Source organism: Bidens hawaiensis, unplaced genomic scaffold, assembly GCF_021521415.1.
Source record: "Bidens hawaiensis isolate Kalapana, Puna unplaced genomic scaffold, B.hawaiensis_p1.1 tig00025765_1, whole genome shotgun sequence".
In the NCBI taxonomy this organism is placed as follows: domain Eukaryota; kingdom Viridiplantae; phylum Streptophyta; class Magnoliopsida; order Asterales; family Asteraceae; genus Bidens; species Bidens hawaiensis.
In genome coordinates, this window is record NW_027494123.1 from 21,663 (window position 1) to 93,751 (window position 72,089).

General features: G+C 36.9%; 4 protein-coding genes across 6 annotated transcripts; 3 read left to right on the plus strand and 1 right to left on the minus strand.

The window, feature by feature from the left end:
• The first annotated feature begins 7,249 nt into the window (after positions 1-7,249).
• Positions 7,250-8,807, plus strand: LOC143572198 (uncharacterized). Its single transcript, XM_077057419.1, has one exon. It carries the CDS (start codon positions 7,253-7,255, stop codon positions 8,750-8,752), a length of 1,500 nt encoding a protein of 499 aa, XP_076913534.1. The 5' UTR covers positions 7,250-7,252; the 3' UTR covers positions 8,753-8,807.
• Positions 8,808-10,577: 1,770 nt separating this feature from the next.
• On the minus strand, positions 10,578-19,625 carry LOC143572185 (uncharacterized). Of its 3 annotated transcripts, none has more exons than XM_077057406.1 (11): positions 19,537-19,625; positions 18,490-18,631; positions 17,082-17,263; positions 15,518-15,958; positions 14,609-14,707; positions 14,142-14,526; positions 13,216-13,415; positions 13,034-13,110; positions 12,497-12,598; positions 11,637-11,823; positions 10,578-10,781 (listed from the first exon to the last, which is right to left on the minus strand). In XM_077057406.1, exons 2-11 carry the CDS (start codon positions 18,620-18,622, stop codon positions 10,689-10,691), a joined length of 1,899 nt encoding a protein of 632 aa, XP_076913521.1. In that variant the 5' UTR covers positions 18,623-18,631; positions 19,537-19,625; the 3' UTR covers positions 10,578-10,688. The 3 variants fall into 3 exon arrangements, with proteins under 3 accessions (XP_076913521.1, XP_076913520.1, XP_076913522.1); XM_077057405.1 differs by having other exon boundaries at positions 18,490-18,635; positions 19,537-19,612; XM_077057407.1 differs by lacking the exon at positions 10,578-10,781 and having other exon boundaries at positions 11,707-11,812; positions 18,490-18,635; positions 19,537-19,612.
• Positions 19,626-28,958: 9,333 nt separating this feature from the next.
• On the plus strand, positions 28,959-40,755 carry LOC143572186 (protein SIEL-like). The gene is made up of 8 exons (XM_077057408.1): positions 28,959-29,564; positions 29,935-30,015; positions 35,848-36,072; positions 36,689-36,880; positions 37,615-37,755; positions 37,846-37,935; positions 38,994-39,421; positions 39,835-40,755. Exons 1-8 carry the CDS (start codon positions 28,959-28,961, stop codon positions 40,712-40,714), a joined length of 2,643 nt encoding a protein of 880 aa, XP_076913523.1. The 3' UTR covers positions 40,715-40,755.
• A 2,287-nt stretch (positions 40,756-43,042) lies between these two features.
• Positions 43,043-44,802, plus strand: LOC143572199 (putative mannan endo-1,4-beta-mannosidase 9). Its single transcript, XM_077057420.1, has 5 exons — positions 43,043-43,321; positions 43,492-43,689; positions 43,822-43,944; positions 44,058-44,260; positions 44,433-44,802. The coding sequence occupies exons 1-5, from the start codon at positions 43,043-43,045 to the stop codon at positions 44,800-44,802; spliced, it is 1,173 nt and encodes a 390-aa protein (XP_076913535.1).
• The last annotated feature ends 27,287 nt before the right edge of the window (positions 44,803-72,089 follow it).

Below are 72,089 nucleotides of genomic sequence, written 5' to 3' on the forward strand. Positions count from 1 at the left end.
TGTGAAACCAATTTGAAGATGGAACAAAGAACAAAAGATGAGCGTGTAATAATAAATAATGAGAAAAATCATAGATATGAGAAAGTATTTTGGTGATAAACAGGATATATATATATATATATATATATGTATATATATATATATATATATATATATATATATATATATATATATATATATATATATAAAAGAAGAAATTAATACATCATCATAGCTTTAGCATCCAACCTCTATGTATGAACAATCCACGGGGTATTACAATAAGGTTTCATCAACATTATGTACACACACCCTCCATTTAGGAGGCTACCATCTATATATACACAAGACCCAAAACCCTAAAGTACAAATACAAATAACTAAAGTAAATAATTGAAACAAAACAACATATGGAAATAATTAGTAGTAGTTTGATCCATCAGTTGTAGTGCGTCTTCAATCTTCTTGATATCAGTGGCATATTATAATAAACAACTTATATCCCCCCCCCCCCCCCCCACACACCTTTTTTTTCTTCATATTTCTATGACAATTACAAACAATTTTTATCTTAGCAAAACTTTTCGGTTTTAATAAAACTTAAAGCACAACATTTCTAGTTCTATAAAAGTGGAAAATGATTTTATATCTTCAATAGACAAAAGTATGAGCCACACTTATTATTTCTACTAGAAGAGTGCCCGCGCGATGCAGCGGGAAACACATACTTTGATAATCATGTAATAAATTTATAGGTGTTCATTCTTCCGTAAATTATGAAACCGTTCATCAATTTGGTTTCACAATTGAAACCGAAGCTGATCGTACATATTGAAATGTTAATTATTTACATATTTAATATTAGATATGTTTTATAATATATATTAGATATCGTTAAAATATAGTTAAACAAAGTTTTATTTGATATGAGTAAACTGTTTTTGTTATGAATTCGTCTTCTATTTGTTGCAATAAGATTTATCATTTATATGACCAAAGTTATCTTTGCATATATAATGATTCTCTTAAATAACATATTAATTGGTGTTTAGTTTGAAGTGAATGTATAGGCAGATTAATAATTCTTATTTTAAACTCAATTTATTATCGAAGCACAAACTCTATCGGAACCTAGTCGTTGGTAATGTTCGGCTTAGTTGGGTTATAATTTTAAACAGTTCAGTTTTGGTTTTCGAAGACAAAAAAAAAAAAAACCTGTAAAGTTGGCTCATGGTTTAATATAAAGCCATCAAAACCGAACCACAACACATCTGCATAAAATGTTTTTCTTTACTTCGAAAACTATAGCAATATCATACTCAAATTAAAGATAATAAATGCTCGTTTTTATGTTGCCATTTATTTTAAAAAATATTAACGTTTATGATCGTTTAAAAATCGTGGGAGTAATTGGGTTAAAAGTGAAAATAAAAGAATATATAAGTAAAAGATTAGGACTAATGATATAAATTTAAGGGATTAAAATTGTAAATGTTTTGAATAAATTTCAATTGGACGTGGGATTCTATATAACAATGACATTTTTGCCCCTATTATATGTTGTATCTAATAGATTAAATTTTATAAACTACTTAAACCCATTAGTAGTATATTATATATAGTATAGATAATTGATTATCGTTATATTAATTGATAATAGTACGTGTCCATAAAACCTTGGAATCTAGTCGTTAGTATCGTTATGTCACATTCACATACTACACTGAAATCATGTAATTGGTCCCTAGTTGAGCTTATCTTTTAGCTGATTCTCTATATTTTAATTACGTATTCTCCTTGTTATTTTGCACTATTCATTTTCTTTAACGAGTTGTTTTTTTATGGTTAAATTTGACTTTTCAAACGAAAATCTAAACTGGTTTAGCTTCAATTTTATTTAGTTTAACTTTGGAGTGATTAAAAGTCTTTATCAAATACCAACGGGCAACGAATAGGCTCATGGTTAGCTATACCTTTTGGGGAAGCGGATTCTAAAATTGAGACTTTTTTGTAAAATAGTATTTTATTTCTTTTGTTATTAAGATCCTAATGTGTGTGAATATGATGACACACATTTTTATATGATTCCTAAAGTGCATCAAAACACAAAATTCAAGAGATTGAGAGCATGGAGATTGTGATCGGAGAGGAAGACTAGAGTCCGAATTAAACATAGTCTGAATTTGTTCTAAAAGTTGGCAAACCGCATTAACACTTTTATTATGTACTTGGATTGGACAATGCTCATATCTTCTTGCAAAATCTTAAAAGCATTTCATTTTATGGATATTAAAACAAACTAAATATCATAAAGAATTGTGTTTATAAATAAACTTGTCAATCCTCTTTTTAAGGCGTAGGAAGAGGATGCTACGTAAATGTTAATTTGTCTTGAGATTGAAAACATATGCAATTATTATGATTTTGTATCCCAACGATGGCACTCACATGGACACGTACTAGTAATAAATCTACTTCACAAGATCCAAATATATATCCTGTATAAAATTATAATATTTTAATATAATGAAGTAAATCACAAATTTCTTCAAGTGATACATGGAAAGGCTGATAATTCATTTTTTTTTTTATTTTAAACTTGTGTCAAAGTGTTGAAGATGGTTGATGTTTTGATCAACTTAAAAAACACTATTTGATCGATAATTAAGCATCTAAGTTCTTAATAAGCATATATATTTTAAATACATATAAACAAAATATTTGAAAGTTCTCTGGTCGCTCCACACTAACTCTCAAACCACCATATTGTTAATTTGTAAACGGAGGCCTATCATACGTTTGACCCGAATTCACAAGTATGAGTCTCACCAAACTCAGATAGCCTTAAACGGGTTAAAACATCTCATTAAATTAAAAATTACAACACCAAAGATTTGATATGCAAATCCTATAAAATAGGGTTTGAATATGTGTGTGTATACTAAAACTTAATATCCAATTAAAAAAAATGATATTATTTATAATTACGAAACAATTTTATAGTAAAAAAATAACCAGGTCATGGGTCTCACCAAACCAAATAACTTTTAAACGGGTTATAGCATCTCATTTATTTATGAAACCCTTTCATGATCATCAAATTCTAATTTAATTTCTCAGCATGAATTTAGTTATATTAGTGATTTTTTTTAAAACGTTTCACAAATAATATCCAAATTATAACAAATGAACATAAACAAACATATATAAAAATTAGGTAGATAATTCATTTAATATTTCATTAAAAATGAACATAACTTAACATAAATCGATCAAAATAGGTTCAAATATATTATTAACTTCCTTATAATAAATAAAATTAAAATCCAAAAAAATATATTCACAATATTATAGACGAAAAATGTAAAACAATCTCCGTACTATGTGAGATAAAAACTAGTATTTGTATTATTCACAATATTACATATTATTTTTTTTAAGTATAGAGTCTAAGCTAGTTATAGCGACATGTCTTAATTAATTATAAGAGTTCATCTAAAACTGCATGTACCTAAATGAACGAACATAGTACCGCCTTAAAACACATTGCATATACAAACGTCAATTCCAGAATGTTTTGTACAATTCGCATGTTAAATGTCTGTTTTATAGCAACCAATCCCTAAAGCTTGTTAGTGGGTGGGTTCAAATGATAAATGGTGCACTACAATTATAGTAACGTCACAATACTGGTATACAATGATGAACTACTATTAGATTATGTATGTGTAGTGGGGTAAAATGTAAAATGAAAACAATGTTACCATGTAAGTGACGTGTTTAGAGGTGATTTCACCTTTCACCTAGATATGTTATGGTAATGTAAATGTGGTAGGATGAGTAAAAAAAAGTAAAACAATAAAATTAATGAGATAGAGCTAATAAACTGGTTTGTATAACAATTATAAATTTAAAAAAATGAAACATCTCCTCTCAACACAAATAGCCACAATGCCACACCACTAAACACCCCCCCCCCCCCCCGGGTATTCCCTAGCCCCTTCACGTGGCGTAGCTGCCAAACATGGTAGAGCTTAGCACCCTGTCTCATGAGCCACAACTCATAGCCTTTCAAAGACCAAGAAACAATAGAGTTTTGATATGTAGACATGGATGTGGCTTAGGTATTCCTCTATTATCTTTTTTAAATATAAAAGAGGCATTCCAAAGCCTATGTATTGGTTTGATTTGGAGTTTCATCCCACAGTATTTTCATTTGAGAAAGAGGTTTTGGTGTATAAATATAAGGACACATGCTCGAACATCGATGATCGTGTACTCATAAATTCAAGGTAATTTTTGTCAGAAACTTCTCTTTGACAGTACCGCTTTCCCTTATCATCAAAGTTGTTTAACAAGTGTTAACCTCTCCCTTAACTTATTGACATTGTTGAAGTACATCAACTCAGAGCCTTGATACAATATAAAGTATCCACCCTCGTTCAATTCGACATCAAAACTTAAGAAGTCGGAACTATCCAAACACCACCAAGTTTGATATTTCCAATTCCGCCAAGAAACATACAAAGTCCCCTTTGGACACCTGAGTATGGACCAAAATAAGAAATGGTCATGCTTGGCATATAGAAAAGGGTCGGCTAAATTGGACAAAGTACAAGAAAAACCCAGACAATATCGGTCCCATCTAAACTCATCTCAACACCCGACAAGACTTCTAAAATCAAATTCAATGCCAGTCAACTAAGTACTAAATGTCCTATCAACAACCGAATATTTCCACGTTAAACGGATCACGAATGCCACAACCGCTACATGATGACCTACGAATAATTTTGTCCACAAATAAAACAACAAACCTACAAGCAATGTTGTAAAAGTCGTTATGCGGTCGACTGGGGAGTTGCGAGTACCCGGGAGTAGTCGGGGATTACTCGGAAAATACCTAAGGAGTACTCGGCCGAGGCGGGGAGTACTCGATCTAGGCGGGGAGTAATCGGGGAGTACTCGGCCGCCTACTCGGGAGTTTTACAACATTGCCTACAAGTAATATTCTATATTCTGATCAAACTAGTCGGTGGCAAGACGGCAGCCAATTAGGATACAAGAGCATTGGTAGCGGGTAGCCAAAACCACTAAACTATATAAACTCCTCAATTGCAAAGGCATTGAATACCCACTCGACCACCCGACTTTCTGTTTATGTACTTTTACTCTTGCATTTTCTCACTAAAGAGATTCTCTCACGCAAGAGTTCAATCACATAAAACATAAAGAATCTCCTATTTCTTCTTGTGATGATACTAGTCATACTACAACTATTAATACCCAATGTTAACTACACGATAAATATATATTCAATTACAATGAAAGCATCTTCAAGAAGTGGACAAAAATAAAGTTGTTGGTTTATTTTTCAGCCATATTGTATAGATTTCACAAAGCAAGAAGGTCAACTGTTTGGAACTTGGAACAGGTCTTGTAAACTTAACGAAATGCTTAACTTTCTATGTATTTGTCAGTTAGGGTATGTGTGGTTGAAGGTAATAGAATGAAGGAGGAATAGAATAAGAGAAGGAATGGAATGAAAAAAGAAATAAAATGGATCATTATCATTTCCTTGTCTTGTTTGGTTAACTTATGGGAATGAAATGAATTATTACTTTATTTTGTTTGTTATCCAAAAAAATTGTATGAATGAAATAAAAATAATAAAAACCCTCGTATCTCAAAATAATTTTTTCACAAAAAAAAAATGCAATGACGACGGCGGTGGTGTTAGCTCTGGCGACGAAAATGGTGGTGGCAATGGCGACGGTGGTGGTGGGGGTGGCGGTGTCAAGCGGTGGTAGCATTGGTAGTGATGGAGATGGTAGGGTGGCGGTGATGGTCAGGTGGCGTTGTGACAATGTTTGCGGTGGTTACAGCGACGATGGTGGTGACGGGGGTGGCGGTGGTTACGTTGGTGGTGGTGGCGGAGGCGGTGGTGGTGGCGACGGTGGTGGTCAGGTGTTGATGATGGCGACGATAGTGGTGGTTGTTGTTGTTGTTGTTAGGTGGTGGTGATGTTGAGAAAGTATGGTAAATAAGGAATGAATGAAAAAAAAAGGGGGGGATGAGAAGGAATGGTTTTGATGGAACGGGATTCCATGTGTAATGAATAATTCCATTTTATTGAGCAACCAAACACCACTTTTTTCATTCTCACGTAATGAATCATTCCATTCCCACTATCATTACTCCATACCATACGCTACCTTAATTTTTGAAATATGCATTTTGTTTGTATTTATTACTTTTAAATATTTAAACACATATTATTTTCTAAAAAAATATTCATTTCAAATAATTGAGAACAATCACTCGGTGCATAGCTCATAATCCATTGATTCCAACCCTTAACTAATTTTGATGAGGCACCCAATAACTTGAATTTAAAAACGATAAGTTTTTGAGCTTAAGTTTTTTACAAAACAAAAAAATAAAGGTTTCAGGTTAGGCGAATGGGTTATTCTATCTCTAGTGGGTTTTCTTCTAAGAGCATTCTCATCCCATCTCTTATTCCTAAACAAAAAATTACACTATAACTCACTATATTTTCCTTCTCTATTTCAATTAAATAACACTTTTTATACTTTTTATCATTACCTTATTTTTTCTTCACTCATAACCACTTTCAAAATATATTAAAAAAATTTAGGGGGTGAACAGTAACTTTTCAAATGTACAGAAAAATCACTACTTTTTTAAAATATATAAACTCTTCACTCACAACACCCTAATCACTTTCTAAATTATAAAAACACCTCTCACATAAAATGAGGGATTGGATGAAAATGCTCTAAGACTCTCCGATACTCTGGAAACGAAGATGAGCGGGTCATTAAAATAATAATAAAATAACTCCGTGCATAATGAAATAATAATAATAATAATAATAATAGAAATCTGCGTTGACACCGTTTGTTATGGTCCCACTCATCATTTCCATTTCCATCTCTCCAAAACCCTCTTTCTTCTTCATCATCTCCATCCGTCCGTTAAACCCATCATCAAATTCATTCTCATTCCTCTGTAATGAAGAACACCCGCCCATGAATCAAATGATCCAATTCCATCCTTATCTCATCTCTAATCACATAAATCTATCCATCCTCACCGGAGCTAACCACACCTCCGCCAGATTCTGCTCCCGATAATCATAATCATAATCATATTCAATTTCACCCCATTTTATTCAATTTTATATTTTTTTCGATTTAACCGGGTTTTTCATAATACCCATCTGCTCAAACCCTAATATCATATTTTTTTAATGGAACTGGTCACCGGAAAACCGGGTTTCTTCCGAAACGTCGTCGTTCGCTTCTTACTATTCTCCCTTCTCATCATCGCCGTCCGATTCGCTTACGTCATCACCATCCGCGGCGAATCTTGCCGCTCCGGCGACGACTTCTGTTTCTTCTCCGGCGAATCCTCAAACAATCAAAACCTCGTCATCGCCGCCGCCGGCCACGTGGGCTCCGTTTCCATTTCCTCCGCCGTTAAACTCAACCCCACCGCCGCCGTAGCCTCGCCGGAGTTTCAAAAACGCGTGATGTTTTACATCACCGTGTTTCAAGATCTCATCGTTGATGGGTTTCTGTCAACCAATTCGAAATCACTCGCCGTAGGAACGCCGGCCGGTGAAGACATCTACGCTTTAAAAGAAATCGGAGTTCAAGATTCCGCCAGAATATTCCAAAAACCGGCGAAACCCAGTTTTCCGTTCAAAAACAACACCTTTGATTTCATATTTTCCGGCGCGTTGGACAAATCGACCAAACCGGCGTCGTTTGTGTCCGAAATTTGTCGGACGATAAAACCCGAAGGGTTCGTAGTCATTCACACTTCTTCGGTAGATACGTATAGCTTCAATTCTTTTATTCGTTTATTCAATTGTTGCGATTTTGTAAAATCCCGTAAATTCGACGGTTTTGCCCCAGATATGTCACCCGTTCACGAAATCGTGTTAAAGAAACGATTCGATATGAAAATAAAGGAAAAAAGTTCGGTGAGTTTGATGGACCAGTGTTCGGTCCCGGGGTATAAACAAGCTTTGTTAAAGAAAGCCGAGCCGTTGATTGAGACCGAGCCGTTAAAACCGTGGATCACATTGAAACGAAATATTGAGAACGTTAAGTATTTACCTTCGATGGCGGATATTAGTTTTAAGCGTCGGTATGTTTATATCGATGTTGGGGCCCGCAGCTACGGGTCGAGCATTGTGAGCTGGTTTAAGAAACAATACCCAAAGCAAAATAAGACGTTTGATATATACGCGATAGAAGCCGACACGCACTTTCACGAGCAGTACAAGTCGAAAAAAGGGGTCACATTGTTGCCATACGCGGCGTGGGTGAAAAACGAGAGTTTAGTGTTTGAGATTAACAAAACCCCCGGCGATGAAAACGTGGAAACGGGTCACGGTATGGGCCGGATCCAGCCCGTGAGGCCCGGTGGCGGGATTGTGGGGTCCACTGATGTGATACAAGGGTTTGACTTTGCTGACTGGTTGAAGAACACGGTAAGCGAGGAAGATTTTGTTGTGATGAAGATGGATGTTGAAGGGACTGAGTTTGATTTGATTCCTCGGTTAATTGAGACGGGTGCGATTTGTTTGATCGATGAAGTGTTTCTTGAATGCCATTATAATCGGTGGCAAAAGTGTTGTCCTGGTGTGAGGAGTCCGAAATATGAGAAGAGTTACGGGGAGTGTTTAGATTTGTTTACATCGTTGAGACGGCGCGGTGTTCTTGTTCATCAATGGTGGTGATGCGGTAACTGGTACACAAACACAAAAATGTTGTAGTTTTAATCTTGTTTTTATATGATTTTTCAACAAGTTAAAGTTTTATTATGGGAATGGAAGGTAAATTTGTTTCCACATTGGTTAGAAAATTATATACATGGATAAATTGGTTCATTAGTTACATATTGATTACTTATGTTTTATAAACTTAGATAGGTATGATAGTCATTTTATGATGAGGGTACAATAGTCATTTAACGCTTTCTTTAACCATGAGAGTTTATTATCGAAAAATTTACAGAACTCGTCAATACCGAATCGGTTAAATCTCAGAATGTGCTTTCTATAGCACCACCCCTTAAATATTTTAAATTGTGATAATCCTTTCATGAGAACCAAATGACATAGGAGTATCATAGTCATGCACTAAAAACCTAATAATTGATAACTAGGGTGTTATCAGTTTGCAAATTTGGGTTGCCAATATTGCTTCTCTTTTTTTAGTCTTAATCTAGAATGTGATTTTTGTTTTTTTCCCTAGCTTTGATACTTGGAGTGGGGTCCCACATTGGCAGTATGGGGAATTTTATATGTCTTATCATTTGATAATTTGAAAAATAGGTCCCACATTTCATGTGGTATGTATGCAAGGGGTTGGGTGTATATTGGCACAGGGATGGTTGTAAAGTATGGCCATGTGATGCGTTATGTGTGTTTATTGACTTTGTGACAACTCATTATTTATTGCAACATGCATTTTGTAGTTGGGACATGATTCAGTAGAGGCGGAAAAAAATGAATCTGGAACTGGACCTGAATAAAAATCCAGAATCGGGATTTTTTATACCCGGGTTTCTAGTACTCGAATCCGTATTTAACCATACCCGTAGGAATTAGGATACGGATAGGATATCCATTTCAATACCAAAATCTGTACTCGAACCATACCCTATTTATACCCGATAATACCCGAAAACCAGAACCAGTATTTAACCATACCCGTAGGAATTAGGATACGGATAGGATATCCATTTCAATACCAAAATCTGTACTCGAACCATACCCTATTTATACCCGATAATACCCGAAAACCAGAACCAGTTTCATACCCGGAACCGGGTTTTTCAAATACCAAATCTAATCCGGAAAATACCTAATAAATACCCGTAAAATTTCTTAAAAAGTGCAGCCTCTTAAAAAATCCAATCTATATCCGAAAAATTGATGGAAAAAAAAGTCCGCAATCCCCAAAAATAGTGGTTTTTTTTCAATACCCAAAAATAGATTATTCAAATACCCAGTTTTAGAATATACTCGGTTCTATACCCAACCCGAACCCAATGCATGGGGTATGATTTTTAGAGACACCACCCGGACCCGAACCCAATCCGGATATTGCCAATACCCGATTTTCTAATACCCGGTCATACCCGAACCCGGTTCCATAACTGGGTATTTAGAAAACCTGATTTATGGAACGGGCATAGAAAACCCGATTTGTGCACCTCTGCATGGTTGTGTTATTAGTTATGGGAATTGTGTTTTGTGGACACATTTGAAGGAAGTTGATACTAGTGTTAACCATGACTTTTAATTCAAATCATTCCAACAGGAAAGATAGAATTTTTACATATTTTTCATTCCTAACCCTTTGAAATTACATATTTCTCTAAAATACAAGTTTTTAATGCAAAATGTACAATGCTCTTTAAGCATGGTTTGAGGAAATATGTAATTTCAAAGTGTAGAAAGGGGAAATATGTAAATGCCCCGAATGATAATATAGTTGCATCAAATCAAAAAAAATTTTTGGTTGCAAAATTACCAATAGCAAACATGAGCACAAATCCAAACTCATACACACCAAAATTTAATGTGGAGATCCACAAGTACAAGACATTATATCAATATATTTTCTTGTCTTAATATTCCAAGCTAAAACCACCCGCCATATGCAACTTCAAAAACCAGCAACCGCCGAGAAAAAGGATCTTCGGCCACAAGCATTTGTGTCAAGACTTTCCCAGCCTTCTCCTTCCTTGTAGCACTCAACCTGTGGCATTGCTATGAGTTACACCCGCATAATCTATACTAGCAGTTTGACCAATGGATTTATTTATGACAATCGCTATGAGTTACACCGGTCTAACTTTCACTTTCAATGTCAAAAAAGAATCCTATAAATTTCCACTCGATTTTGTTTCACACAGATGCTGCGTTTCCCCATTTCGCTCATCAGTCATAATCATCCATGATTATGCGAGTGAGATTGCCTTTCACAACAAAAGAGGGTCTTTTTTAAACCATCAAAACTGAAAAGTGCCCAAACCAGAGAAAGTCAAGCCAGTTTGAAATATGTATCGTCAGGTTCACGGTTTGGTGGTTTATGGTTTGAGACTTGAAACCAGCCATTTAAAATTTACTGTTTAACTCTTTTTTTTTCATTTTAGTAAATATAATTAATTGTACTACCTTTTTATTCATGAACAATCCTTATTTTTAAATTTTAAAACAAAATTTATGCTTTTGAAAAAAATAATTTGTTTTGTCTAAAACCGCTAAACTACCAAAACCAAACCGTCAAACCATGAATTTGTCTTTTTTCAAAACCGTACTTCGCGGTTTGGTCCGTAACTTTCGTCAAAACCAACCGAACCGACAGTGAACATCCTTAAACAAAAGTGAAACTGTGAAAGTTAAAAATGCCATAAGTTAATTGTCAATATAGATTATTAACAGCTAACGTGTCAAAGTTTGGATTTAAGATTATTAAATCCAATTTGCCTAAGATTATTATGTTTACCAATTTAAAAAAAATTAATATAGATTAACTATTTACCAAAAGAACTTTTAAACAAAAAATAGAAAACATAATGTTTGCAGCTCAACCCAACACGTTAGAACTTACAGTGTGATTAATTTCACCACCGGATTTTAGCCCGCCAATTACGTAAATGGATTCTTTAACAACTGCTGCAGCTGCAAATCCCCGGGAACACTTCATGGGCTCTCCAATCATCCACGACCCACGTCTAGGATCGTATATTTCTACGCTTGGAACCATTTCATTTCCATTAAAACCACCTATAACATACCTGTAAATAAAAAATATATCAACAAGTTGTACACAAATCCGTATAGCAAATTGAGGTGGTAATTTTGGCCCTTTTACTTCAGAACGGGTTAGTTTTGGATTATATTTTTATCAGCAACCAGCAAAAAAATAGCTAACAAGGAAACCCGTCACGAGTTTTAACAATTTTTCGTTAAAAATGGGAAAATAAAGCATCAGATGTTTATCCAAATATTCAGAATATTATGAAATTTCATTTTTCGTTAAAAATGGGAAAATAAAACATCAGATGTTTATCCAAATATTCAGAATATTATGGTTAAAATAACGGGTTAGTTTGGATTATATTTTTATCCAAATATTATAAAAAATTAGTTTCGTGTTGGCCCTCTGGCCGTATAAAATAATGACCCGTTTTAAACCAGAACATGCGCAAACTCACTGTTTAAACAATGAAGGACCTACTCAACCAAAATATTACCCATACAAAAAATGACCTATTTTAAGCAGAAAGTGGGCAACCCCCTCTTTAAGTCAACCCAAAATGTCCCGTTTCAGTAAAAAAAAATGACTTGTACGAAAATAGCCCATTTTACCAGAGTGTGAGCAACTCCTTGTTATTTTAACCAAAATTCACCCATGTTAACCCCCTCAAAACAAAACTAAACAAAACAAAATAGATATGAGTCTCTTACAATTTTTCATTAAGAATGACCAAACAAGGGCAGCCCCTCACTGTATTCATGCTCTCAATTCTTGTCCACGAATGTTCTCGTGGATCATATCTTTCAGCAGACCTAACAAATAATAACGATAATAATAATAAAATAAGAATGATAATAATAACAACACTATTGATGATAACAATAATAATAAATAGTAATAACAACAACAATAATAATAATAATAACTCTGTAAATCCGTAAGATTTAGGCAAAAGAAGAAATCATCTTGAGAGTATTTGATGAACGATAAAGGTGGCAACTTTGACCCGTTTACTATCAAATGATCAATTTGGGTCAAATAGGTAAAAATAAAAATAAATAGCCAAAATGTAAATAGGTCAAACGAGTTGAAATTCACCCAATGTGCCATTTCTAATCCATTAACAATATACACTTTTTGTAGTAATAATAAATACAGGAAAGAGAAGTTACCCTTTCTTACAAAAGTATTTGTAAAAAGTTGGACAAAAAAACTTTTAAAAAAATTAAAAGAGCGGATAAACATACTTCAAATAGTTTTTTCCATCATAACCACCAACAGCATAAATCGCCCCGTTAAGTTCCGCTGCAGCCAGAGAAAAACGCTGGAAGAAAGTCCACCATTTTGGTCAACATATTGCAGTAAATTAAAAATAACAATACATTTCTTAAAATTCATGTACATAAATATTACATATATGTATATTTACTTTTTCAAGCATCGATCGTGATGGAACCCAAGCTCCAATATCAAGATCTAACATCTCAACCGCCGAATAAAATTCGGTATCTTTGCCACCGCCAATCGCATAAATCTTGTCATCCAACGTAGCACCAGCTAGACTTCCCTTTTTTGCATTTAGAGCAGGCCTACTAGTCCACTCGTTCACAACCGGATTGTATGATTCAACTTTAAACGAATAACAAATTAAAACAAAAACAAATGTTAGTATTATACATGCACACACATACTACTAAAAGAATTAATTACTTGGGTGGTCCCTAGGATATACCCATATTGCAAGTTTAGTCTTTAAGTTAGAAAAATTCACGTATAGTCCCAACTATTTTGAAAATGTAACACGGATGGTTGTTCGTTTTCCGGTTAAGTGTATGTGAAATGACTAAAATACCCTTATTGCTAAAATAAAAAACAAAACATAAAAAAACATGCATATATATCTAGAACTATTCAAAAAGTGTAACACAATGGTCCCTGGAATGGATAGACGTCAGTTTTCCGGTTATGTGCATGTGTTGACTAAAATACCCAAACGCTAAAAATAAAAACAAAACAGAAACACACAAACACACACACACAGACACACACATATATATAACACCGAAATCGGAATTAATTTTCCAGTTAAGTGCATGTGAAATGACTAAAATACCCTTAAAACAAAGCAAAAAATATGCAACTTTTTTGAAAGTGTAACACAGATGGTCATTGGAACAGAAAAGCGTCAGTTTTTCCAGTTAAATGCATGTGAAATTACCAAAATACCCTTAATACTAAAATAAAAACAAAACAAGCAAACACAAACAGATATATATGTGCGTGCGTGCGTGCGTGCGTGTGTGTGTGTGAAATGACCAAAATAACCTTACTGCAAAAATAAAAACACATAATTACCTGTGTCAAACCATTCACCACCAGTGCTACCACCAAACACATAAAGTTCACCGTTTAATACTGAAACAGGAGTGTAACATTGAGCAACATTCATCGGTTTAAGTGATTTAATATTATTGTTTGAAGGTGAATACGCATCGAGGGACGAGAACCATGATGTGCCGTCGTATCCACCAACTAGATATATCAAGTCATCACAACTGTCCAAATTTATAAAATGGGAATCATCTGAAGGGCACTCGTTTGATAATTTATCCAAACCAACATCAGGTGAATCATCTGAATTGATATTATGTGGACCATGATTTGCCTCAGAGGGGCCCGCTTTACTTTCTAACATCATACAGCGGTCTTTTAGATGCCAATTCTCGTTTTGTGCATCAGTCTGATATTTTGAACATGAAAAAATATTAAGAAAATAATTTAGTTGATAAAAAGGAAATCATTATGTGATCTATTAAGAATACCAGATGCTGGTTCAAGAAAATGATATTCTGTTCCAAACATTCAATTCTGTTAGCTTGCTCGGCTGTAAACGCCATCAGATATTCCACCTTCTGGGCCAACTAATAATATCCACAGAGTGATGTTTAGAAAAATTACATGTTACTTATAGATAATGAGAAGAATAAATAACAGAAAGGGTTAATGTGGCGATTTTCTTTTATTTCTCTCTAACGGGTCAGAAGCTGCCCAAAATGTACTTGTAATTTATAAAAGCTCCTAAATCGTCGTATTAAGAACAATTAGATTGTTATTAATCACTAAAATAGTATTCTTTTTGTGATCATATTCACACACTAATTATTGTAGAAAAATCTTGAATTCGGAAGCGTTGTCCAAAAAGCTTACAGCTCGCTCAAAATAGGTCGGTTTGTAAAAGAGCCAAGCTGAGCCCGAGCCAAGGTAATGCCTCGTCTAATTTAAATCTCATATTTTAATATATAAAAAATATCACCCAATTTTAATATATATATAAATTATAGTTTTTGTAATTTATTAATTATGCATTACGTGCATGCAAAAAATATTATTTTTCTTTTTACATAATCAATAGGTGTAAAAACATAAAATTAACTTTTTTTTAAATAAGTGAGCTGGCTCGTTTGCCCGCTTAAATTAAATCCCATAATGTACTACACACACACACACCCACACACCTACACACACTGACACACATATATAAATTAGATAAACAAGTTGGGTCGAGCTGTTTACGAGCCAATCACAGGCTCAACATTACAGCTCGTTAAGCCGAGCCCAACTCGGCTCGACTCGATGACGAGTGTTAAGTCAACCCAAGCAGTAGCCATTTTGGCCCGTCGCATAACCCACCCAACCCACCACCTCTAAATAAACCACTTGCAGATAAAGACCTGAGCTATAACAGAATCTTCCATTGAAGAAGTATTGGCTCTGACAGTCGTATCATCTTCACTGGCTGCAGCAAACGGGCCTCCAGTAAACGGGTCAAAGAATTTGCGGTTTAGCGCGGGTCCTTTAAGCTTCATGTTCACATTTCCCATTTCATCTTCTTTCCGTATTGTATCCGAATGCAGTACATTCTTGCCACTGAAACCCGCACTCGCTTTTTTCTCTTTAGGCCCACTTTCCACTCTTTTAGGTACAAATTGGAAATTAGTTGTGAAAAGTGAAGCAACAACAGGTTGAGATGAAAACAAAGATAATAATCTGTTTGTTTGAGCGTGATCTAACTCAAACCAGAAATGGGTTCGATTATAATAATTGTCCATAATTGCAGGTTTAAACTGATCCTCGGTTAGTGGTTGGCGTGGTGACCGTACGCGTACTTGAACCTATATAATAATAAGTTTTAGTGTTTGAATAATTTTGAGTATGATTATCTTGGTCGAATGCCAGCTATCAGTTTCTTAATAATAGTATTTCAAGAAATGATTATTTAAAAAAAATACATAATTACCTATTTTATTTACCAACAATTTTTTATTCTTAATAATTATCTTCCGAGAAAAGAAAAGGCAATACTTTATCAAGTTGCATACAAATATTATGTTGAGATCAGCGAGAACCGAAAAAGTGTAAAATCATCATCATCATCATCATCATCATCACCGTACTCAGTAAATCCCACCAATAGCAAAGCTATGGTAGGGTCTGAGGAGGGTAAGATGTAGACAGCCTTGCCTCTACCCTGTAGGAATAGAGAGGCTGCTTCCAGTGAGACCCCCGGCTCGATAGTAGTTTTGCATCAAGCCTTGAACTAAGGCACATAACACTCAACCATCGGGACGCTGGCCGATTGGTGCATGTACCCTTGTCTTTCGACTATCAACGCCACCACATGATGCCTGATTAACCTTCCGCCACTTTTAACCTTATTTTCACGAGATTAGTAAAATAACGCCAAAATTAGTGCAATTTCACTTTTGCCCGTCCAAGGGTTCACACATATATACCTTATATGCGCAGACCACAAGCAGGGCGCATAAAAGTGTAAAACTAAAATATAAATGTTTATGTATCTCTCTACATTCTTTCTTTGATTTATCTCCTCTCTCCTGAATTTAAAAAGAAAAAAGAATGTGCACATACGCAGATAAGTGTGCATACACGCATTTAAATAAAATACTATCAAATTTATATTTTTTTAAAATAAATACTCTCCTAAACACATATATAACCAGCTTTATGTTGAGAACTGCATAAAGCACTTGTACGTGGTGCATAATGATTTAAAGAGACAGTGTCTTTTGTATAACACTTAAGCAAAAGGAACAAATGCATTATGCGGTTCTCGCAGTTCTCTAACAAATTTCTTGGCTCGGATTTGAGCACTCCCCTCTGTGGTGTGTGTGCGTGTGTGTTGAGAACTGCGAGAACCATGCACTGATTATTGCAACTTTAAAAGACATTCAAAAATCAAAACTTGAATGAAAAGCGAAACAAGCATCAAGATACCTGAGCAGCAAAAGGTGTTTTTTGTTTGCCTTCACTAGTCCATGCGTATGGGTCTATATCTTTTTTGCCACCGCTTGCGGCTTCAAAAACACCGTGCAGTTTTTTATCCGTGTAGTTGAATAGAAACAATGGCAGACCGGGACCAACTTTTTCAACATATTCAAGGTGCTCCTTTGGTAAACCTAATACAATTTCAAGCAATACTTAAAAGTTCAAAATTACCATTTCCTTGAGAGAGAAGGGGGTGGGGTTAATGGGCCACAATGGTTCAAATGGGTCATTTTGAATACAAGTCAAATTGACCTAAAACAAAATATCAAGAGTTTTTATTCGTTATAATTAGGGCTGCTAAACAGGTTGTGTTCGTGGTTGAATTGACGTAAAACAACTTTATCTAAAAGTTTTAATTCGTTATAAATAGGGCTGCTAAACGGGTTGTGTTCGTGGTTGACAAGTCGACCACATACCTAATCGTGTCACCCATATGAACCCCAACACGACATGTGTATTCGCGGATTGACACGAACGCGGCCCATTAAAATTCTAAATTTACATTCTTGTTTTAAGGCAATTATGTTCAAAATATGCCATATTATTTTTTAAAAGAAATAAATTTTGGCATAAGAAATACACTAACAGCTTAAGTTATTATGTGAAAACATTTTAAGAAATTAATGAAATAACAAACGCGTTGACTAGCGAGCCCGTCAGATTGACATGAACACAACCCTTTTAGCAATACGTGTTTGCGGGCTCGACCCAAAACTGATACTTTGGCATAAGAAATACACTAATAGCTTACATTATTATACAGGAAACATTTTAAATAACTAAAGAAATAAACTAAAGGGTTAAACGGGCCAACCCACGAACCTGCCGGGTTGACGCGAACACGACCCTTTTAACTAAAGAGTTAAACGAGCTTTTTAGTCTAGAATATTATTATTTGTTCTAGAAATTTCAGAGCATAAAGTCTGACTTAATCTAAAATGTGTAGAGCTCACTTCAATTAGTTTGGGACTACAGAAGTTATGTTGGCTGTTGATGCTATTAAACTTTAGCTTTCGGTATTGGATAATTTTGGGGTTTTGAACTTTTGATATTGGATAAATTTTGGCATTGGAACCATGTGATTCAAGTTTTGGAATACATAAATATATCTTTTATTTATTTTTCATTGTGCGCTTTTTTTTCTCGGGCCCTCGCTTTTTTTGCGCCTTGCACCTACGCCCCAGGCAAGGCCTATGCGCCTTGAGTGCGCCTAGCGCATTTGATAACTATGCCCGAAACTAATTATTACTAAATTAAATTGTTTCATTAACAAAAAAAATTAAATAAAATACTCTAGGAGGCATACAAAATAAATTATTACTAAAATAATAATTACAGGTCAAATTACAGGACTAACCAAAGAGTTGCTTAGAAAGGCATTCGTTGATTGTGAGATTTGTCACACCAAAAATTACACTACCAAGTTGAGTTTTCCCTAAATTTCGATTTGTTGACCAAGCGTAAATTGACTCTTTCTTTTTTGCCCCCATCTTCGATCTCTGGCTTCAAAAATATCAAGCAAAAAGATTTAGAATAAAAGCATTATAATATAATATTAAGTTGTTAAGAGAGTTTAAACTGTAAACATGAGTATAAAATGCTGATTTGACTTTTGAGAGTCAAACAAGCTTTTGTGCACATATAAAATTGGCATAGTTTATTAAGTCTTTTTAGCATGTTGTAACCACTTTAATCCGTGTAAGAAGCACTGCAATCTCTATTACAAAATAGACAGATACTCAAAACATAAAACAAAAAATGCATTATTTTCAAATCTGAGAAGAGCAAGTTAGACACTAAAAACAAAAAAGTGTATATTCCTTCGCTTATTATTCAGCAATATCCACACCAATAGTGAACACATAACAAGCACATGATATAACGAGAACATACACTAAATATAAACGCGATTAGACGCCAATAAATTAGGGTTTAGGGTCAAAATGGTACCGGTCAAAATCAGTCAAAACTGGTCAAAATCTTTGAAGTACATGAAAAATTATAGTTAATTGAAAAAACTATATATATAAAAAATTTAGTGTGTGTGTGTGTATGTATAAATTATAATAATACCTATTAATACATGGTCTTAATACAAGATCAATCAATATATCAATATAATATAATGCAACAAATCAAAACCCAGATCAACCTGAACCAATTTATTAATTTGAGCATCAATTGAAGGTTAAAATGAAACCCAAATGCTGGTTTCTTGAAAAATCAAAATCTTGCTGATCACAACATAAACTCATAGCAATAATAACAAACTCAACAGTAAATAAAAACCCTTCAAATTAAAACCCTAAAACCCCCAAAAATCAATATTTTAAAGTGATTAAAACCATGTAAACCCCAAAAATCAAAACCCATTTGTTATAATCATGTGGGAAAGAGAAAGAACCTATGCAATTGAATCGCCGTGAAAGGTGAACGTGTGATTAAGTAAGATTATATGATCGGCATTGTGATGTTAAGTACGCAAGCGTATCATGCAAGCCATCAGGAAATGAGGACTATTATTATTTATTATTAACTATATTTTATCCCCCGTGTTACGGGGTGTTTTACATGATTCGTTTTTAATATTTATATATGTATATTTGGATTTTAATTTTTATTTATTATAAGAAAGTTAATAATTAATATACTTGAGGTTTGATGATAAAATGGTTTCATAAATAAATGATATGTTATAATCCGGTTTAATAGCTATTTGGGTTTAGTTATATTCATTACCCGTTTATTTTCTTTATTCTAAAATTGTTTCTTAATTATAGATAATATCTTTTTTTTTTAAATAAAATAGGATATTAATTTTTAGTATATCCATATTTTATATGATTTTCATATCAAATATTCTGTGAGATTAATTTTTAATATAATGAGATGTTATAACCCTTAAAGAGCTATCTGGGTTTGGTGAGACCTTTACCCGTGAATTCAGATCAAATGCGTGAAAACCTTCATTTACAAATAAAGCAATCTGATGGCTTTAGATAATGATTGTTTTACATTTTTTGTTTTTTAATATTTATTTTTTGGATTTTAATTTTCTTTATTGTAAGAAAGTTAATAATATACTTAGAGTTTGATGATGAAAGAGTTTCATAAATAAATAATATGTTATAACCTGTTTAAAAGTTATTTGGATTTGGTGACCCATGACTCGCTTATGTTTTTTACTATAAAATTGTTTAGTAATTATAAATAATATCTTTTTCTTTTTAATTTGGATATTAAATTTTAGTATATCCCTATTTTATAGGATTTTTACATCAAATAATTGGTAAGATTAATTTTTAATTTAATGAGATGTTATAACCCGTTTAAGAGCTATCTGGTTTTGGTAAGACCCATACCCATAAATTTGGGTTAAATAAATGAGAGACATCCATTTAAAAATTAAGTAATCTGGTGGCTTCTATAAAAGGGGGAGCGACCACATCGCGACACGTATGATTTTAGGGTTTTGGTTTATATATATTATAGATATGAAGTGAATAAATATTAATTATTGGGTTTATTAAGGAAATGTTAACAAATGAAAGGAAGAAAAATATTAATGTATCTTTTTTCATTAGCATTGTATTTTCCTTTTTCTAAACGAGGAATGCGGTTGAAATATTTTTTTTTTTATTTTTTTTTGTTTTTTATTAAATTTTGAGTTATGATTTTTTTATGGGTTTTTTTGGTGTGGCAATAAATCATTCTCATCATTTTTGTTTTTGTCCTTATTTGTAGAATAACTTGACCCGGGTTTATTAAATACCTGTTTTATTTATTTTATTTAATTAATGAATAAAACAGGTACGTTAAGTTAATGTAGTTAAGGCCTATGGGTATACCTTAACGTCTTGGGAGTTAAAGCTGAGTTGATAAGGTTAACAATGACATACCACTCCCTTCATAGTTTAAAGGGCGTTGAATGCAATATGGGTTAAATTGTTAACGGGCTTTAAAATTCTACACACACAACCACGGTAATTTAAGAATCAATTTTCATTAAATAAAGAGAGGTAAAGGTGGGTTAAACAATTAAAATATGTGATGTGATGCCTATATGGAGTTAAGAAGCTTGAATGTATACCACATGGTCTAATGCAATGTTTGCATCATAAGCTTGAAGATTGAGTATTAAATGCGATATATGTTGACATATATATATATGGAATATTTTTGATGGTTTTTAGTGGCGTTAAAGATAATTAATAACGCTCAAATGTGTAGAATCATGATTTGTTGTGTATTTTGTGGGTTGTTTAGATCTCACGCGTTGCAAGTCGACAGCTAAGGAAAAGTATTATTTTTTTTCACGCATTTTTTTTTGTAAGTTTTGACATGATTGTGTTCAAAAATGTACATATGGATGTTATAATCCTATTTAAGTGAATTTACAACTTTTTTTCAAAGTTAATGCGTTATAGCATGTACTATATATGTGCTTTCTATGTTGTATCTTTGTGCTAATAAGTTGTGTTAAGTGTTTTGTATGTTGTACCTTTGTGGTTGTACATTTTGTAATTTGTAGTCTCCACGTGTTAATTGAAAGCCTACACGTGTCCCTGTTTTTCCTTGTTGTCATAAACAATGTCTACCCATCCGTTCTCTCTCATGGCTCCAAATAAGCCATGACTCTCTCTCTCTCTGTTACTATATCTGAGCTTAGGCTATATTTTCACAACCCCAAACAACTTTGGGGGACAAAGCACTAGTTTGATTCAATTTGTATTATATACTGGGGGTTGAAATGCGCGTGATTCTTAGCTAGTAAGATGTTGACATGTAATAACATGAGTCTAGTGTGAACTCATGAGATCCAATTAGGATGTGACAAGCATTATGGCAGTAACCAATTATTAGGTTCCATTCTATAGTAATGGTCCACATAGGATGCATGGTCCCCCCACGTATGGTATGTTGGTGAATGCATTTTGTCAAAACTAACTATAAGCTGAAAGCTGGTATTTAGAAGTTGAAAGTTTCTAGCTGTTAGCTGTAACTTTTTAGATATATTTAGGTGTTTGGCAGAGTAGCTGGAGCTTTTTAGATATATTTAGGTATTTGGCAGATTAGCTGGAGCTTTTAATAAAACTAATTGGGTGCCAGCGCGGTGCGCGCACAACCTGAGATCAACCGCATAATCAGTGCCGGTACGCGATTCACTTGATACTAGTGCACACATAACCTGAATGCAGACGTATACTTCGTGCAAAGGCAGCAAGCGTGTAATCGTGACGAAAATCAATAAACAAAGCTAAAATATACAGTAATTTCAAATATATAGTTTTTTAAACCAATCTTTTTTTTATTTGAAACCCTTTCCGACCCGACACCGTTTTAATCTGAAACATGTTCTGACCTGGCCACTTTCGACCCAAAACCGTACCGACACGAACCGAACTAAATTAACCATTTTTATCGACTCGTTCCGACCCTAATTTGGTCTTACACATGACCGAGCTCGTCTGACTCGACTTGTTGCCAATCATAACCGGTAAAGAAGTATATCAATATCATACTCAAATTAAAGAGAATAAAATGCACTTTTTTATGATGTAATGTGTTTAAAAAAATATTAACGTATGAAAAAAGTTATGGACCTTTAAAGAGTCATGGGGTGGTTAGTTTTGAATAAGGGTAAAATATATAAATATTATATAAATTAACAAAAGTTGATGAAAGTTTAAGTACCAAAATTGTAAAAGCTTCAAGCTCATTGAACTAAACAAGGCTTTTTATTAGATATGAGTTTTTTTTAAAAAGCTTGAAGCTTGAAGCCCCTAAAAACTCCTAAAAACTCCTTACCAAACATACCCATGTATCAAAATCCATTAAACCATTGAAGTTCATTTTACAAGAAAACCAATAAAAAGTTTGTAAGGAAAAATGTATATGAATAAGAATGAAAATCAATATAGTAATCAAAAGCCCAAAATAAACCTCCATGCTAATCTTACTGTATCGTTAAAAAAAATAATGATATTTAATTATCCTAACCACATTCAATCATAGCATAATTTCTTTCTAATCTTTCTTCTCCTTAATCCATGCTATCCATGGGCTATGGATGAAAATGATTTGAGCTATTAGTTACAACATTTTAAATATATTTCAAGATATTATGTAAACATTGATGACAATTTACAACAGTTTAATGCTTAAAATATAATAGTGCTGAATGTATATCTTACTTTTTATTAAAGAAGTCGAACATTTTTTTAATAATAAGAACTTGTGAATTCAATTTGAATTATGTAGAGTTTCTTCTTTGTATATAAAGTTTTAACTATGCTATTTTTTTTTGACATCACAAAATTATTTTTATAAATTGTTTATTGGATTACATCGAAACAGAAGGCAAGCGGGCAACAAGCTGCGCCGCTACCCCTTTTTGAATCGCAAAACCCAATCTTTTAAAAACTATATTTAATGATCTTGGAGTCATAACATTACTATACATGACTCGTTGAACACGGGTAAGTAGCTCCACAGCTTCAGGCGCGAGGAAACCAAAAGTGTCAAAAGCAAAAGGAATAAATACATGTTGGTTGTCAAGACATGCCTTTTCATGTTTTGCCACCTTACCTGAAGCAGCTTTTAATGCGGCTTGACCGACCGCGAAACCACTACTCCCTAAGCCCACCAAAGGAGAAACCCCTGTTAAATCCACACACACGTGTTTCCCTCCTATCCATCCAAACACCAAAATGTCAGCCGGTCGAAGAGATGATCTTCCCTCCGACGGGTCAGTCAGGAAATTCACAGGTGCTTCTTTCTTAACAGAAATTCCAGCTCGCCTGAATATATCAAAGAGCACATCCCTAACCAGATTGTGTCGGTACTTGAACCCCGTGAGCTCTTTACAGTGCACCGCGTGCTCCCCATATGAGTCTAAACACGCTTTACGACAAACAGGACATATCTCATCAACCGGAAATAGAGGAATCATAAGGCGATACTTAAGGATACTACAATACTCCACTGGAGACATATGCTGACCTAACCCATCTATAGGGATAGCAAGAAGAAAATCTTGAGCATGTGGTGCTTGTAGACACTCTAAAATGGCTTTTTGTCTGCTTGTCATGTTAAAGCGTGACTCCATATCGTGAACAATTTTACTAAAAAGAGTGCTCGCCAATGCATGCTGGGCTTTAGAGGGGGCGGTCTCTTTGTTAGATAAACTGCTAAAATAGAAGCTTGGAATCATATCACGAAGACAAGCCAGAGCACAAGAATAATCAGAATCCATCCCACATATACCACTGTCTCGCAAAATGTGATCCTGAAGCACCCACGATTGGGCTCTCGAGGCCACAAACGCATAAGAGGAAGCCTCTACTGCCGAATACAACCCCAAACCCCCATTCTTAATGGGTAAGGAAGCAAGTCGACATTGGAGGTCTCCGAAGAAAGGACCTCCACAAACTACAATGTCCTCGATCGCCTCACGCAATCCCTTGTCAAAAAACACCGCTGCCTCCATCATGTGTACAGGTTGGCATGTTCTCAAACCGAAGAAAAGTTTAGCAATACCCATACATACTATTTAATTTAAATTTTCAATTAATATGATTATTTAATTTTCAATCTTTAATTTAATTTTCTAAACATAATTTCTAAAAACCTTCTAAACATTAAAACCATAATTCAATTCATGTTTTTTGATGAAAAATTATAAATGCGAGTTGTTTGTTTTTTTGGAAACCGTCAATTCCGGTTTTTTGATTTTATAAACTTTTATCATATATTCAATTTCAACAAAAGAAATAGGATCATATAAAAAAACGTTTCCTCGCAATTACTTTCATATGACATGCATCAAATCATTATATGTACTTCTATTTTTGGTTTATTATTGTTATGAGTCTATTTAAATCGGTTTTTACTGCTTCTTCAAACTCATAGAAATATTAAACTCATAGCAATATTTAATCTATTTCTATGTTTTCCATATTAATGTAAATTTGAGATTCTTCATTTCTTTGTATTATATATTTAATAATTTCTTTTTTGCCTTTAATTTTGTGGTTATTTTTTTTAAATAATGGACTTTATCATTTATTTTTCATCTGACAAATCCTGTGTAATACACGAGTCCAAAAGTTAGTTAGTATATATGTTTACGAATTTGTGTCGTTGCCGCCTACTAACAGAATTTGCATCGATTAGCAACTATAATATGCCTTCTTTTTATTTTACATATGATTATTTGTTGTATTTTGGCATTGACAGGTTTATTTCTTTTGTTTAGTTCCGATGTTGTAACCTGATACATGATGATTTCGCGTCATCTCGTAGCACGTTTGTGGTTTAATGTTTTTACGTATGTTTTTTTTGTTAGAACCTAGTTTTTTTTAGATCGTGACGATGAGAGATTCTATTTAATTGTGAACGATGATGAATTGAACATGCATGAAAGCTAAATGTTAGGGACGGACGCAGTTAGTAATTAGGGTAGTCTTCGCAACTTCTCAACTTTTCATCGGTAGTTCAAAATTATTTTTTAATCGGTTTTCGTATTTTGCTACCCCTGGAAAAATATAACGCTACCCATGTTTGTTTAAAACCCAACCAAATTAAAAGCTAAAATCAATTAAAGCCTGACCAGATTAAAGCCCAAACCAAATAAAACCATTGTTCATTGTTCCCTCAGTCACCGGACCTCCACGCTGTAGCCAAGTAGCTGCCGGTTGGTATTCATTCCCAGTCCCTCTTCCATAGTTCGATTTCTATTTGTTCAATTTAGGTATTCTTCTGCTTTTATCTAAAATGTAATTGTTAATTTGTTTATATAAGTTATTAATTTGGAATTGTTTATGGACAATTAAATATTTGAATGATTGATTATGATCTATTGGATATTTGGATATATAATGTAAATTGGAAATTGTATTGATCAGGGATTTAGGTTTATGTCTAAACTATAATTGACTAGGGATTTATAGTTTATGTGTAAAGTGGAATTATAAGTTTGTGGTTTAAATCTTGTTTCTTCTAAAATTAGGGAATTTGGAAGATGAAACGACAAAGTCATATTAGCGATATTTTTAAATGAAAATTCTAAGAAAATAATGATAGTAACAAAAAAAAATTATTGTATGAAATACGATAAAAAAACCAATTATTGTATGAAATCCGACAAGAAAAAATTTCATTTACATTATATGAGATACGGTAAATTTTTTTTTTGAATGTTGCCCCTGAGGTTTTGGTCGAGATCCATCACTGATAGTAAATGAGAGAGAGGGGGAGGGGGGGGGGAGGGTGACGGTGTGTCCTTTAGCTGGTAGCATGTTTCCATGTGATAACATAACGTTTTCACCTCATGGAGTCGTAAATGTGTGAACTCATGAGGCTCAATCATAATACGACTCGTTATTGTAGTAACCGATCATGAGCTTCTGAGCTTCCCTAGAAATGGTCATAGTAAAAAGTTTTGTTTCTTTTATGGCTTTCAACTTTTGCCTTATTACTTAAACAAACTCTATTTTCAAAGCATATGAACTTTCGGGTAACACCGCTAGGGGAAAAGAATACAAGCATATAGGAAAAACTCTCATTGTAGTGCTATAAAAGGCATGACATGACTTAGACGTTTTCAAACGGTCATGCTACCATGCTTGGTTAAGGAATGCAAACATTTAGGGCCATAATCAGTTAGAAAAAAAGTATCCATGTTCTTTGCGTTGCGTATCAATTATTTTTTATGGACTCCGAACTTTTTTTTCTAAATCTTTAAAGTGGTAGAACAACAGAATAGTACATGCTAGGATGATTAAGATGGTTCATAAGAATATGACAAACCAACGGAAATGATTTAATCACATACCACACACAACAAATGAATCACGAATAAGAATCTATCAACCTATGTATATTCAAATACACACAAACAATTGGTAATGCAAGTGATATTTACAATGATATACTAAATGTACCTATCCAACTGACCAAACCAGGCGACAATTATGCAAAAGATACACAATTACAAAGATACCTAAGGACACGACCAATCAAATCGAAACAATATGCCAATATCCTTAATAAGTACATACATAAATAACTTCGTCATTATTCGTATCTTTCACACAGGTCTTTATCTTTGGTATTTAGTACATTAATCTTCAATATTTCCCAAAGTACATGAGACAGATCAACTTCTTTATAAAGATACCAAGATACTCTACTTAGTCCTTAACAAAATGACGACGATATTTTGAGCGTATTACAATTCTTAGTCAAAACTTTAGAAAAAATTAAGTTGGACAAAGCTAAATAACAATATTGACGTAGTACCCACACACACTAACGTGCCATATGGGCTGTATGGTCATACAACTGTATGAAAGGCAAAAGTTGGTAACTACGAGCTTGTATGACGTGTTGTAATAACACATGATACGCACCATAATGTTTATACGGGCCAAATGAGGTGATGCTCATTTATATTATATGAGTATGATATATTAGAGCATTCTCATCCAACCCCTTATGTTATGTGAGGGGTGTTTTTATAAATTAGAGAGTGATTCAGGGTGCTGTGAGTGAAAAGTTTTTATATTTTAGAAAAAGTAGTGATTTTTCTGTATATTTGAAAAGTTACTGTTCATCACCCATAATTTTTTAATATATTTTGAAATTGGTTGAGAGTAAAAAAAGAGAAAATGTAATAATAAAAGGTATAAAAATATTATTTACTTAAAATAAATAAAGAAAATAAAGTGACGTTAAGTGTAATTTTTGGTTCGAAGCCAAGGCCGTACGGACGGGATGAGAATGCTCTTAGGGCCGGCCCAATAACCTTTTTTTATAGAGATGGCTGCGGGCCGTGCTTGAAACGAGTTTTGGCTTCCACGACCAATTTTACCGTCTCGCCGGACATAGTCTCTGCTTCTAACCCCTCAACTCCTCCGATGGAAATGCGTTTGATTAATTTTAATAATAATCAGCTGCTTATTCTCCTTGACACAATCGGTACATCATCATCATCATCCTTTTCATTTTCAATTTCATATGCCTGCTGCTTTAAACATCTGTCAGCTTTGAGTGTATTTAGGCCAAAACCATTTATCTTAATTTGACTTGATAATGGTTTTGCATTCAATCTCAACCGGATTTATTCTTAATTACTTGTATATATTCTGATAATTGGTAGCTGATGAATTCAACAACCCTATTTTTTTTTTATTTTACAACTTTTCCCCAATTTAATAACCCAACCATTCATTAACCGAATGGTATCCGTTTTATATGTTTAATCGGTGTTCAGGTTGCTTCGGGTAACTTGTTGGCTGTTGTTTATACAGGTTTCGGGTGGCTTTGGGTTGGGTTCGGTAATTGAGTTCGGGTCGGGTTGTTTCAGTAATCGATTACGGTTTAAAACAAAACCCCTAATACAATAAAGGCTTCACCGAGTAAAATTGCATTATAACTCTTGGTGGTATGTACGCATTCACTGTATTAGGGGTGCTGTTTTCAACCGTAATCAATTACTAAAACCGACCCAAAACCTGAGTAAACAATACCTGACTTAACTGAAACCCAGATGATGCTGTCCGAATTTCTATGTTGATATTTTGTAACTAAATCAAGATCATGCCTTAGTCAACGTAAACCCGAATTTGATGCGAATTTAGAATTGGTAGTGAATAGAATTGCCTTGTATTTCCGGTTGTATGTTTCTTTGTGGGTTTCTAGATTGTATGCTGGTTTAATACTTGTGTTATATGGTTTCTGATAGTTTATAATCTTTTACAGATGTTTAACAATTCTAAACCGTGAAACCAAACCGTTAGTAACCGTTTCTTCATTTTCATTTCCATGGAACAAAACCTCGTCTCCGATTTCAACGAAACCCTCAAAACCCAAACAACACCTTCCTTAAAACCCTTCTCCATCGCTAGGTCTCTAATCATAAACCCCGCCACCACCGATCAAACAATCTCCACCATCATCCAAACCCTAACATCCAACCCCCAATCCCACCTTCACCACATCATCACTCTCTTAACCGAAATCTCCACCATCCGCCCCCAATTATCACCCACCGTCACCACCGCACTCCACTCTCTCCTCCCCCACGCGCCACCACGTGCCACCGCACTCACACTCTCACTCTCCACACTCTCTGAACACTCGGAGGGATTGTTTTTATCTCTATGCTTTGGTTCATCCGTGGCGGTCCGTCAGAGGCTGCTACCGGAGGCTGAGAAGTTTAACGTATGGCCGTCGGTTCTGCTGACGGTGTATTTAGGGTTTACGAAGGATCCGTATCCGTATGTGCGGAAAGCGGCGTTGGATGGGTTGATTCGGTTGTGTGATCAAGTTGTTGTTGAGGATCGTGGTGTGATTGAAGGATGTTACTTGCGTGGTGTTGATTTGTTGAGTGATGCGGATGAATGTGTGAGATGCTCAGCTGTGAATATGGTAATTGTTTGGGGATTTTTGTTAATTGAATTGAGTTCATGTGTGCAAATTAGGGGTGTGTACGGTTCGGTTATCAGCCAAAACTAAAGTAGCCAAACGGTTTTCGGCTAATTGGTTCGGTTTATTCGGTTAATAACCATAATCAAATTTTGGCTATGAAATTTTTACTTAAAATTACATGATATGGATGTATAAATACATGAAACGGAGGCACAAAAGCTAGAATTATGTGAAAATATGGATGGTTCGGTTAGATTAAATTCGCTTAACCGGGGGTGCATAAAATAGCTGATAGCCGATTTTCGGCTAATTTGTTTTTCGGTTAATTTTGAATCGATTATTGCTCACCACCAGTGCAAATGTGTTGCAGGTGAGTGAGTGGGGGAAACTGCTTGTGGAAAATAGTGACGATGAAAGCAAAAGAGACTTGTCAGATGCATTGTATGTACAGGTATCAATTTCAAATGTCATTTTTAATTGAATTATTAGTCGTGAAGATGCAATATGGATATTAGAATGTTCTTTGACAATGCACCTATATGACAGTCTTGTAGTTGCGAGGCATGGTAATGGTAGAACTAGGGGTGTAAATGAGGCAAGCCGCTCGTGAGCAACTCAAAATTGGCTCGCTAAAAGCTCGAATCAAACCGAGTTAAACGAGCTCAAGGTTCATTCATACCAAATTATGGATATTATTGAAAAAGTTACCTTCTTTCTGGTACTATGGTTCATAATCGTTGTTTTTGTATAAAGAATGGTTTTAATAGCCAAGTTTATACTGTGAATTAGCTTTAATGAGAGCACATACATTTAAAAAGCTGATGGTTCACCATCACTTCGCTTTAGTGACATTGGCAAATGCTGTAGAACAGTGGCGGATCTAGAACAAAATTTTAGGGGTAACGTTTAATTTTTTTTTACCGTGTTTCATATAATGTAAACGAAACACGATACTAAATAAATTTATGCACATACCTAATAGATTTCACAACTTCGGTATTTCCAAGCTTGATTGCACAAATCCGTTTCGATAAGCTTCATTTTATAAAAAACATCTTTCAACGGTTTGAGATGATATCATCATGTTTTTGAAATTCCCGTTTAAAAAAGATTGTTAATAAGACTGGTTTTTTATCAACCAAGTTCCTTAATTTAACAATTTATCAACCAAGTTCCGATCTGATCGTCTCCAAGCTCGATCGACGGTATTGATCTCACTTCACAGTTTGTGCGGCTCACATTGATTTTCAAGCGATCTGCTACAAGATCCGCCTCCACCGTCATCCTCCGTCGCCGCCATGCTCCACCACCCGTCACTCTCCTTCACCACCATCCTCCGTCGCCGTGCTCCACCACCGTCACTCTCCTCCACCACCGTCACTCTTCTCCACCGTTGTGCTCCTCCATATCAGAAAGGATTGATTTTCGTTTTTCCCCTAAAACCACTTTGATTGTAGACAAAATTTCACATACTGTATAGTGTACATACACCCATTTTGCAGCCAATTTTAGATTTTTTTAAACAGTTTTATTATTGATCTTTTAATTTATTTTTATTGTTTTCTCCGAAAATCTGTTTATTTAAGATTTTTTTATTAATTTTCGTTTTTTTGTTAATATTGAATAAACCAGATCTGTAACTTGTAGCATTATTATTATTATTATTATTGTGGGTATTATTATTATTATTATCATTGTTGGTATTATTATTATTATTATTATTTTTGTGTGCGCAATTATTATTATTTTTTGCTGCCGTTGGGGGTCCCAAAGCAAAAGAGTGAGCTTCTTGTAACCTGGCTGCCGTTGAGCTGTATCTGCCTTCATCATCTTCACGGTATACTCGTTCCTTTCTCACTATTATTATTATTATTATTAGTATTATTATTATTATTATCATTAGAACATACGTGATCCGGATCTTTGGAGTTTATTTTCATTTTAAGATCTCTTGACTATTATTGTTATTGCTACACACTATTATTATTATTATTATTATTATTATTATTAGTTTTTGTTACTATTATTATTATTATTGATTTGGTGTTCTATTGCTTGTGTTTGTGTGATTAGTTGCAACCATAGAGCGTAGGAACCATGACTATTACTTGAGACCATGTCCTGAAACGAGGGGTGTAGGAAAGAGTAAAGATAGGGAGCGTATATTGCGTTTGGCTTCTTGGAATGTAGGAACATTAAATGGTAAGTTGCTAGAATTGGTAGATGTGCTTAAAAGACGTAGGGTTCAGATAGCATGCCTCCAGGAGACTAAGTGGAAAGGACATAGAGGGGCTGAGTGTTATGGGTATAAGTTGTGGTACTCGGGGTCTGATGGAGCTAGAAATGGAGTGGGGTTTCTAGTGGCTAAGGAAATACACACTAGTGTGGTGGAGGTGATAAGACATAATGACAGGATTATGGTGTTGAAATTAGTACTAGGAGAGGAAGTAGTGGCAGTAGTCTCCGCCTACGCGCCTCATGTAGGCCTAGGGGATCAGGAAAAGAGAGAATTTTGAGATTGCCTAGACGCAGTGGTAGGGGGCATACCTAGGGGGGAGAGGATTTGCATAGGAGGTGATTTTAATGGACACATTGGTAAGGCTAACGATGGTTTTCAAGCCGTACATGGGGGTTTCGGTTTTGGTGATAGGAATGAGACCGGAACAGATCTTCTAGAGTTTGCGGTGGCACATGACCTAGGTATTATAAATTCTTATTTTAGGAAACAAGATTCTCATTTAATCACTTTTAGCAGTGGCGGACGCGACACGCAAATTGACTACCTTTTGATGAGGCAAGGAGACCGACGTTGGTGGAAGGACTGCAAAGTCATACCTGGGGAGGCAGTTGTGACTCAACATCGACTACTAGTGACAGATATAGCCTTCAGAAATATGCTGACTGTTCGAGAGAAGAAAGGTACACCGAGAATTCGATGGGGAAATTTGAAGGACGAAAATCTTCTACTGTTTAAGGATAAACTCATACTGCATACGCGGGCTCGACTAAATGGGGACTCAACTCATATATGGGAAGCTATGGAGACAAAGATCATCCAAGTAGCAAAGGAGACTCTCGGGGTCACAACAGGAAAGACAAGTGGGCATAAGGAGTCTTGGTGGTGGAATGACGCAGTGCAAGACAAGATAAGGGACAAACAAGGATGTTTTAGGGAGCTAATGAGGTGCACGAATGAGGAGGAGCGAGTGGAATTGAGGGACAACTACAAAACGGCCAAGATAGAGGCGAAGAAGGCAGCGGCGGAAGCAAAGAAGGCGGCCTTTAAACGGATGTATGAAAGTCTAGAAACAAAAGAGGGGGAACATGCTATGTTTAAGATTGCCAAAGCCAGGGAGCGTAGAAGGCAAGATCTAGGACCGGTGAAGTTCATAAAGGATACAGATGGGCATGTACTGGTCAAGGAGCAGGACATCAAGCTAAGATGGCAAACCTACTTCCACAATCTTTTTAACAATGGGAGAGCTTACCAAGAAGAACATGACAACACAAACTTTCAACGACAACAATCGAATAACTGCTACTGCCGACGGATCACACGAGAAGAGGTGAAGGATGCACTTAGGAGGATGGGAAGGTCTAAGGCGGTTGGCCCAGACAACATACCCATCGAGGTGTGGAAGTGTCTGGGGGAGGAAGGAGTCATGTGGTTAACTACTCTGTTCAATAGTATTCTCAAATCTAGTAAGATGCCAGACCAGTGGAGGAGCAGCGTTGTAGTTCCTATCTATAAGAACAAAGGAGATGCCCAATGTTGTGGTAACTACCGAGGAATCAAACTACTAAGTCATACTATGAAGCTATGAGAAAGAGTGATTGAGGTTAGACTTAGACGAGAAACTCAGGTTACGGCCAACCAATTTGGCTTCATGCCGGGGCGTTCCACCACAGAGGCAATACACCTTATAAGAAGATTAATGGAAAAGTATAGGGAGAAGAAGCGTGATCTACATATGGTGTTTATTGACCTAGAAAAGGCCTACGACAGTGTGCCACGACAGGTGCTCTGGGAGTGCTTGGAGGGTAGAAGAGTGCCCAGGAAATACATAGAGATAATTATGGATATGTATACCAGGAGTGAAACAAGTGTCCGTGCGCCAGTGGGGGATACTGATTTCTTTCCTGTAGAGGTAGGTCTTCACCAGGGGTCAGCGTTGAGCCCGTTTCTTTTTGCGGTAGTCTTGGATGAGTTGTCAAAGTCGATTCAGGGGACTCTCCCGTGGTGCATGATGTTCGCAGACGATATTGTGTTACTTGCTGAGAAAAAACAAGATCTAAACATGAGGCTTGAGGAGTGGCGAACAACCTTAGAGACAAAAGGTTTAAAGATTAGCCGATCTAAGACGGAGTACCTCCACTGTGATTTTGGTGGGATAAACGACAATGAAGACGCACAGATCACAATTGAAGGGCAGGTGGTCCCGCAGGTAACGAAGTTCAAGTATTTAGGATCATTTGTACAGAGCGATGAGGAATTAGACAGTGATGTGACCCACCGAGTTCAGGTAGGATGGTGTAGATGGAAAGCAGCCACAGGTATATTGTGCGACAAGAGTTTCCCGACTAAACTAAAGGGAAAATTCTATAGGGTGGCAGTTAGACCTGCAATGCTATATGGAACAGATTGTTGGGCCATCAAGAAGGCACAAGTGCGGAAGATGGAGGTAGCAGAAATGAGAATGCTACGTTGGATGTGTGGGCACACAAGGCTAGACCGAATAAGAAACGTTGTGTTTCGCGAGAGATTAGGGGTGGCGAACATAGCAGACAAGATAAGAGAGTGGAGATTGAGATGGTTTGGACATGTAAAGAGAAGACAGACGACGAATCCTGTTAGATCCGTAGAAAACATTACTATAGAGGGGAGGAGGGGTAGAGGACGACCGAAATTGACTTGGGATGAGAGGATTAGGCATGATTTGATAGAGCTAAACCTCTCCGAGGACATGGTTGAGGATAGGAATTCGTGGAGAAGTAGAATTAAAGTTAAGGATTTTTAGAGAGAATTGAATACCTTAGGGCTTAGACTTAACTTATTTAGGTCACATACCATAATGGTATTTCCCTTACATATATTATTATTATTATTATTATAATTATTATTAGCTTTTATATAGCTGTTAAACTGTGATCTTATTATTAATATTATTATAATTAGTAGTAGTTTTTATATAACTGTTAAACTTTGATTTCCTTTATTTTGCTTCATACACATGTACTTAGAGCCGAGGGTCTCTCTGGAAGCCACCTCTTTATTCCTTTGGATAGAGGTACGGTGTGCCTACATCCCACCCTCCCCAGACCCTACTTATAGCTTTGCTGTCTGTGGGATTTTACTGGGCATGATTGATTGATTGATTTGATTTTTCTAATAGAAGTGGAAAAATACCTAAAGTGTAACTGTCGGAGGCCAGAGCAGCGGCTGGACGACTGCAGCAGTGGAGGTCGGAGGGTATAATAGGGTATGCGTGTGCGTCGATGGTTTTTCTAACAGTGGAGATTGTTGTTGTTTTGTTTCATTGTCGGGCCTTCAAAAAACAAAGAACAAATGGTGTGGCAGTGGACCTTTGAATTAGTTTGGGCTTTTAATTGGAGTTGGTGTGGGCTTTTAATTAGTTTAAGCTTTAATGTGCTTGGGCTTTTAATTAAACTTTGAGAGTATAAGGTGTTTGGATATTGATGAGGGGTAACATATATTTTTTTTAGAGGTAGCGAAATACAAAAACCTTCAAAAAATAAATAAAATTTGCATTTGCGGCTAAAAGTTGAGGGGTTGCGGAGGCTACCCCTGCTCGTTAAGCAGGTCCGCCCCTGCTGTAGAATAGCAATAAACTTAAGGTTTTTTTGGTACTATTATTCTGCTATGAAATGGGTGCTGATATGTGATTCACAAGCTGCATATTCCCAAAATACCCTTATTAGACAAAAATCAAACGGATGTGCGACCTACCTCTTTTTTTTTCGGTGGTAATTTGACAACCACCACCATTTTCTCTCTCTTTCTTCTCTACTTGACTGAATTGATAATATGTTAATGATAATAAAATAAATAATATTACATATTCAATACAAAACATTATAACTGAAAAAAACATTAATTTAAGAATGTGTATAGAAAAAACAATGTCATGTCAAAGCTATTGTACATGAGTAATAACTGATTAACAGCAAAAAAGCACAACTGAAACGAGTTATTCTATAACTCTCTAGTGTATCCCATCGCATTTTGATTTTCCGGTATCAATTGATTTGAATGAATTTTCAGCTCTGTTCAATGGTGAGAGACATGAGTATGAAAGTTAGAATGGAAGCTTTTAACGCCCTCGGTAAAGCAGGAAAAGTGTCCCAATATCTTCTGATGCAAACACTTTCTAAGAGAGTTCTAGAGGAAAATAAATTTAATGGTCAACCCTCAGTCAAACGTCTTCGTTTAAGAGCATTAACCGCTGCTGGTGCCTTTTTACATGGGCTAGAAGATGAGTTTTATGAGGTACCCCTGACGCACTGCAATTATTATTATATTCTAGATGTCACAATTTCCATCCATTTACATAAGAATGAGTCAATTTGGATTATGGTTTTATCTCAAACGGGTGTGTATGGGTAAAATGGGTCTTAATCTTTTGTTAATTAATTATTGATTGATTATTATTCATTTGGGCGAAAATATTCGGGTACCATCTTTTATTAATATTGTTTAAACTTACTTGATATTCATAACTAAATATGACTATCCATAAATTCAGTTTCAATTACATGCAAAGCTGAAACCAAACTGAAAGTTCAGGTTGTATGAAAACTTAAAATCAAAACTGTTGGTTTTTGTTTGGGCTCGGTTTTTTCGATTACGAGTCATTTTTTCCGGTTACGTATCGGTTTTTCTTTTTTTTTGGTTTCATGCACAGCCCTAGGTAAAACTAAACAAATTAGTTCATTTAGGAATCAGATTAAAAGGGTGAAACGAGTTATAAGTCTCCCAAAAGGGTGTTTTCTAATGCCGAAAGCCTCCTAGATCTTTTTAGATTAAAATGATTTATTATTATTAAAATAGTTTATTTATTTTTTTATCATATATTTAACTGCATACGCTTGTTTTTAATTTGAAGGTACGGAGTTCTGCGTGTTATTCTTTGAGGATCCCTGCCATTCTTTGTGGTGATTTAGCTGAAAAAGTTTTAGGTTTATTGATGGATGTGTTGAATGATGATTCAACAGTCGTTAGATTGAAAGCTTTGGAAACCATGCATCACATGGCGGTTTTTGGTCACCAAAAAGTGCAAGACATGCACATGCACATGGTAAGTTTCTGTTCGTTGATTGATATATTGTATTGATAATCATGTTTGATAGAATCTGGATTCTGATTAAAAATAGTTTAAAAAATGAATGATTCAATGTGAATTCTCAGTAGAATTGGCGATTTCAACACACTAAAATATGAATGATTTGGTTTGGGTTATGTGCTGTAACCAAACAGGTGAAATAAAAGGAGTTAGCTTGAAAAGAAACAGGCCAAAAGCGTTGAAAGTGTTTTTGCTGAGCCTGAGCTTGTCAAATTTCGAGCTCGGCATGTTTAACTTAAGGGTGTTTGAGTTCGACTCGTTTTTTATTAATTATTATTTTTATATACATTTATTTTATATATATATTTACAATCATAACTTTTGTATATAAACAAAATATATATTGTTTAGTTATTTTATCATAAATTTATGCATGATATTTATTATGTGTGTGTGTGTGTGCGTATTTAATATTAAATAGATTTATATAAATAACAGGTTTGTTTAGACTCGTGAGCTTACTAGATAGGTGAAGCTTGTGCTCGGGCTCGTTTATGCTTGAGCTCTTTTAAGATGGGCCTTATTCGAGCTTTTTGCGAGCCGATCTCAAGTAGCTCATAAGCGGCTTTGATCGTTTACAACTATGCAAAAGACTCGCCAGATCATTTTTATCAAAAAATGTTATTGGAATAATTTAGATGTTGTAATTATATCAAGCTCACTGTTTTTTTTATTGTTTTGATATGCAGTTTCTTGGAACTCTAGTTGACATGAACTCATCTGTAAGATTCACAGCAAGAAAAGTTCTTCGATTAACCAAGTTTGATAAGATGCCTATGTTTAAATTAGCTGCTGACAGTCTAATCAACAGTCTAGAAATCTATCCACAGGTAAGGTGCTATAATTCTTCTCATTTTAATTTTGTTTTTTACAAAAAGTAATTTTTTTGTTGATCAAGATTTTGATTCTGGTTGTTTCAGGATGAACCAGATGTTCTCTCTGTTATATTTGAAATTGGCCGAAATCATGGAAATTTTGCTGTAAGCATCACAGAGGAAACCTTTTTAGAGGTTGAATACTTTTATTCTTTTTTATCTATCAGAATTTTTAACACGGAGTTGCAACATTAGTCCTCAAGTTTCAAAAAGTACAACTTTAGATGCACGAACGTAACACCATTGACCTTAAAAGTGATGGACGCTAAGTGTACATGTAAATTGACAAAATTACCCTTTAGTATAAAAAAAGTAAAAGATCTAAAGTTGTAGTTTTTTAAAAGAATATAATAGACCCCACCATTCTATTACTAAAGGGTAGCTTGGTCATTTTACATGCACTTAAATAAAAAACTTATCGTCCGTGCGAGCTACTTGGCTCACTAAAAGCTCGAATCGAGCTGAGCTTAAATGAGCCCAAGCCCGAGCCTAAAAGTAAGCTCGTTTATTAAATGAGCCCGAGTTTCACTTATCGAGCTCAAGTAGGCTAGTGAGCCCAAACGATCTTTTCTGTTATATAGTTTATTAACATATCAAATATATATTTACACAATATTTATTATTATATATCAAATTATAACAAAAATAACTAAATAATTTATACATGTGTTGTAATAAAAGTTTGTATATCTAAATATATATAAATATAATTATAAATATACGTAAAAAAATATTTCAAAAATATATATATAAACTGATAAATAAATAATAAATGAACCGAGCTTAGTTGTCTGAAGTTGTGATTTTTGAAACTTGGGTACTAAAGTTTCAATATGGTCAAACTACAGGGACTATCTACGCATCATTTTTTATTACTTGCCTTTTAAACTTTTCTTTTCTTAGAGGAGGATTCAAATAAAAATAAATAGTTTCCCAAGAATGATAAGAAGGGCATAAAATTTGGAGTTAGAAAACTATGTGGGCTTGAAACTATGTAGGGGTGGGTTAGTGAAGACTTAAGAAACTATTTTGTAATTTGGAAACTACTAATCTCAACCAACCACAAGATCCTAGATCTAAGGGCCTAGATCTATCCTTACTCTTCATAGAAAACTGTCTTTTTTACTTTAACCCACCCCCTTTTTCTTAAATGAGTAAATCCATATGTCTTTTAATCTGTAAACGTGTTTTAGATGGAACCTTGTTCCGCAAGCGACTGGGACTTCAACAGCTCAAAAACTGCTTCAATGATCACGTTAGCGATCTCTGCTCCACTCTCCCATGAAAGACAACATTTTCACATAATACCATCAACAATATTTTCTTACGCGGCTACAATGCTCGGAAGAATATCTAATGGGTTGACTGAAGTAATGGACTGGGCCACACTTTTGTCTTATTTGTCACATTGTAGTATGTCAACTGGGCCCCACCATATAGAGATCGAAGATGATGTGGCAACAGAGGTCAGCGGTCAAATATTGGTTTCCCGTGTGGTTGATCCGCTTGAACTACATGATAAAGAATATAACTGTGTGAAGTTTGTTCTCGCTAATGTTGCAGAAATATGGCAGCCTTTGATGAAGCTCGGATGCATCAGTGAATTGCTTACGGCTTTAAGGTTAGTTTGCGTTTATTCCTTTTTAAATTTTATTTTTATTTATAAGGGTAATATGGTCAATTAACAAAGATTGATAGAAAAACAGACCATGTTAGAAACATATAGTTAATTGAAACAAGAATGAAATTACATTGATTGAAAAAGATAAATTTTAACTTGTGGTCTGAAATGGTTATTTTAGCCAAACCACAAGGACTAAGACCATAGGTTAATAAAAAAGTATTATTTAAAACATTAATATCACGTATTAGTTTTAAAATATGTCCATCTTAAGTTTCATAATTTATTTGTAGATTAGTTTCTTATATCTTATCCACTAACCATATAATTGTAAAATCTTATTTCGTCTATTTCATATTATTTATATCATGACTTAATATTGCTACACTAAATCTATTAATATGTTTACACAGGCGTTGGAAGGAAGAGCTAGCAGCCCATATTACCGACTCACGGCAATCCGATTCTGTTTTAACGTTTACTTTACAGTATCTTGACGCCATTAAACTGCTTTCAAAAGCATGGTGCCACGTTATGTGCCCGTTAGACTTCATGTACAACGAGGTCGGGGACTTGGGATATATTTTACAGAAATTAGACACAAAACTCAAAGAATTAAGATACCGTTTTATCGGGCTGAGTGAAGAAGGCGAGCAGCATATTATTGAGCTCGCACTCGTCGCGTGTACCCTCAAATTATCCACTTTTGATCCCCGTATTCACGAACTTGCTTTAAAGAAATTGCTGGCTTACAAAGAAACATCAATGGAACCTTCTGGATTCTTGACTGAACTAATGAAAACATTGCAAAAAGACGAGAGTGATATATTCAGTTTTCGTGAACCACTCAAGTTGTTCTCGTTAACACAACTTGTGTTATCTAGAGAGTTGAGATACATGAGGGCGGAACTTGAAATTGATGACAATGCTTGGTTAAAACCTGTTCCTTTTGTGGCGGGACTACCCGCTGGAATACCGTTAAAGATGAAGCTACATAACACGCCGTTTGATGCCGAGTTGTGGCTAACGATGTCGCGATCGAAAGACGCTGTTGATTATGTGTTTATTGATTTGAAAGAGTTTGAAGGTTGTGATGAGATGAGAGAGTTTAGAGTTATAGCCCCTTTCTATAAGACCCCAAAAGTTGATTCTTTTGTATTGTTGTTATGTATAGGTATAGAATGTGAGGAAGTGTCATGTATTAGAGGTCATGGCTATGGTGGGCCAAATCATGACCTTGTTTACCTTTGCAAAGAAAAACAAGTGTTCTTGTCTAAAGGTAAACAATATTAAATTATTTGGTTATACTAATATGAACAAGGAGATGCAATATTTTATGGTTAAGTTTTGGGAAAGTAATTTCAAAGTTCTTTCTAAAGGAAAAGCTATGACCTATGAAGAGTGCTTTTTATTTTTATTTTTTATTGTTTTTAGTTTGAACGAATTATATTATATGTTTGTCTACCATAAGCTAGAGGTAAAAAGATGCATGTAATTCAAGGAGGGATAAGAAATTAAAATTAATTCAAGTGAACCATTATAGTCAAATAACTCTCAAGAAGATGGTTTGTAATATTGTTTATTGAAGACAAATGGGTTTGATTCGGAACAAATAGAATATCGTTTACCGAATTACAAGTGAGGAAAGGCGACACTACTAGAAAAAGAGACATTTTTCTAGGACTGCTTTTGTAGGAAATTTGTTGGAAAACCCACTTTCTAACAATTTTCCAACAAAAAAGTTGTGTTGAAAAAACACATGCTTGAAAATTGTTTTCAACCGTTTTCCAACAACTTTTCTTACAAAATTGCTACAAAAATACACCGTCTCAAACTTTCTACAACATTCCTACAAAAACTATTTTCTGATTCGCAACAACAATCCAACAAAGACAAAACTGATGCACTAATTAATTTGGCATGACCGCATGAGACCAACATATGCTTTTTATCGGCGAAGAAATACACTCTGAGCTTAAACCGGCTTTATTGCTAAAACCTTCACACATGCATTTAACAGGATTTGAACCCGCAACCCGCAATCACTTAAAGGAGAAAACAGCTTTCACATCAGGATGCCCTTTGTGCAAGATCTTGAATTGCAAAACAACATATTAATTATACAAATATATGACCCGCCTAATTTCATTCATGGAGGAGTTCTCGCTTCTTTATCCATTCTCTTAGGTATTAAGCAATATAGGTTGAGAAGAGCTCGAATATCCACAAATCGATTTCGAATTACCGGGTTCAATGATCAAATGACAAAACTTATTATTTCTTCTTTAAATCCAAATCCGTATCCAATTTGTTCAAAGTTCACCACACGGATCCAACTTCTAGAACACCTTGAAAACAATATAAAAATAACAAGCTTTGAACACGGTTAAACAATGACGAAAACCCGACCAATTTTGACTTTCTTAAGTTTGGTCAATCAGAACATATAATTATTTCTCGGCCAAAAAACATCTTGCAAACATGTGGCTTGGCTCATTATTTCTTGTAGTTGAATCAAATTTGTGCGAGCAGGCCTAATTAAAATATGAGACTGATCCATCATTCTGGCCCAAAACTGAAATAAAACAGGCAGCCCAATAGTGAACATTCTTGCCGGGCCATTTCTTGATATATTATATCAGCCCAACTGTCAAACCTAAGGCGGAAATGCCGGGACGCGAACCGTGGTTCACAGCTCACAAGGTACTATCATGCAATATAAAATATGGCAATATCTAATTAATTTATTTATTTCAAAATTCAAATAAAGTGCACAACTTTCAATATATGACAATAATAATCCAAATTTAAATAAAATGCAAATATCCACTGTTTTAATATCTAACGGTCTCTCTATGTGTCCTTCACCTTAGTTAAGAGACATAATTCAATTTACCGCTTAAAGAGTCACGTATAATAAAACCACCAAATATCCATTCACCATGTTTTCCAACATTATGTACAAGTACCTAATACAAAAATCCTATAACTAGCTAGAATCGGAACCGTGGAATGAGTTTTCTAATCATTAAAGAGTACGACGGTCGTGTTTGTCTTGCGTGATGTTAATCCGGCCACAAATCAGGCAAGGTAAAAAAGTCATCAGCTAGTCATATGTAATTTGCTATATATATATATATATATCGATCCACTTGATGTTATATGCTTCTAAGATGAAACAGAAAGTGACATCACATGCAAATTGAAGCTCATGCAACATGCGTCACCTCACCTCACCAGATGTTACTTACAAGATCCACGCACATAGAGAAATAATATATATTGACCAGAAATAGAAGCTTCAAACGAACAAATTGCACACAAGCTAGCAAACGACTACCAAACGCTTTGTGTTTCGCAGTTGACACCAACTGAATTGTGATGACGCCTTATGCAACTACTTTATGTTTGGAGTTAAAGCTGTTCATGCAACCAACCGTATGGAGCCATGCATGGGCGTTCTTGAGTTACACAAGCAAGATGAAGAGGTCTCGTTTCCAGTTAGTTACAGATCCGTAGTATAAATACAGAGGGAGTTAGGACACCGGAACACACACTCTGCATTCCATCCATTGCTCATACTCATTTCGTATATCAACTTCTACTGAAATCTAATCAACCATGTCATCACCCAATGGAGATCATTCCGTTAATGGCAGTTTTGCAGAGACAAGGAAACATCGTTTCGAGGTTAATGGAAAGCCGATGTATTTTAACGGGTTTAACGCCTACTGGCTAATGTGTATGGCTGCTGATCCATCCACGAAAACCAAGGTCTCAGATGCTTTTCAAGAAGCTTCAAAAGTTGGAATGAACATCGTTAGGACCTGGGCTTTTAGTGATGGTGGCAGCAAACCCCTACAAACCTCTCCCGGTGTTTACAATGAGGACATGTTTAAGGTTCTCCAATAATCTGATGGATATCAATTTCATTTCTTTCCGTTTTTTTTATATGTGCTTGTCATTGATTTTATTTAAACTCAACTATAATCAGATATCAAACAAATATATATACTCCTAGGAGTAGCTAGGATATCAAACATCTAATCCTGGCTTCATTGTCTTTACAGGGGCTGGATTTTGTGATATCAGAAGCCAAAAAACATAACCTTCGCTTAATTCTAAGCTTGGTCAATAACTGGGACGATTTTGGAGGTAAAAAACAATACGTTCAATGGGCCAGGGATCATGGAGGGCAGTACGTTAACAGCGACGACGAATTCTTTTCTAACGCTGTCGTTAAAGGATATTATAAGAATCATGTGAAGGTATATACATATGATCTGCATGTTGGTCTTCAGTCACATTAATTATATATTTTCTACAGCATCCATAATTGGTTGTATATATGTTGTTGCTATTCTTGAGCATGCTAATTAATATGTGCAACTTACTTACAGAGCATTCTTACGAGACTCAACTCAATCACCGGTGTTGCCTATAAGGACGATCCCACCATCTTCGCATGGGAGCTGATGAATGAGCCCCGTTGCCAGTCTGATCTGTCGGGAAAGACGCTTCAGGTTCATCTATGCTAGCTTGTTCTCCAGCTAGCTAACCGCTAACACACACACACACGCACGCACGCACGCACACACATATATAAATAACGCCTCGATCGCTCTTCTTCCTGTAGGAATGGACCGTAGAAATGGCCGCTGAAGTCAAATCAATTGACAGGAATCATCTTCTTGAAATTGGGCTTGAAGGGTTTTATGGAGAGTCGATGCCTGATAGGAAACAAATCAATCCAGGCTATGAAGTTGGGACTGACTTTATTTCAAACAACAAGATCAATGACGTAGATTTCGCTACCATCCATCTCTATCCGGATCAATGGTACCATCTGTTCCTTACCGCCATCTAACTCAAACACAAGTTTGTTCATTTTGTCATGTATATAATCTGAAACGTACACCACCAGCCAACTCCAACACCTGGCTATAGTTATAGCGTTTTTATGTCATTTTGTTAGATTGATTGACATACATACACGTATTCTGATTCACAGGGTTTCGGGAGGAAGCGCTGAAGCTCAAGCCGAGTTTGTAGAAAAATGGATTAAAGCCCATATTGAGGATAGTAAAGTCGTCCTGCGAAAACCATTACTCATTACGGAATTTGGTAAGTCCTCGTGGTCATCAGGCTACACCGTCAAGGCAAGGGACGATTACTTTCAAAACATATTCAACATGGCTTACGAAAGTGCAAGAAACGACGGGTCTTGTTCGGGCACAACGTTTTGGCAAGTCATGGCTGAAGGAATGGATAATTGGGGCGACGGATACCAAGTTGTGTTGGAGCAAAGCCCCTCAACTGCTGCCGTGATTGCACAACAATCACAAAAGATTTCTTCACTCAACTCGACGATGAACATATAGTTCTATGCTTACCACACAAGAAGAGCGATGGCCGATGAAATTGGATTCGTTTAAAATAAATATCTTTGTGCGGCAACACTAGCCGCCACCTTTGATTTGAAGCTTACATACCTTTAAAATTTGAATTTAAAAATAAGTTGAATCTAGGAACACTTTATTATTTAAAGACTGAAATTCACAGTGTAATGCACCATCCCTAAACCATGGATGGATGAATGAATTTGCTGGTTGGATTAATGCATGATAAGTAATGAATATTATTTTAAATCTAAATAATATGACACTATCCGTGTATATTTATTGACTACTTTTGCTAACCAAACAGGTTGAAAATTCAACACCTTGATAACAAAGACTAAAATCCGTTGTCCATTTAAAACACGTTGTCTTAAACAAATTGTAACCTGACACTTACACCCAAAGAAATACTAATGATTCAAGTTAGAAATTAAAAAAAAAAAAACAAAAAACAAAAAACTTTACATGCGTAGTGATCTCCCAAATATTCTCCGCCTAAAACGATAGCAGCTTGTGTACCTTTACAACCACCAACAAGGCAAATAAAAGTAAAAAATAATAATGTTTTTGACAAAAATTAAATAAATTTATATAGAGCTTCAACAAGTACCGCGTAAACAACTTAACAATATCGCGAAACTAGAGATCGGAGAATATATGTTGGGCCCTATTTTGTGATGTAGTCTTTTGTATTAACTCATACAGCTCACGATGTAATTTATTAGCTTTCGGTTTCATTTCTGTATGTTTGAGCCCGAGACCTTGTATTTTAGAGCCCTTTGGGCTGACATTGTGTTGTAAAAGTCGGATTACAAGGCCATGGCGATTCCAAGGTCCTCGGACATCAACCTTGCCGTCGTTTTCCCAACTCGGCCACCATTACTTGCCAAGGTCCAACTCCGTCAAAAGTCGGAGTACCCGGGATTACTCGGCCTCCAAGGTCAACCCGGCCACCATTTCTTTTTAGTAAAAAGTTAAAAATAACAACAAAACATGAATATTTTGAATTAAGTTTTTTTTCATATAAATAATGTTTATTTTGACGTGAATTACGCTTGTCTTAACACATATATATAATATCCAATAATTATTTTATGTTATATTTATCTTGTTCGAGTACAGGCCGAGTTCTCCCCGAGTACTCCCTACAAGGGGCCGGGACAGCTGCCTAGGGATCGACTAGCGAGTTTTTAAACACTGGCTGGTATAATAGATGGGAGCATGGCATGGCTTCACCTATAAAAGGTGAAGCATGCACATGCTAAACCAACCTTTTGAAAACTCTATCTTATCTTTCTACCAACTCTCTCTTTTCTTTCCCTTTTCGACAGTGAACCGAACACAACAAGATCAGAGATCTCGGTTCCTTGTGAGTGATTTCCGCTAGCTCACGAGTGAGATTTATCAAAGAACATTGTTGTTTGATCCGTTCTAGGTACCTACAATTGCTATCAGAGCTTTCGGTTCAACCTTTTGTGGTTTTCAGATCGTAGTTTTTGGATTTTGATCTTAGTTTTTGTTGGATTTGAGGTTGTTTTTCGTGTTATCAACTACTTTTGGAGTACCTTACACCTTTGATCTACACGAAAATCATCAAATCTGTGTTTTTGAGTTTTTTAGTCTGGTTCAGATTTGGTTGAAAAACTTAGATCTAGGCCGATTTAGTGGTTGTTAGACTACAGTCTTTTTTACTCTATTGGTAGTTTAGGCGCCATCTTAAAAAAATCACTGTAGCAAATCGAGCCGAGTTACTGTAGCAAATCGAGTGGAGTACTGTAGCAAATCGAGTCGGGTTACTGTAGCAAATCGAATCGAGTTACTTTAGCAAATCTAGTCGAGTACTGTAGCAAATCGAGACGAGTTACTTTAGCAAATCGAGTCGAGTACCGTCGCAATTACTTTACTGAAAAAAAGTTTAGGTCCCGAAACCGGATCCGACAAACGAACGGATCTGTTCCTGATAAACGATCGAGACGGGTGTGGTGAAATCATACGATCGAATGAATAATACAATGATAATATAGATAACGAATGATCCCGAATCGGTAAAAATATTAATATAATAAACGAACCGACCCCACCCAAGGTGAGTTCCCCTAGGGTGGGTGAAAACACAATAAAAACACACACATACAAAGACAACATGTGACATATATATAGAAAAAACAACAATATTTTAGAAGCATTTTTCCCGTTGAATCTAATCGCGTGCATCGAAGCTCTCATCTTGGATCCGGAATTCACGCCCACTTTAATTATTAGCCTGACCATAAATATATTACGAGTTTCGCCGTATTTATATCGCAAGTCACAAATTATTGGCCAAACAATCACCCCCTCGGCCTGTGATATCAAAAGTTTGACAACCCGTGTCTCGAATCTTCACAAATCACCCGATAAACCGAAGCCTCTTCGTTTCAATTCACCCCCTCAAGGTATGACCCGCCTAATTTCATTCATGGAGGAGTTCTCGCTTCTTTATCCATTCTCTTAGGTATTAAGCAATATAGGTTGAGAAGAGCTCGAATATCCACAAATCGATTTCGAATTACCGGGTTCAATGATCAAATGACAAAACTTATTATTTCTTCTTTAAATCCAAATCCGTATCCAATTTGTTCAAAGTTCACCACACGGATCCAACTTCTCGAACACCTTGAAAACAATATAAAAATAACAAGCTTTGAACAAGGTTAAACAATGACGAAAACCCGACCAATTTTGACTTTCTTAAGTTTGGTCAATTAGAACATATAATTATTTCTCGGCCCATAAACATCTTGCAAACATGTGGCTTGGCTCATTATTTCTTGTAGTTGAATCAAATTTGTGCGAGCAGGCCTAATTAAAATATGAGACTGATCCATCATTCTGGCCCAAAACTGAAATAAAACAGGCAGCCCAATAGTGAACATTCTTGTCGGGCCATTTCTTGATATATTATATCAGCCCAACTGTCAAACCTAAGGCGGAAATGCCGGGACGCGAACCGTGGTTCACAGCTCACAAGGTACTATCATGCAATATAAAATTTGGCAATATCTAATTAATTTATTTATTTCAAAATTCAAATAAAGTGCACAAGTTTCAATATATGACAATAATAATCCAAATTTAAATAAAATGCAAATATCCACTGTTTTAATATCTAACGGTCTCTCTATGTGTCCTTCACCTTAGTTAAGAGATAATTCAATTTACCGCTTAAAGAGTCACGTATAGTAAAACCACCAAATATCCATTCACCATGTTTTCCAACATTATGTACAAGTACCTAATACAAAAATCCTATAACTAGCTAGAATCGGAACCGTGGAATGAGTTTTCTATATATGTAAAATTTGAGTTGAGAGACTTTTATATATGTAAAATTTGAGTTGAGAGACTTTTATATGTAAAAGTTGAGTTGAGGGACTTTGATGTTCAATTTCAACAAGTGAAATGACTTTTATATGAAAAAGTCGGGTTGAAGGACTTTTGTGAGCAAAATCAGAAAATATGTTTGTTTTTTATGGTATTTACCCTAAAAAATTAACTAAAAGAATTCTGGAGTTTTATGGTATTCTGGAGTTTTACTACCAGCTTGTCTTAACGAGTCTGAAGATGGTTACATAACATTATTAATCCTTAAAACTTTATGACACGTTTATGGTTAATAAAACTCGAGCTAAATTACACGTGTCTGGATCTATGCATATATGTCAACTAGTATGCATACCGGTATTCATACTCAATATATCCCCTTTAAGCGATCAAGCCGTTGGGCAACAGTTCCCGTGGCCGTGGGTAATTACTTGTGTGTAGATTTGGTTTGAACGCACTCGGGATCAGCGTATCCCTGCCGAGAAACCTATTTACGTTGAAATAATGAATTTAAATTATTTTTAGAGTCTATCAACATTTCACAAACATATAGTTGACGCGCTTTCAAAAAAATTCGGTAACTAAGCGTAGCAAGTATACAAGGTTAAAAAGTCATCAAGATACATGTTGTTCATTAAATTTCATATGGCTCAAATTTTGATAAGTGTTAAATCTTTTATTTTATTTATAATCTTTTGTAACACTTAAGTGAGAATCTAATTCCCAACTTTTATGTAAATTAGTATTTGAACTAAAAGGGATTCGCTAAATAAGCGTAACTCTAATGCATTTACAAACAAGCCAATACCAACTGACAGTCACGCCCAGGCCTTGAGTCAAAGTGTGACAAAATGCTAACCCTCTAAAACTTCAAGCCTAATGCCCAAACCAATGAAAATCTAATCCTAGTTGATTGATTTTGATATTTGAATGTTTCGTGCTATCATGAATCAACTTCTGTCCGGTGGACACCACTCTAACTTTTCATATTCTACCTCCCATCACATTATGTCACCCTATTGTAATCACCCACTTATGATCTGTATTATGCCCCCGTACAAAAATCATGTATCCATCTCTGGGTACAAAATAATATTGACACCAAATTTCTAGATAAATAGATACTGAATACCGTCAAATTTATCTATACAGTATATATACTGATGTTTGGTACCAAATGTTCATCCTTATCTACCGCTTAGCCAACTACCCAAGTGGCTTAAAATATGTTAATAGTGGTTGACGTTATTAATACTTAGCATGAAAAAGGAGTCGGCTGGCTAAAACAAAACGGACTAATATAGCAAATTAAACCACTTTCTAAATGTAAAGCAATCATTTAAGACAAAAAATTATAGTAATTTCAAAATAAAATTAGGTGCATCTAACCGATACCCTACCATCGTTTCGTAAAATCAATAGTGACGGCCAATGCGTTATGCACTTAATCTCTGGAATACACAAGTGATGTTACTAATCCCATATTTAATTATACATTAATAACCACCGGCGCAATTGCAAATTTTTTATTTGTATAATTTTTTTTATTTTTAGGTATAGGTATTTTTGTCATTCGTATATCGTATGTGCGTCTTTCTTGTTGTGTATACCAAAAAGCATAAGGTAAAAGTAATTATTCATTTCATTCACATAAGCTAGCCGATTAAGACAACAAATTATAATGATCCATTTCATTCTTTTGTACATTTCATTCCCTCTCCATTCTTACCCCTATACCAAACAAACCTATAGGATTTGATCCACCACTAGACCAAAGGCCCTTTGGTTTTATGTTGAATACAATATTGGTGCTTTTAATTCACAGTTTGTTGTGAAGGTTGAATTGACTCGGATTGTATAGATTTGTATTGTCACACCCCGACCAAAGGCGGCGGAACATGCCGGGGTGCAACGATTGCTCATAAGCGCATAACACTATTTAAAGCGACAATATTTAACAAACTCATTTCATTTCACATCATCGAAAATGTCACATAACCAAATATTCATAACTCAAATACAACAAAATATAACAAAATATAGCAAATCAAATATTGTTCAGTTTTTCTAATATCCTAACGGTATTTGTGACGTTTTCTTCACCGAACTCCATAATCAACCTAGATGCAAACCTGTAACATTTCATAAAATAAAGTTTATCAACACAAAGGTTGGTGAGCAATTCATAAGTTTGAACAATAGATATATAGTATGAAAAGCCACAAAACTAGTATACAAAACCATAAATAATAGCTATAAACTTGGATAAATAGTTATCGCTAACAAGTTAGCGACACCCAACTATAATGGGTTGCCAAATAGTTTAGGATTTTATAGTTATCGTTAATTGCATTACGTTAACGACACCTTGCCATGAGGGGTTGCCAAATGGTCTAGGATTTATAGTTCCACCATCCAAAAGCGATAAACACATAGTCAAATAAGCATAGAACACCAAATCGAGCAATTATTCAAGTAAGGTATACAACAACGTTTGTGGTTTAAGACCCAAGTATAAAACATTTAGTTTAGATAAGTTGAAATGTCACCCCCAAAATAAAATATAGAAAACGGGGTATGAAGTTACTCACATTCAAGTAATAAACTTGAAAGATTGATTATTTGGAGATTTGCCGGAACGACGAGTTTAACGTATGAAGCCTAAATAAAAGAAAGTCTTGGATTTAGAAAGGTTGTCTTGAAGATCTTTAAATTAAATAATTGTTGCAAAAACTAATCAATTAAAGTTCAAGGTTTAAAATGTAACTATTTAAGAATTTATAATAATAACCCTTTTAAAAAATGTAAGTTTGCTTAAAACCGGGTTAAAGTATCTAACCTTAATATTCACTTAACCAATGTTAAGTAATAAGGTGGGGAAAATGCTAAAATGCAAGTTCCATTAGGCTAAAGATACTAAAACGGTTTTTAACGAGTGTTCGGGTTGTCGGTTCGGGTCTTGACAAATGGTCAAACCCAAAGTCAACTTTCCAAAATATTAATTGTTATGAGATAACTCATTAAAACATACTAACACTTAACCAAGTATGTAGATCTATTGTTTAGAACTAACAACGCACGTTAAGCGAGTGTTCGGTTTTGTCGGTCCAAGCTATGTTATGAGATCAAGTTGGATCCAACTATTCCAAGTACTTAAGAAAATAATTAAAATCAGTTTGTAAACTATTTTTTTAAAGAAATATACAAGTCTTGATAACTAAAAACACACTTGTGTGTCTTAAGCGAGTAAAAGTCGGTATAGTTCGGTCTCCATCTCACAAATAGTTCATAGATGGTTTCAACATGCCCAAATATCATAGAACTTGTATATTGGTTTATAAATGAAGAAAACTTAAATTTTACAACAAAAAAAGTTAACTACAAGTCTTTTAAGCAAAAGTTTCGGTTTAGTTCGGTTTCCATCTTCCAACGAGTTCATAGATGGATTCCATATGCTTAATATCAAAGAACTTGTAAAAATGATTTTTGAAACTCAAATCTAGCAATAAACATGTTTAAACAACTATTTTAACAAAACTAGTAAACAAAAGTTCGGTTTCCGGTTTGGACTAGTTTCGGTTAAACCGAGGTTAGTCTTATACAAACCCACACCATGGAACTTGTAAATAAGATGAACAAACTAAAGGGTTAGAAGTTAGTCATAAGTGATATGTATAATAAGTTGTGTGTGTGTAAATATATATCAAGAACACGAAGTCCTCCATGAAGCCTTGCCTTATGACATTCGAAACTTAACCAACCAAAGTCGGTGAAGTAACAAATAAAGGAAACAAGGGGTGTGTATTATATATATGTTGTACCACCATATTCAAGAGTTAGTAATGTTAGATGAACAAGTTAGAATGAAAGACTATAGTTAGTTTGACTTGAGAAGTCAAAACTTCAAAAATACATAAGAAATAACAACCTTGAATCTATGGAGTTTGAGAGAGTTTTTTGGAGATGTAGCAAGAGTAAAATGAAGAAGATGGGTGTGTATATATAGGGAATGAGTGAAGGGTTGGGTATAAAGATTCTTTTATGGTTTGCATAAAAATGGGTATGTTTAAAGGGTCAAACAATGCATAATATAAAAAAAATATATTTTATATATTTTATATATTTTAAATGACAAGATCCAATATTTTATATATTTGAAATGTTCGGGTTACAAACGGGTCGGGTTTACATAACAAAAGTGACCCGAAATTGACGAATGTCACATGTATGGAGAAATAAATAAAAAAAACAGAATTACAAATTGTCTTTTAAACATAGCTGACTACGGATCAATTCCTTTAAAAAGTTTACTTTCAAGCGGTGTCCTTACAAGACAATTTTATTTGATTTTCGTCCTTTTGACTAATGGTCATCCAAAATTCCAGTTAAGTGGTATTATGTGAGCTGCACATGATGGGCAATTTTGTAATTTAACATTCATCAATATATGCACATTAAAAAACAAAAATTATATATATTTAAATAGTATTTAAAAAAAACTAAAGAATATACACCCTCTTAGGCTAATAAGTTGTAAATGTGTAACTTATTAACTTTTCTCTCTCACACTAAAAATAATTTCAAACACCTTTTTACTTTTTAAAAAGTTAATAAGTTATAAGTTGATAAAAATAAGCAATCCCAAACACCCTCTTAGGCTACATAGTTTCCTAGATATGGTCATATAGTTTCTCAACTTCAAATTTTATGTCATTTTTACTATTTTTAGGAAACTTTTTATTTTTACCATTCAAGTTTACTTGAAAGCAAACGTAGTTAATCCCGAACATATTGCCGGTTCAGTTATTGCGGGTTTGGAGTTACCTTTAACTAAAGCCGACTCGCATTTGACGGTTTTAAAAAATTTATTAAAATGACCAACTAGTTATGTTGGTTATCAGTTAAAATTGGTTCTGTTATATCGATATTGTTTTGGTTAATTTATGGCGGTTAAATTGTTGGACCGACAATAGCAGATGTACACCGACAATAGCAAAATGTTAAACTTGAGCAGACAATAAATAATGGTTCAAGTCAACCGACAATAGCAGATGTACACCTGTTGAACCAAACGAATAGGGTGGGGGTGGTGTTAAAAAAAAGGTGAGAAACGGTTGTATTTTGATGTGCGAAAAGATTTAATTTAATATAAAACTAGTTTTTTATCCGGCGCGTTACGCAGATTGGTAAAACTCAGGCATTGGTAAAACCCAAGCGTTGAGCCGGTAAGCTAACGTGAATTCGGTTGTTTTCGGTGACGTGCGTTACTGTACCGGAATTAAAATCAAAATAAAACAAAAAATTATAAAAATTGAGGTGGACCAATGTGGTGGTGTCGATCGGTAAAACTCGAGCGATGGTAAAACCCGACCGCTGTCGATCCCGCTCGTTGATGGGGTGAGTCTACAGGAATTCGGTCGGCCTCCATCATGTTTGTTATGATACCGGAACTAAAAAATGTTGGTGTTCAGTCGATTTTCATTACATTCGTTACGGTGACTAAACTAACAAACAAAAACAAAATTTACGGACCAATTCGATGCCTCCAGGTGGCCCCATAAGGCACTTGCGGCACCAAACTTATTTTTTGGTATAAAGTAATAATTAATTAGAACACAATAGTTTTAATAATGGTAGATATCAAAAACCAACTACTAGCAGGTGTACCTATCAGAGTGTAGTAAAGCCTTAATAATCAAGTATCGAACCAGGGACACGATAGGAACTCTTCATGTATACTTAACCATTATCTATGATATACCGATCAAATAAAGTGTGGATTAACTAATTCTGGCCTAGTGGTATGAGTCTTTAGTTCTTCAGTAAAGACTCAAGTTTGATTCCTACTTGTGTCACTTTAAGTGGATCATGAAAATGAAGTATTTGAGCTAGGCCCTGTGCAAGGTTGCCAGTTTGGATCCCGAGCCCGCCCGAGTTTTCGTCTCACTGTGTGTTACGCCAAAGACTTCTGCTCTTGTGGTGGTACAACGACTATCAAGTGACAGCCGGAGGTATGGTTTTCCGGGAAACGCCCAAGCCAAACTCTTAAGCAAATGTAGTCCCGGTTATGACAACATAGTCTGATCAGAATGGGTATCGAGACTCTCAAATTTAAAGAGTGTGATAGTCTAAACACAAAAAAGTCGTTCTAAAAATGATACTAACAATAGCATGTAAATAACATAACACGAGAGTCAAGCAAATGATGGTTTTGGGATTTAAATCAATGAGAATAAATGATCACACAAGTACAACTCCTCCTAACATGCAACCAATTAAGTTAAGAGAACTAGTTTACCAAACTAGTTTACCACTGAATGAAAGCTACAAAGACTCAAGTTATAGATCCTAATCCTGTAACTACTAGGGAAGCGGGGGATGTGTCACATACTCAGGCTGTTCGTTATGAAGGGAACTGCCGGCTCTAGAGTAAGTCAACTCAAACATTTGCTTTAGACCTTCATATTCCTTAAGCCTTGAAGAGGTAGGTCCCAGCAGAGCCCAGTTGGACCCGCAAGACTCATCCTAAACAGGGACGTCTGCGCAGAAACCAACTGGATCCGCAGGACCAACCATGCTCAGAGACGTGACGTCCTTACGCGCAGTACGCAAGCTGTTCCCGCAGGAAATGCCTCCCAATGGTGAAGGACTCCGCCTGTCCCCGCAGCCTCGGATACAAGCCATCAGGGAAGGCCACCCGCGCAGCAAGGCTACACGCACAAGGCACTTAGCTCTCAATCATTCAGTGTCACCTGAAGGAATGAGCGAAGCCGGGAACAATCCCGCACAAGGGCGGGAGGGGGAATACTCCCGCCCAAATAAGCCAGTCCGTACGATACGGGAAGATCTTCTGTACTGTACCTGACGAGGTATGGGAAAAAGATCTGACTAAAGATACGACAGCTTATGGACAACAGTATGGCGAGCAGCATGCTCCTACACTGTATGTCACTATTAGCCGCTGCCTACTCCCCAACTCTTGTCATACCACGTGCGTAGCCAGCAGTTGGTGGAAAAGGAATAGTATACAGCAGGCCTGGTCGCTATCAGCCACTGCCTACCCACCAACTACCAGCAGGGCACGTGCGTAGGCTACTGTTGGTGGAACAGGAACACTGTTGCAGCCGGCCATACCTCCTTGGAAACTACCTTCGGCTATAAATACCACAAATGGTATGACCATCATATCTTATCTTGTATCATCATATTATACCTGATATCTGCTCTAGCAATCTCTTAATATACATTTATATTTAAAGAGTAATCTAGTCTGATTCTCACGCCGGAGGGTGGTCACAAGGAGGAACCCCCCCTTCTCAGTGACAAGCTCACGGTGTCTGTTTTGCAGGTTATCAGAAGAACCATCTTCCTAGGGTCTAACCCCTCGTGGGAAACATCTATCTAACCCCCAGGTTACCAGTAATCTGCCCGGGGTTCGGTTAGTGTTTCTTCATTGGCGCCATCCGTGGATAAGGCTAGAACTACATTTTTCTCCAGTTTTTTCAAACTTCAAAGATGGTTAGAGAAATTCCGGTAACCACAACCCCAGCTACTGGGGGGAGTACCGGCAACACAGTTTTTACGAACACTACCCCGGTTACCCAAGCCGGGGCAAGTGAAGTAAATTTTACGAACACTACCCCAGTTACTCAAGCTGGGGCAAGTGCAGTAAATGATCGCCTACTGGGATCCACCGATACCCAGTGGGAGAAACGAAGACTCCCCCGCCAAACTCTCGATGAAGTTAAAGCATGGGCGGAGGCACGACAAAAGGAATTTCAGGCTGAGTTGGACGAACGATTGCGTTCCGTACAACAGGCCGACGAATTCGAATACTTGGATGACTCGGAGGAATCCGACTCCGACGCGAACCCTCGCCATAGGGCAAAAGGGAAGCGTAAGGAAACGGAATCCCAACCGAAAAGGCATTTTGGAAAAGCCTTCGAACCAAAAAGCACAGGTGGAAGTCCACGAGACTTCTCCAAAACGTTCAGACCAAACGTTGCAAATGCGGGAACGTCCAAATTTGCAAGGGACATTGCGGAAGCAATCGCCCCAAATAGTGCCAAACAAATGTCAAGCATAGGCACATATGATGGTATATCTGACCCCGATGATCATTTGAACAGATTCATAGCGGGGGCAACCGTCAGTAGTTGGACGGAACCTACGTGGTGTTACATGTTCCAAATGACACTGGTTGGGGCTGCTAGAGCGTGGTTCGATCGTCTACCGGTCAACCACATCTACGACTGGGCAGACTTCCAACAGAAGTTTAGCCAGCACTTCAGCCAGCAAAGAAAGTATACAGAGGAGCAATGGACAATCCTCAAATGCGTTCGAGAGACAGATGAATCTTTGCTGGACTTCATCACTCGCTTCAACTCGAAGAAGCTAAGTCTGGGTAACATTAGCGAAGATCTTGTTCGCGCTGCTTTCATACAGGGCGCGAACGACCCAGAGCTCATCCGCACCTTAACAGGTAAAGATGGCATGCCATCCACATGGGATGCCATCATGACAGCAGCTAAACGCTTCGCGGAGACTGAGAAGCAACTGGGTAGAGATCTCCCACAGAGCACAAACCTCTACACCCAGAAAACAAGAGAGGACAACGTTCTCACCGCCCGATTAAACAAAAAGCGGAAGCTAGGCATTTGGCAGTCAAGGGTAAACTTTGACACCTCATCCGGCTTGCAGCATCGGTTAGGCGGAAGGGATAACGTACAGTCCAACAAGAACTCCAGATGGACGCCGCTCACCAAAAGCGTCACCGAGATATTCGCCACCGAGGAGCTCCCATGGCCAAAGCCTCAAATAATCCGACATCGCCACAATGCTGATCGGAGCAAGTACTGTGACTTTCACAGGACAAAAGGCCACAACACCGAATAATGCATAGACGTGAAGGACATGGTCGAAGCATTCGTCAGAGATGGGACGCTCGCGCACCTCGTGGCGCAATGAACGCTGAGCAGGCTGATGCGTGTAGAACCCCAGCTGGGGAAAACACGAATAAAATTCCAGCTACAATGTGGAGACTACATGCTGCGTAAAGAACGAGATCCCGAACCAGGTGCGTATCGGCTCGATGGCACTCCCATCCCAACAACATGGAAGGGAGCTCATTTACACAGTTTGCATGTAAATCAATTCCAAATTTGTAAAGAAAAGGCCAAGAGCCACTTCTAATGGAAACGATTCTCCTTAAAACATTGACGCTGATGATCTTACATTTTTATGAACTATCAACACGGATATGCCGGTTTTCACCGCATAATTATGTGAAAAGACGTTGGCTGGGGAAGGCGGAAAAACCCGAATAAACCCAAAAAACGACAAACCTTCACGCAGGTCAGTTGAAGGGGAAAAGTTCAGTTATCCCATTAAATGAAAGTGCCGGTCTATCCGCATGAATCATGAAAAAGGGAACTGAACACTAACCTATTGACAACCGCGCGTCGAGCGGTTAATCTATTCAACACGGATATGCCGGTTTTCACCGCATAATTACGTGAAAAGACGTTGGCTGGGGAAGGCGGCAAAACCCGCATAAACCCAAAAAACGACAAACCTTCACGCATGTCAGTTGAAGGGGAAAAGTTAAGTTATCCCATTAAATGAAAGTGCCGGTCTATCCGCATGAATCATGAAAAAGGGAACTGAACACTAACCTATTGACAACCGCGCGTCGAACGGTTCAAAACAAAATTCTTGAAGGATAAGGAAAACCTACACGCAGGTCAAATGGTAAAGTTTAGCCATCCTACTACGTGCAAGTGACGGTCCTACCCGCACAATCACGGAAGAGGAAGCAAAACTTCACCTATCTACCACGTTCAAAGGTTAACTTATCCCCAAAAGATGAGGAAAACCTACACGCAGGTCAGATGGTAAAGTTTAGCCATCCTACTACGTGCAAGTGACGGTCCTACCCGCACAATCACGGAAGAGGAAGCAAAACTTCACCTATCTACCACGTTCAAAGGTTAACTTATCCCCAAAAGATGAGGAAAACCTACACGCAGGTCAGATGGTAAAGTTTAGCCATCCTACTACGTGCAAGTGACGGTCCTACCCGCACAATCACGGAAGAGGAAGCAAAACTTCACCTATCTACCACGTTCAAAGGTTAACTTATCTCCAAAAGATGAGGAAAACCTACACGCAGGTCAGATGGTAAAGTTTAGCCATCCTACTACGTGCAAGTGACGGTCCTACCCGCACAATCACGGAAGAGGAAGCAAAACTTCACACCTATCTACCACGTTCAAAGGTTAACTTATTCTAAAACACTTGGAAAATTGCTAATTTAAACTAAAGTATGCAAGTTATACAACGTTTACAAAGCAAGGAATCCAACGAAAGTAGCGGTCTTACCCGCAAAAAGATTTATATTTCACAATGGTTGATTACAAGAATGGCCGGGTAACTACCCGCCTACAAGAAAGTAAATCTATACAACTATATCTATCCTAGCAGCGAGAAGGGATCTTCAGGATCAGGCTTCAGGGCCACTTCCACTTGGACCAGCCCCATCAGTAGAGCGTGGCAGTTCAAGGAAAGCTTTGAGGATAGCTAGCCCGTCATCAGCAGCAGCAACTTCATTCACCTTCTCCACCACTGGATGCGGGAAGGCGGCGTATTGATTTACTGCTTGGTCGTATACAGCTTCGGTATCTACATCGAATAAAGGGAAGTTGGAAGGAGGGATGCCTTTCTCAACGAACCCTAGACCAAGCAGGAAGCCGGCCTTTTCCCCATCCTCGTGAGAAGCGTTGAGGGCTGCGCTCATAGCATCGTCGTAAGATGTCTCTGAGAAGACCCGATGCACAACCTACAAAGAAAAATACAAGTGTCAAACCTTTTCTATTTACAAAGAAAAGCGTGAACACATGAAAACATACCTGAGACAACGCTTCTCGAAGAAGCCATTCCTTGGCAGCCAGAGCTTCTTGGAGGGCAGCTTGAGCTTCGTTACGGGCGCGTTCGGCTTCACTCTTGTTGAGGTTGGCAAGCAACACCTCTTTAGCCGCAGCCTCTTCGACGCCCTTTAGCTTACGCTCGGTATGGTCAAGCACCCCCCTCTGGTCCAGGATTTCTTGAAGCTTCTTAGCATCCTCCATTGCCAAGGCATCATGAGCCTGCTGGAGAGCCTCTAATTTTGCTTTAAGCTCTTCATTCTCCACGCGTAGAGGCTCAGCAACAGCTTCAGCCTTGGTGGCCCCTCGGTTGCGTTCCTCGCAGTTTCCTTAGCCAGCCGAAGCTGTTCATTAACAGCTTGGGCAGCCTTGGAACGGGCCTCGAGTCAAGCCTGAACTTCAACCTCAAGGGCCTTGAAGGCCTTCTCCTTCTCCACAGCCGCTACGGAGAGTTTTTGGTTCTCCTCCCGGATCGCCCGCGCCTGAGCTACTTCTTTAGCGCGAGCTGCTTTTAACTTGTCGTTTTCACGACAAAGCAGCTCGACGCGCGGCTGCATCCGGGCGAGGAGAACCCGAAGCTCATTGCTTAGCCTACCCTCCTGGTAGCTAGCCATGGCTTCCCCCAACGCACCACTGGGAGCAGCGTGACGAGCCCATTCCACGCACTCCACAGGGGTACGAAGGGTTGTTCCTCGGCGTATGTTCCATCGCGGAACATACACTTCATTGGAATCCGACACTGCAGAAAACAAAAAGCAGTTAGGAAAAGATGATAAAAAATATAAGTGAAAAATGGCCAAAGGAACCCTACGCACCTGTAGGGTCTATAACAGGCCGATAGCCGCCGAACCCATCACCTGAACCCAAAGGAAATCCATCCAAAAGGTCAGGCAGATGGGAAGGTGGCAAGGATTGGCGAGAACCCCCATGCGTACCTGATGGGCCGGCCGTCGTTGCCGGTGGCGAGGGCATGGTAGCAGCCGCCGTGGTCGCCGCCGCGGTCGCTGCCGCGGATTCCGCAGCAATGGTAACCGCCGGCTCGGTGAAGGAAGCTGTAAAAATCGCACTCACCGCCGACGGAGACGTCATCTCGGCTGGAACAGTTGGCTCAAAGGAGTGAGCAACTGGACCAGCGGAAGCAGGCGCAGGCGCCTGGGTCGTCGCCTCAGGTAGGCTGACCAAGCCTACCGTCATTGGCGGGGAGGTACTACTTGGAGCTCTACCCTGGAATGTGTCAACATCCACACCTGCGTAAAGAAGATAAGTGTTAAAAGGATATTAAGCTATGAAGATAAAAGCTGAAGGAAGTTGTACTTACGGGTTTTCTTGAGCCTAAAGGTACGGAGAGGCGGGGACGAACCCGATGGAGCCGGCCTCTTTGTGCCGGTCACCGTCGTCTTCTTTGGCTCTCCGGAGGGGACAGTCGCAACCTCCGGAGCAGTGGTCTCGTCACCAACGGGATTCCCCGCCACCTCTTCGCTCTCAGCCTCCGAGTCAGACAGAGGCACCGGATCGGCAGTGGAGGCCACCTTCTCCTTTCCCTTCCCGCCGGCAGCCTTCTTCTTCCGCACCAACGGAGGACCATCTGCGGATTCCTCATCAGAACATACGATTAGAGGAATTCCGGCAGAGGTTTCAACATTGAGGGGTCGAGGGTTGAAGAGCGCCTTACCTGGCCGCCTGGCGCTAAGGATCTCATGGCCTTGCGGATAGACCTCCACGAACCGATCCGCAGTTTGTTCGAGGATGGGCAACTCGTTCTCGTCCAGAGCGCGAGTACCCATCCGTGCGGGACCGTCAGCCTCCCGCGGGTTAATGAGTGACTTCAGGTCGTTCCCCTCTGAAATAAACAGGGAAAAAGTTAGAAGATATTTAAAATCAACAAAAGGAAAGAAAGCATACCGTAAGGGACAGAGTTCGAACCGTATTCGAGGACGATCGGAACCTTCTGCGCGTCCGCCGCCTTCCAGACCCGGCTCATCCCCAACATGACCATCCCGGACTCCGCAAACCGGTAAACCGGAGATTGGATCCGAGATATCCTCGAAAACCATTCCGCGTCCTGGTAGTTGGAGGCGTGAAGGCTTGGGAGAGCTTGCCCATTCTTAAACTTCATGGCAAGGGGAATGGCGTGAGCGGAGATAAAGAAGAATTCCCGCTTCCACGCGCGAAGACTGCGCTCGGTCGCGCAAATCTTCAAACCCTTGATACGGGTTGTCAGGGTATACCACCCCTGGATGCATCTCCAAGTGTAGAAGGTCATCAGGCGGTCAACATGGGGCTCGATGCCCAAAATCCGGCACACCCACTCGAAGTGGCGAATCTTGGCGATCGCCATGGGGTGCAACTCGGTCAGATGAACACCGTGCCTCTCAAGGACACGGTAAACAAACTTTGTCAATGGGAACATAAGATTCCCATAGACAAAGAATGCTGCATAAACCCCGATCTTGCCTCTAGGGGCATCGTACACGGTCTGATGGGGTTCAGGAAACTCAGGCTCGAGAGGATCGAGCATGAACTTCCTGACAACATACCGATACAGATCGCCGGGCAGAGCACACTGGCACTCGCCAGCAGTACTCTTGTCATCGGCCGAAGACTCGAGATCACGTGAAGACATCTTGCAGAAAGAAGAAAACGATTTCGGGAAAATGCTTGCCTGAAAAGGTGAGTATTTGCCGGAAATCGCTAAGAAGAGAAGGGTGAAAGTGTGGATTATAAAGAGACCTCTCCCCCTTTATATACTAATCGCAATTAATGCGATGAATTTAATGCGGAGGAGAGAGAAATCGAAGGTGCAATGAAACTATGACACGTGGCAAAAAGCAAGCTGGCAACAGCTGTTGACAGGACGCGTACCATTAATTTCGCGGCCACGCGCCCGAAAAATCGCGCCCACGCGCCTGAAAAAGCGTCTGGAATGACCATGTACTGTCACGTCACCATAACTTCCTGCACGTCCTGACACAGTCAGAAGAAACCGTCGCACGACGTTTCAGAGGTTTGGACTGTTCCTATCCACCAACCTTTCGAATTTCAAAATTCAAAATTTAAAAATATTAAAAAGTAAGCGGGAAAATACCCCTTACCTTGGCAAACAAGTAACCGTAAGACGGAGGCGGGTACAGTGTAAAGGCAAAACCCTTCACATACCTAGCACCCGCAGGGAATTGAAGCCAAATAAACCTTGGCAAACAACCGTAAGACGGATGCGGGTACAGTGTAAAGGCAAAACCCTTCACATACCTAGCACCCGCAGGGAATTGAGGCCAAGTATACCTTGGTGAACAAGTAACCGTAAGACGGATGCGGGTACAGTGTAAAGGCAAAACCCTTCACATACCTAGCACCCGCAGGGAATTGAAGCCAATTATTCCTCGGCAACCAAGTAACTATAAGACGGGTGCGGGTACAGTGTAAAGGCAAAACCCTTCACATACCTAGCACCCGCAGGGAATTGACGCCAGGAATACCTTGGAAGTAAAGTAACCGTAAGACGAGCGCTGGTACAGTGTTAAGGCAAAACCCTTCACATACCTAGCGCTCCGCTGGGAATTGAAACCAAGAAGGATCTTCTGGGCAATGCTTGCGGAAACGGAAATAACATCCCCGCATAGCGGGAACGTCGAGAACTACGTTGTTTGAAGCTCCAGGATGGAATTGGTGGTTTTAACATAATTGATCACTATGTTCAAAACTACCAAAACCTCATGGAGAATCCACACAAGTGGGACTCAACGCTCCTGACTTGCGAGGAGGTTACAGACCTACCCGCATCATACCCAAAGACCAAGCAGGAAACTCGGGAATTTCTGCAAGTGACAAGGACTTCCGCGGGAAGAATCCCCATGGAAAACCTTAAAAAACCCTTTTCAAAACCCTTTGCTTAAGTCCAAAAGTTCACCTCACTTTATTAAACACGCATGAGAAGAACATTGGACTGGGGGGACTTGAAGAGGTAGGTCCCAGCAGAGCCCAGTTGGACCCGCAAGACTCATCCTAAACAGGGACGTCTGCGCAGAAACCAACTGGATCCGCAGGACCAACCATGCTCAGAGACGTGACGTCCTTACGCGCAGTACGCAAGCTGTTCCCGCAGGAAATGCCTCCCAATGGTGAAGGACTCCGCCTGTCCCCGCAGCCTCGGATACAAGCCATCAGGGAAGGCCACCCGCGCAGTAAGGCTACACACACAAGGCACTTAGCTCTCAATCATTCAGTGTCACCTGAAGGAATGAGCGAAGCCGGGAACAATCCCGCACAAGGGCGGGAGGGGGAATACTCCCGCCCAAATAAGCCAGTCCGTACGATACGGGAAGATCTTCTGTACTGTACCTGACGAGGTATGGGAAAAAGATCTGACTAAAGATACGACAGCTTATGGACAACAGTATGGCGAGCAGCATGCTCCTACACTGTATGTCACTATTAGCCGCTGCCTACTCCCCAACTCTTGTCATACCACGTGCGTAGCCAGCAGTTGGTGGAAAAGGAATAGTATACAGCAGGCCTGGTCGCTATCAGCCGCTGCCTACCCACCAACTACCAGCAGGGCACGTGCGTAGGCTACTGTTGGTGGAACAGGAACACTGTTGCAGCCGGCCATACCTCCTTGGAAACCTACCTTCGGCTATAAATACCACAAATGGTATGACCATCATATCTTATCTTGTATCATCATATTATACCTGATATCTGCTCTAGCAATCTCTTAATATACATTTATATTTAAAGAGTAATCTAGTCTGATTCTCACGCCGGAGGGTGGTCACAAGGAGGAACCCCCCCCTTCTCAGTGACAAGCTCACGGTGTCTGTTTTGCAGGTTATCAGAAGAACCATCTTCCCAGGGTCTAACCCCTCGTGGGAAACATCTATCTAACCCCCAGGTTACCAGTAATCTGCCCGGGGTTCGGTTAGTGTTTCTTCAAGCCTCTATTTACAAAAATCTCTTCTACATAGATTATTAATTTAGGCCAAATTTTACCTCTTTTAAGCTGGTTGGACAAATTCTAAAACAGCTCAATGTTATATACTTAATAGTTTATAATATGCATATGTTCTTGTTTATCATTAAGGAATTTTATCTTATCGATTGTACTTTTTGTTAAATCCACTCCACAATGTCATGTTATCATCGCGTAGATACTGGGGACTTTAAAGCCCCAAGCTATGTTGCCCATCTATGGTTCGAAACTCTGAGGGGCGTTAAACTTTCTTTCTTTTTTCATAAAGTAAAATAACCAACGCAATAAAATAAAATTAAATAATAATAAAAAGCAAACTAATTGAAGAGGGCCCACCATCCATTCCTTTACCGCCGGCCGTTCCAACCTCCCCCCCCCCTTCTTTTATCGCCCGCCGTTACCGCCAACACCGCCACTAAATGCCCCCTATAAAGCCTATAGCGAGCAGCCTCATAGAAAATAATGGTCATTAGTCAAACCATGAAGTGTAGACAATACAAATAGTGAAGCGCTAAAATAACTCAAATACCCATATAACGTTGTTTACATTTATTAAACTATCAATATAATAGACAACACTAATAACGGCCTAGTTGTGAAGTAAATTCTATGTTGACACCAAAAGACTCATTAGGCAACCACATCCTTGATTTGTAGGGCAAAAAATTATAAAGTATAACTTCATTTTATTTTTTTACAACGTTTGTAACTGTCCTTAATACCCGTGTAAGCTTTTCTTAGACGATATGTCAAGCGTCCATACTGATTTTGATGCTCGAGACATGACTCACCCAGGAACACCGTCAAGGAGAAAACCACCATTGTGAAAAAAACCCTTTAAATCAGGTTTCAACACGAGACCTTATCGTCACATGCCTTACCTATCACCTCATACCTTACCCATCAGTCATCACCTCATGTCATTTACTTAGTGAATTTCGTGTGTGACCTTGATTGTATATAATAATCATGTGAACTTTCACCCATGGCCAATGGCCTAACTTGTTAAATGGCCCATGTTACCCCCCCCCCCCCCCCCCACCCTTTTCTCTCCTTTTTGCATAGTAGTATAAATTTACCTATTTTTGTCTGAAAAATTTTATACGTAGTGTAATTTTGTCCGTTTTTTTTTTTTTATTTTGAGTACAAGCCCACCTATGTTTTCATTTAAGATTCGCCACTTCGCATAAAGAATAGCCATATATAAATAATGACACCCACAATTGTCTTTCTCAATGGAGTAAGTGCTTTTTTAAACTTTGCCTACCCCAGTGAAGGATATATATATGATGAATAAAATGGAAATTGTAGGCTTAATTTCTCAACTAATACTATTCCCTTATTTAATTAATTAATTAATGATAACTTGGTTTTGATTTGCAGTAGAAGATTATTTAACCAATTCATTATGGACAAAGCTACAAGTATGATCGAAATCAGCTATAAGAATAACACAAAGAATTTCATAATTACCCAATAACCCAATTAACTTGAATGAATGTCTCGTCTATATATAGGGTTGTAACGAACTGAACCAAACGAAGCCTTGTTTATATTCGTTTGTTTTGCATTAAACATATTTCACAAACGGTTCATGAACGCTAACCAAACAAAAAATCTTGTTTGTGTTTGTTCATTAAAGAATTGAACTTGTTTACGAACGGTTTCACAAAAGCTAACGAACAAGTATCGTTTAAGAAAAAAATAGCAACATTCTTAATCCAGAACTTTAGACATAATCACTTTAATTTAATATAAAGCTAAGCACTTGAAATAATAATAATCATAAACATAATCATCCACAATCTGCGGTATTATTCTGATAAGGTAAACAAAGAACAAGTTAGATTTATTGTTAGTTAAAGTAAGACTTTATAAAACAAACCATTAACGAAACAAACTGAACATAAACAATAAAATTATAAAATTTAAATGTTGGGTTGGTAACTTACAAATAAAATATTATAAAAATATAAAACAAATTTTTCGCAAAGCAAACATAAACAAACAAATGAACTTAATTAAAGGAACTTTCTACCGAACAGTTCATGATTGTTCGCTAACGTATGTTTAGTTTACTACGTATATGCTATCAACGTTCATGTTACTGAACTTATATGCGATTCCTAAGGTAAGACATATTCTCTAAATAATCTAAAAGATGATATTACCGGGGGCTACCTTTCGATCTTGTACATATATTAGGATAATTAGATAAACTGATTGATATTGTAAATGGCAATATCGTTGTTAACTTAAAACGATAGTCGTTGAAAACAAGTAGTATTTTATGTTATTATTTTGTTGTCGATTATGATTCTTTTGTTGTTATATTAGGGTTTTTTTTCTTTGTTATTAGGGATATTGGTTTTTAATATTTCCAGCTTTCACCTGTTAGTTGATCGACGTTAGTCGTCCGTTGCGACAAAAGCAAATAGAGTAAAAGTTGAGAGTGGTGGGTAACAAATCGAAAGTTAGAGAGTGTTATCAACCAACGAATGAAAGTTTGGAGTATTAAAAGCCACTATCTTTTGTTATTATAAAATATTGATTATGTAAATTGGTATTGCTTTCTATGCTTCGGATTGTAGGCTAGATATAATCCAAGATCGCGTTACTTATTCTATATTTTATTAAGTGTAACATTAACCATCAAAACCTTCACAAGTTCACATAGATATGAATCACATGAGTTGCCTAAGATTTGGTATTAATTTGTAGCTTTCTCAAGCTTGAGTTCGATTGGGCACCAGTCACTTATTATTTTTTAATTTATAATTTTTTTATTTGTACATGCAGCTTATATATTTTTTTTTAATTAAGCACTTTATGTATATTATTCGCTTCCAACCAATTATACAATGAAAGGCAGATAACCCTTATTTACCTGACGAGTCTTTGAAAAATGGGCGTAAAAGTCGGCCCAGTAAACTGTTTTTTGAACAACTAGATCATGCTAAAACCGGTTCTCAACCGGACCCTATCAGACGGTTTGTAGATTAATTTGTATTCTCGCATGTTTTTTTAACTGAAAAAACCTATATCAATATCATACTTAAATTAAAAAGTTTAAAATATTCGTTTTAAAGATGCAATGTTTTTTTAAAAAAGAATATTAACATATACAAAAGTTATAACTGTTTAAAAATGAGATTTTACATATATCCTTTATTAAGCCCATTAATTTCATACTTCCCCTGTATGCAGATGAAACTTTCTAGAGAACAATGTAAGACTACTCGTAATCTCGGTTTCACAATCGGAGGAAAAATAATGTCTCATACCTAGTCTAATACTTATTTGGTATTTGTCGGCTGTTGGGCATATTTGTGAGTATAATGTATATATGTTAGTTTATTAAAAAATACCCGTTAGAATTTTTAAATATATTTGTTCAATCTTATTTCTATATAATTGTAGGCGTTTAATCATAACTAATAATAACAACAACAACAATAAAGCATAGTTTCATTTTATACGAAATGAAAATGATATAATTACTGGAAAAGCGTTGGAAAAAAAACTTGAAATTAAGAAAAATGGTATATCGTTTGGGTAAACGACTATACGAATTCAAGTATCACCTAATCTCGCACCACCCATTGGAGGTGCATAAACCGGTTTAAAACTCAAAACCGCTTGGGTTAAAACCGGTTCGGTTTGGTCAACAAAAGTCAGAACCGGTTTATGCTCGGTTTCGGTTAGGGTTAAAACCGGTTTATTACCATGGTATAGTCGGTTTCGGTTCGGTTTTATACCGGTTTTTGCCCAGTTTTGGCCGGTTTCAATTCGGTTAACCGGTTTGGAACCAGTTTTGGTGGAGAAAATTACAAACCGGTTCCGAACATACGGTTTCAATCGGTTCCAAACCGGTTTTCTACATAATCGGTATCAAACCGGTTCGGTCGGTTCAGGTTTCAGGTCAGTTCGGTTAACTGGTTTATTTGCCACCTCTACCCCCCATACTACGAAATATCGTTTAGCTCACTTGTAAGCCATCATAGTAGTTCACATGACAATATATTGTGAATTTAGGTATGTTTTTATATTTGCATTTGTCAAAATTTCCGTAGATTTCGTATATGACTCGGTAGTTTTCATTTTTTCTTTTATATTTTTTTTCCTAAAATTCAACCTTTATCTTACTTGTAAGGATTTAAAATATAATCTTTTACATTTGTAATGGAAGCCACCATATGAATGGGCAAATTACAAATAGGTCATGGGTTAGATTTTCAAAAACATGTATGGAATTCACTTTTATATTAAAATATTTCTTTCCAAACAAAATCAATCATCGAAATTGGAACTAAGGAAGCTATTAGCTGGATGGGCCTGGAGTTAGTTGGATGGGCTTGGAGGCTTGGACACGTTTGGGCTTAATGGATCAGTTTTGGGCTTAAGACTCACAACATACCTGCAGAGTCTGCGACCTTGTTATATACAATGTTGTAAAAGTCGTTAAGCGGTTCTAGGCGGTCGAATGGGGAGTTGCGAGTACTCGGGAGTAGTCGGGGATTGCTCGGAAAATACCTAAGGAGTACTCGGCCGAGGCGGAGAGTACTCGATCTAGGCGGGGAGTAATCGGGGAGTACTCGGCCGCCTACTCGGGAGTTTTACAACATTGGTTATATACTTGATTAATGAGTTTGAGAGGGTTAATCAATATCTCATTCTCAAACTCGTCCATCTTCGTACGAGTTGTTTTCTCTCTCGATTCGTTCAGTTTCATGTTTGTTCGTTGAAACCAGTCTTGTATAGTTTAGATTGAGTTAATATCGTGCTAATCTCAATAGCTATTGTTCTTTGTATTTGTGATCGTTCTTCACATATTGCAAAGAATAAATTGTTAGGATTTTGTACGGATTAGTTAGGGATTAATGCGAGTATAATTGACAAAATCTAAAGAAATAATAGGCACCGCACATCAAAACCACCATTTCCCATTGGAAATTTGGTGGTACCAAATTGTTGGTAACGAGCATTAAACTATAAACCATGTGGAAGATATTATGAATTCATCGGGGCCACATGTATGTGCTCTAAAATGACAAGATTATATTAAAGCCGCGTGCATTAATTTCTGAAACCAAACAGATTACGTGTAGCCTTGATGTATGATTTGATAAAGAAATAGATAAAATCTGCAAGATACAATATATAGCCACCAAAATTTATAATATGTCCATCTAGGGACGATAAAGTTTTTGTTGGCTGCTCGTTTAGAAAAAAAGAAGAAAAAAGAAAAAAAAAACAGAGAGAGATAATGCTAGAATTGAGTCATTTATTAGATCTCCCGCTATGGAGCGCTTGAAAAGGGTGGAAAGGGGCGCGGAGGGGGAGGAACACCGTGGGGCGCGGAGGGGTGGGCCACATCTCGACGGCCGGCGCGGAAGAGAGTGGGGTGGGCCTCCTCTTTCTCCATCTCTCACACACACATACGTACATACATGTGTGTGTGTATATAGGCTAAGTATAAAATGAAAACCCACTTGAGTTGTGAAAACTCTAGAAACTCATTCTCAACCACATGTTTTTAATTAATGTAAATCTTGTGGTCCACAATTAAAGTGAATAAAAAATGTAAATATAAATATAACTTTTTCTATCTCCTGAAAACATATATAAAAATTATTAAAAATTTGTTAAAAAATAGCAAAACATTTTTTTTTGATGTTTCGATGTTTTGTGTTAAATGTTACAACATATATTACATGTAACAAAAAAAAGAAAAAGAAAACGATGTTACATATGGTTTTCGTGGGTTTTCACAACTTAAGTGGGTTTTCATTTTAACCTTACCCTATATATATATATATATATATATATATATAGGGGCACTAAGGGGCTTTAAACCATAGCGGGGCGGGCTTTGAAGCCCAGTGACGATGACGTGGCACTATGTAGGGGCTTCAATGCCCCCCACCATAGCAGATATATAGTCTTATGGTGGTTAAAAACAATTAAATAAATAAGCTTTATTCTAATATAGATATAAGTCTCATTTAAATGGTTGCTTGCTTAACACATGTAGCCTTTTAATAATAATTCTATTAAGAGGTCACCTCTAAATTGGTCAAATATGTTAAATTCACTTAAAAAACATATCTTAATGGTTTGTGAAGCTTCTTAATGGGTACCTTTCAAAAACATGCTGAATGATTTAAATGCTATGTACTCTTAATCAGTCAGAGCTCTTAATGATTTAGCAGAAAACTGCTAAACAACCTTTATATTGATTTGGTTTGTTACTCTTATATTGCATTTCTTTGTACTAGATATTTTATCAATGAAACAGTAGATCTCTATATAATTATTGCCACGTACTTGCTTTTATGCTAGCCTCATAGCACGTTATCAAAACGAGGCTCGCAAGCTATCTCTATAAAATCGTAGCGCACAAAGTACTCACAACTGCTTGCCTATTGCTTTAAGGTGAGTACAATCAGAATACTAAATAAGTTTTATATTAATTCATGACAACTTGAATGATCGTATCTATATATGATATATCAGTTATGTCTATATGTTTATATTAATCTTGTTGACTATTTAATGATTCCAGAGAGAGACTTTTGGTCTAATTCTTGATCAAAAAAGAAAACAAATAGCATATGTTAAATGAAAAATTAAATAAAAAAAGGAAAACTGTTTGGATGGTTTTAAAACATGGCTCTAATATCACTTGTTAGCTTATCTTCAACAGCATGACCTTAGATTAGTTATAATCAAGAGCATTTTTTGACCAATCTTCAGAGCCGTAGCACACTTAATTAAAATTATAAGCGATAGATCACTACAATTGTTTTATTACAAATTCTAAATTATATACTACTTAACAAAATATTTATAAAAATCTATAAATATATATACAAATATATAAGAAGTTATATGAAATAAATACCAACAAAAGATTACAAGATTCTTATCAGGTCTTTATTTGATCTTCTTTATCGGCACAAACCGGTCAAACCCTTACCTGGTAGCTAGCAACAATGTGTTATGTCTATTTACATAAATTTGTATTTAAATGTTATTTAACTACACAGTGATTAATAGCTACAAACGTATGTATACAAAGTTATGGTTTGATATGTGGTTATGGGAGTTGTAATATTAACAGAAAAAAATAAAATAGTTAGAACATTTTGTGACCAAAATCTGTCACAAAAATTGGATATAAATATAAAAGGGAAAATTTTCAAAATAGTCCAAAGTTAGAGAGAGATTCCGAAAATAGTCCATGAAATTTCATTATTCCAGAAACAGTCTAAGTAAATCTATCGGGCCCGATAGATTTTCAAAAAATCCGATTGATTTTCAATGTCCAGTTAAAACGTGCCAAGTGTCCCACTCCCACCTACCCCCATTGCTTTTCACCTCAAAATCATTTTTCCAAATGGTTTTACTCTCAAAACAATCTCCCCACATTGCTTTCCTCCTTCTTTCATCTCCAAAGTTTTTCAACCAATCTATTATCCGGCCACCATTTTTCCGGCCACCATGTTTCTTGTGAAATTTAATCATTTTATCGCTTTCTTGAAGAAAGTATGGTGCTTGTGGGGAGATCGATTTCTTCGCAGACGAGATGAAAGAATGGTGGCCGGATAATCCGGATTTGTAAGTGTCGGATAATGACTTCATTTTAATCCGGATATGTAAGTGTCACCAGATAATATGGTGGCCGGAAAGTTGGTGGCCGGATAATGACTTCATTTTAATCCGGATATGTAAGCGTCGGTTTGTGTCGCTTTTCACCATATTATCATCAGATCGAAAGTATGGTTTCTTGAAGAAAGTTGGTTTTCAACCACTCCTTTCAGATTATCTGAAACAGATGTCACTTCTGCCGCCGTGGTCAAGCACAAGAAGAGGCGGCTGAGCTTATTATCACCCATGGTGGCCGGATAATATGGTGGCCGGATAATAGATTGGTTGATAACCAACTTTGGAGATGAAAGAAAGAGGAAAGCAATGTGGGGAGATGGTTTTAAGAGGAAAACCATCTGGAAAGA

Bases quoted from the DNA above. Each gene is read 5' to 3' on its own strand.
- LOC143572198 (XM_077057419.1), top strand. From the start codon at position 7,253: ATGGAACTGGTCACCGGAAAACCGGGTTTCTTCCGAAACGTCGTCGTT.
- LOC143572185 (XM_077057406.1), bottom strand. From the start codon at position 18,622: ATGGGGGCAAAAAAGAAAGAGTCAATTTACGCTTGGTCAACAAATCGA. The intron at 15,959-17,081 runs GTATCTTGATGC...ATTATTATATAG, and splicing joins AAACACCTTTTGCTGCTCAG to GTTCAAGTACGCGTACGGTC. The intron at 14,708-15,517 runs GTCTTTATCTGC...GGATATTATTAG, and splicing joins AAGATTCTGTTATAGCTCAG to TTGGCCCAGAAGGTGGAATA.
- LOC143572186 (XM_077057408.1), top strand. From the start codon at position 28,959: ATGGAACAAAACCTCGTCTCCGATTTCAACGAAACCCTCAAAACCCAA. The intron at 37,936-38,993 runs GTTGAATACTTT...AACGTGTTTTAG, and splicing joins CAGAGGAAACCTTTTTAGAG to ATGGAACCTTGTTCCGCAAG. The intron at 39,422-39,834 runs GTTAGTTTGCGT...ATGTTTACACAG, and splicing joins GAATTGCTTACGGCTTTAAG to GCGTTGGAAGGAAGAGCTAG.
- LOC143572199 (XM_077057420.1), top strand. From the start codon at position 43,043: ATGTCATCACCCAATGGAGATCATTCCGTTAATGGCAGTTTTGCAGAG. The intron at 43,322-43,491 runs GTTCTCCAATAA...TTGTCTTTACAG, and splicing joins ACAATGAGGACATGTTTAAG to GGGCTGGATTTTGTGATATC. The intron at 44,261-44,432 runs GTACCATCTGTT...TCTGATTCACAG, and splicing joins CATCTCTATCCGGATCAATG to GGTTTCGGGAGGAAGCGCTG.